Source organism: Girardinichthys multiradiatus, chromosome Y (assembly GCF_021462225.1).
Source record: "Girardinichthys multiradiatus isolate DD_20200921_A chromosome Y, DD_fGirMul_XY1, whole genome shotgun sequence".
NCBI classification, from domain to species: domain Eukaryota; kingdom Metazoa; phylum Chordata; class Actinopteri; order Cyprinodontiformes; family Goodeidae; genus Girardinichthys; species Girardinichthys multiradiatus.
This window is the reverse complement of record NC_061818.1, coordinates 25,300,997-25,359,168: the sequence shown is the minus strand read 5'-3', so window position 1 is coordinate 25,359,168 and position 58,172 is coordinate 25,300,997. Positions and strand designations below refer to the sequence as shown.

General features: G+C 38.5%; 5 protein-coding genes and 1 pseudogene across 6 annotated transcripts in view; 3 read left to right on the top strand and 3 right to left on the bottom strand.

Annotated features, from left to right (window-relative positions):
* Nucleotides 1–20,424: 20,424 nt before the first annotated feature.
* On the bottom strand, nucleotides 20,425–25,155 carry LOC124864542 (galectin-3-binding protein B-like). Its single transcript, XM_047359359.1, has 6 exons — nucleotides 24,998–25,155; nucleotides 24,761–24,854; nucleotides 24,318–24,521; nucleotides 24,008–24,142; nucleotides 21,791–22,079; nucleotides 20,425–21,712 (listed from the first exon to the last, which is right to left on the bottom strand). Exons 2-6 carry the CDS (start codon nucleotides 24,843–24,845, stop codon nucleotides 20,632–20,634), a joined length of 1,794 nt encoding a protein of 597 aa, XP_047215315.1. The 5' UTR covers nucleotides 24,846–24,854; nucleotides 24,998–25,155; the 3' UTR covers nucleotides 20,425–20,631.
* Nucleotides 25,156–25,297: 142 nt separating this feature from the next.
* On the bottom strand, nucleotides 25,298–34,814 carry LOC124863998 (soluble calcium-activated nucleotidase 1-like). 2 transcript variants are annotated; one of them, XM_047358598.1, is made up of 4 exons: nucleotides 34,680–34,814; nucleotides 27,405–28,067; nucleotides 26,306–26,509; nucleotides 25,298–26,220 (listed from the first exon to the last, which is right to left on the bottom strand). In XM_047358598.1, the coding sequence occupies exons 2-4, from the start codon at nucleotides 28,042–28,044 to the stop codon at nucleotides 25,850–25,852; spliced, it is 1,215 nt and encodes a 404-aa protein (XP_047214554.1). In that variant the 5' UTR covers nucleotides 28,045–28,067; nucleotides 34,680–34,814; the 3' UTR covers nucleotides 25,298–25,849. The 2 variants fall into 2 exon arrangements, with proteins under 2 accessions (XP_047214554.1, XP_047214553.1); XM_047358597.1 differs by lacking the exon at nucleotides 34,680–34,814 and adding an exon at nucleotides 31,606–31,723.
* Nucleotides 34,815–36,091: 1,277 nt separating this feature from the next.
* On the bottom strand, nucleotides 36,092–40,154 carry LOC124864470 (synaptogyrin-2-like). The gene is made up of 4 exons (XM_047359257.1): nucleotides 39,931–40,154; nucleotides 38,393–38,630; nucleotides 37,434–37,567; nucleotides 36,092–37,312 (listed from the first exon to the last, which is right to left on the bottom strand). The coding sequence occupies exons 1-4, from the start codon at nucleotides 40,027–40,029 to the stop codon at nucleotides 37,130–37,132; spliced, it is 654 nt and encodes a 217-aa protein (XP_047215213.1). The 5' UTR covers nucleotides 40,030–40,154; the 3' UTR covers nucleotides 36,092–37,129.
* Nucleotides 40,155–42,534: 2,380 nt separating this feature from the next.
* On the top strand, nucleotides 42,535–52,746 carry LOC124864733 (annotated as a pseudogene).
* A 3,170-nt stretch (nucleotides 52,747–55,916) lies between these two features.
* On the top strand, nucleotides 55,917–57,323 carry LOC124865021 (heterogeneous nuclear ribonucleoprotein A0-like). Its single transcript, XM_047360006.1, has 5 exons — nucleotides 55,917–56,115; nucleotides 56,221–56,306; nucleotides 56,395–56,490; nucleotides 56,612–56,755; nucleotides 56,839–57,323. Exons 1-5 carry the CDS (start codon nucleotides 56,100–56,102, stop codon nucleotides 56,851–56,853), a joined length of 357 nt encoding a protein of 118 aa, XP_047215962.1. The 5' UTR covers nucleotides 55,917–56,099; the 3' UTR covers nucleotides 56,854–57,323.
* Nucleotides 57,324–57,601: 278 nt separating this feature from the next.
* The window catches only part of LOC124864152 (centromere protein X-like), a 19,318-nt gene continuing 18,747 nt past the window's right edge, over nucleotides 57,602–58,172 (top strand). The window contains exon 1 of the mRNA XM_047358822.1: nucleotides 57,602–57,675. Coding sequence (XP_047214778.1) covers nucleotides 57,640–57,675 — 36 coding nt within the window. The 5' untranslated portion in view covers nucleotides 57,602–57,639. The remainder of the gene's footprint in view (nucleotides 57,676–58,172) is intronic.

The following is a 58,172-nucleotide window of genomic DNA, read 5'->3' as shown; positions in this document are numbered from 1 at the left end:
CAGTACATTTTTTCTTTGCTGCTGCTTGTATAAATTTGTTCTTGAATTAAGTTCCTGTGTCCTTCAGCAATGTGCCTCAGCAGCCAACCCACAGTGCTGAAAACATTTATATCCCAATTTACTTGTTTTTTTTTACTTTAGTTGTCACACTTTTCAGATCATGAAACAAATTTCAATACCAGATAAATACACAAGAATTAGAAAATAACTAATTTCAAATGATGATTTTATTTTTTAAGGGAAAAAAGCCAGCTAAACTAAACTGGCCGTATGTGAAAATACAATTGCCTCCTTGTTAAATAATTTGTGAACTGTGATTAAACACATTTTGTTTTTAAAAATTTAAAGCTAAGTTCAGTTTTAAAAGCTATACCTTGGTCTGAATACTGCCATAACTGTGGAAACAACAAATCCCTTCAATTGAACCTCTTTCACAACATGAAGTAGGCTAAAACGTTTGAAAAAGCAACACTTGAAGTCCATATCTAAAGGAATTGAAGAACAAATGTGAAGTCACTAAGATATATAGTCTGGAATACCATTTCTAAAGCTCTGGAACTCCTAACAATCCACAGTAAGAGCCATCATTTAAAATGAACAAAACAAGAAGCAAAAGGGTACCTTGCCAGGATTGGCTGACCTATCGCAATTAGTCCAAGAGCATACTGACAACTCATCCAGGAGGTCACAAAGAACCCAGAACAACATCTAAAGACCTGTTCAACAGTTCTAAAGAAAAAAATACCCTGCTAACAAAAAAGAACATAAAGGTCCATCTTTGTTTTTCATTTCGTTTTATTTCTTTATATATCTTAGGATCACGTACAGAAAACACTGACATCAAAGAGCAAAGAAGTTGCATATCTCAAAGAATATCTTGATTATCCCCAAGAGCTTTGAGAAAATATTCACAACAAAAGTAAAACTTGTGTGTGTCCTGTTAGATGTTGAATAAACTAACCTAACATTTCATAAAAAGAACAATATAAAAACAGAACATCATACCAACATTCAAACATGGTAGGGACAGTGTAATGCTGTGGGACTATGTTGCTGCTTCAGAATCTGGGCATCCAGCTGTAATATGGGCTGAAACTTGTGCCATCAGAAAGTGAATTTAAATTGCTCAGACTGAGTTTGTATTTGCGTAATTTTAAAGGAAATGCATTGGTTTAAAAATCAATTTCACTAAACTGAAATTGAATTAAAATGGGTTGAAACTGAATTAATTTGCTTGCATTTTGCTGTAGTAAAAATTCAGTTTGACTACTTTCACTTTCAGTTCTATAATTCAACTTAAATTCCAATATTCAGCTTTTTTGTGTCATAGGCTGTTACGGTGAGCCCATAATTTGTTTACATGATGCTGCTTTTAGATGGCCATTTGACATCTATAGAAGTGGTTGACTGAAATTATTTCAGCCAAAATGGGTAAGACTAGCAATTAGCGGGTAGGGTGCCCTAACAGTCCTCAGGTATAATATACATTTTGTTGCCATCTATTGCATAATGAGTAAAACAAGGTTTATTTTGTATTATTTACCAATGAGAAAAAAAAAAAAGATATGACACTGATATTTGTCAATAAATGTTTTTTTCACATTTCACATTTTTTCACATAACAGCATAAGCAACATCTGAATTTGTTCTTTTAAAAGATATCTTTTTTTGAGAAGTTTTGATTCTGTCTGCTATACACAATTACTGTAATCCTGACATCACAGCATGTGGAGTAACCCTCATCCCACACTGCAGTTATCAGTAATTTGTGTCAGGGAGAGTGTTTACACATGTAGACTCACTTTCAGGAACTACTGAAAAGCCAAAGAGGTATGTAGGAGACTTGGCACCATGGCGAGAAGTTATATCATCCCCTTACGATTATTACATTCAGTCTGGTAATTTCCTAAGTGTAAGCAACATAAATGCCTCCATAACTCAGTGAGACAAACATATTCTCAAATTCTTGAATTATTTTATTCCTAGACATGTGGACAGAAATAGATTGCTTGTTTTTCGGAAATTTCAGCTCTGTGACACAGTCTCTGGAAGATGAGGATTTGCTGTGTTTAATAGTGTTGATGACGGACAATAAAAATAAATCAAGGAAAAAGATGGTACAAGGACTGTGGCTGCTTTGCTAACTGACATCATATTTGGCAGCAGACTGTCAGTGGTCTCGCCACTCTGGCAAATATTTCCACTCTTTTCCACAGTTTAGCTGTTTCTCCCTGATTCCTTTCCACAGGTCTCTCACTGGATGCCTGACTGAAAACTAGCTAGAGGGAAAATGACTCAATCAGTGTATCATTCCTGTTGTGAGCATCCATTTCTCTTCCCAGTAAAAGTGGTGCCACTTACATTAGGGAAAATTCCAAACTAGTTTGTGTGACTCGTAGACAGAGTGCAAGTTACCAGAAACAAAAGGCGTATCAGGGACAATTACACAGATGTCAGGGCGTGAGACAGAGATCGAGAAACACGAAAGGAAGTGACACATCCCAAATGAGACTTGCTGGGAATTTGCTACTGTCTCACTCTGGAGGTTTACCAGAGGCAGCAGAGGGGCACCAGATGCTGCCTTCTGGGCAATAGTCCACCCACCCCTTCTCCAAACATTCGTCTTCCTTTTCACTAAGCTGCTAAAAGATTGGGTCAATTGCATCAACTGGCTTCTAAGCATATTTAAAATGACCTCACAACTTGACCATTCCAAACGTCTTACAGCATTGCAGGTCTCATTTTAGACACACCTTTCCTTACCATTCAACATCTGCATTGTTATATCAACATTTGGTTTTCATTTTGATGAAATAAAGTGTATTTATCCAAGAAGTTCAATAGAAGCAGCCCCCTCTTGAAATGCAACAAAGATGCTTGAAGCTGGCCTGATGAACTGGCCCTTATGCCTTCAATTACAGACTTTCTTAGCCAGAAATAGTCTGTAAAGGAAGAGCCCAATAAGGCATAAAAAGAGGGTTTCATTGTGGGGAACTGGTGGGTGCTGTGGTAGAGACCCACATCCTAACCCATGCCTCCTAATCCCGGGTGCTTGCACACGCTGTGCATGACTTGACTATTTTGGGGGGGGGGGGGATTTCCAAAAGATTTTTCCATTCATCTGTATGTCCATACACGTATCAAAAGTGACAATATAGGACAGTGAATCAGCCTCACGAACTACTTGAGGGACAGCTTAGTAGTGGGAAAAGATCTGCTTGATAGATCATCAACCAACAAATATTGCAACCACATCACACACTCAAGGATCAACTGGTTTGACCTGAATACAACTTGGGGTCAAAGCATATTAGTCACTGTGAGTCGGCTGAAAGGTTTCACAAAGTTTCCTGCGGGTCTTCAGGGTGTTACAATAGATCTGTGGTTGGGCAATTAAAATATATGCTCACAGGAACTTTCGCTTTACCTCATGAACATCTGCAAACGTTGTAAGGGATTATGTAGCAATTTCCTCTACAAAGTACAATAACACCCATCCTAGATTTGTAGTCATGTTGTTCAAATGATTTGCTATTTAATCAGCTTTGTTGAGGTCAAAAAAATTGTTTGATGAGCTAAAAGAAAATAAATTCAGTTTCCTGAATGTTTTTGCTGGAAATTTCCAAATTACCATTAGAATCTAGACATTTCCCCCCCTTTTTGGCTTTAAGCAAACCATTATGTCCATCTAAATAAAGCTGCAGTCTGTTTTTTATCTTGCCACATATGTTGGTGTATCTAAAAACACTTGCTACACTGGTCTAAATCTTTGTGATGTAAGTAAGTCACTTTAGATAAGCCCCTGTTTAGTAAAGTGTAAGTGTTTTGGGATGAATTAGCTAAAATTCATAGTGTTCTATGGCTTCATGGCAAGGTAAAGTGCCTTTGCTGTGATGTCACTGGCTCGTTTCATGAAACTTCGATGGTCTTACATGGTCAAGTGGTCAAAAGTTTCTTAGCTGAATTAATCAGAAATACATCAGGATAAATCAGATGGAGGTTCTGTCACCATTGCTCATATTTCATTGGCTCTTTTGAGGAGTCGTGTCTCCACTCCACTCAGTCTCGCTCTACTCTGGAAGAAGCCTGTGGTGTTTCCATTGATCCACTGAGGACTTGAACTATGGCTTGAAGCCCCACATCCAGTGATATTGTCATATTATAGTAATCTTTGTAAAATAAGAAATAAATAAATAGAAAATAAAAACATAAATAATGTTTGTATTACTGTATATGCAAGACTTGTCTTATGTCTGGTTCGTAGGATTGTTATGCATATTTTTGACCCATTCTTCCCCATATGATGTGTCCTAATCATTATGATGGCTCTTAAGATAAACTTATAAGATATTTCTGCCGTGTACGGCGTGTTAAGAGTAATGTAGTCTGCTTGGAAGGACGTCAGGATCACTCCAACCTCAAATTGGGGCTATTCAACACGATACCCTATTGTTTGGGGTTTTCACAGAGGACAAACAAGCACGCAGCCTGTTGAATGTGATGTGTAGCCAATCAGAAAGCGAGGTACGGAAACACGGAGGGGAATTACTCTGAACTAACATTTGATCTCGAGAGGGTTTGCGAGATTTTCCATCTGACATCTGAATGTTCGTGAGTTACATCTGTTGTACTGTGCTTGCTGTGTGGCTGTACACAACACACTATAGGTCCAAACCTGCTATATCTTCCATTTTTTTATCGTCATGTGTGGGGTCTCTCAGGTTTTGAAAATCAACTGACAATTTAAAATCTTGCCTTGTGAATAAGACATTATTTACGTTTTCTTCATGAATAGAATAATCCACTGGGATACTTATCTGGAACACAGCCAAGCCAGAACTTATAAAAAAGGCACAGTGGTTTGATGTGAAAGGGGTTTGTGGCAGGAGCAGCACAGAGGAGAGATGCCGCTGTCAGGGCTCGTAATGCTCCATAGTTTGCCTGAAAAAGTTAAAATTTTGGGCTTTATGGGGAAATTTTTGTCACATCTATTGCAATATAGGACAAGAACTTTAAAGCACAAAACTGCAAACTTTTGACTTGAGTGAAATTAGTTTTAGGTTGGATATTCTATATTCATGCTCCAAAGATTCAACAGGGTCTTTCTCTCGTTTGACCCAACGCCGACAGTCTGTTTACGAATAGCAACTCTTAGTTAGTGAACACAAGTCTGTTCCCACCAGATGTACAGGTCCTTCTCAAAATATTAGCATATTGTGATAAAGTTCATTATTTTCCATAATGTCATGATGAAAATTTAACATTCATATATTTTAGATTCATTGCACACTAACTGAAATATTTCAGGTCTTTTATTGTCTTAATACGGATGATTTTGGCATACAGCTCATGAAAACCCAAAATTCCTATCTCACAAAATTAGCATATTTCATCTGACCAATAAAAGAAAAGTGTTTTTAATACAAAAAACGTCAACCTTCAAATAATCATGTACAGTTATGCACTCAATACTTGGTCGGGAATCCTTTTGCAGAAATGACTGCTTCAATGCGGCGTGACATGGAGGCAATCAGCCTGTGGCACTGCTGAGGTCTTATGGAGGCCCAGGATGCTTCGATAGCGGCCTTTAGCTCATCCAGAGTGTTGGGTCTTGAGTCTCTCAACGTTCTCTTCACAATATCCCACAGATTCTCTATGGGGTTCAGGTCAGGAGAGTTGGCAGGCCAATAGAGCACAGTGATACCATGGTCAGTAAACCATTTACCAGTGGTTTTGGCACTGTGAGCAGGTGCCAGGTCATGCTGAAAAATGAAATCTTCATCTCCATAAGACCCTTTTAATGATATGCTAATTTTGTGAGATAGGAATTTTGGGTTTTCATGAGCTGTATGCCAAAATCATCCGTATTAAGACAATAAAAGACCTGAAATATTTCAGTTAGTGTGCAATGAATCTAAAATATATGAATGTTAAATTTTCATCATGACATTATGGAAAATAATGAACTTTATCACAATATGCTAATATTTTGAAAAGGGCCTGTAGTAACTAATATTTTGAGAAGGACCTGTAGTCCCTACTCAGCCCGATCTTTGCTCAGGAGCAGAGACTAGAAAAGTAGGTAATGAAAATAAACAGTAATGGATACGCTCCCCAAAGCGGGCTGAGTAGAGTGGAGCCGGGCTTAATGGAGCCAGTGGAAAAATGGCATTAGAATCCTGAAGTGAGCTGAATGTTAATCAGCACAGACAAAGCTTCGGCATAACGTAGCATGGAAGTTATGTCCTTATTGGGCTTTTGCTTTGGCATTTCAGTTGCACTTCTGTAAATTCTGTAGCAGTGGTAGATGTGGAGTGTTTGTCAAGGCTAAGAGCTGTGATTTTCAGGCAGTAGAATTTTTCAACATGTCAAAAAGAAATCGGTGGCAGCCTTGTTTAGCTGGTGATTACATTTTGGTCACCAAAGTGTTAAATGCACAGGAAGGCGGTGCAGGAGCTTTTTTTAAGCTGTGTATCTTCCTTGCAATTGAAGCCCTTGCCTGTCAAGGCGAAGACTCTGCTGAAGCCTGAAGGTGTCCTGTGATATCTGGCACAAAAATTTTGGCAGGATTTTGCTGCAGATTCTGCTGGAGGTGGGGCCTCGGTGGACCTGACATTTTTGCACATGCAATAGAGGCTTGATTATTTTGAAATCTGCTGGAATTTCAAGGCCAAGTCAAGATTTCAAACTCATTGTTGTGCTCTTCAAATCAATGCATGAACAATTTAATTCAGGTGTACTTGTTCTATGAATTAATTCATGTGGCCTTCAACAATGGCTTACATTTTAAAGCAACATTCACATGGATAGCAAAACCATAGATTTGGCTCACGGCATCACACAGGCTTTTTTTTATATATTGAATTCTGGTGCGATGTTCTCCCAGGTAAGCAAACACTTATACATCCAACCTCCCTCTAATGTAAAAAAACATGTGATTGATTAGGCCAGGCCACATTCCCTTGTTGCTCTATGGTCCAGTTTTGATACTCTTATGTCCGTTGTTGGTTCTTTGAAGGTGGGCAGGGGTCATTAAGGGGAACCTGACTGGTCTGTGCCTCTGTAGCCCCATTCAACATAGGCCCTGTGTATTCTGACACCTTTCTAACAGATCCAGCATTAAATTGTTCAGCATTTGGATATAATGTAGCTCATCTGTGGGATCACACCACACAGATTGGTATTCAGTCCCTGTGTGTATTAGTGACTCTTGACAACCATGACCATGTTGCCATCCTCACCACAGTTTTTTTCTTGCAACCCTTTTGATACACTGATCCCTGCAAACCCAACACACCCCACAGCAGCTGCAGCTTTGGAGATGATCAGATCCAGTCACTTAATTATCACAATTTAGCTCTTGTCAAACTCACTCAAATTCTTACCCTTGACTATTTTTCCTGCTTCCAACCCTTTACAGTTGATGTATAGACAAACCAGTATACAAGTTGAACTTGAATGCTGTCACGGTGGGGTTTAGGGAAGGACCAACGTGCAGGTAAGAGCTGGACAGCAGCATGTTAAAGGAAAACTTCTTCTTTATTCCAAAGTCCTTTACAAAACGTAGCATAATCCAAATCCTTAACGTTTACAAAAACAAAGCAAAACATAGCAAAATCACTGCAGGTGTACAAAGGTATTAAGCCCAAAAACTTACAAGAAGCTACTCTGCAGGAGCGAAGCATAAACAAAGCCTAGACATGGTAGGGAACGGGGTAGTAATGGAAGGAACCAGCAAATAACAATCAAAACCAGAGAGCTTATAAACAGAGGGGAGTGAGGTATGGACCAATGAGACACAGAGGCAGGTAATCAGAGGAGAATGGAATTCAGGTGTGGACCAGGCTGTGGAGAACTGAGGGAATGCGAATAGTTGCTAAGGTGACAAGGCTAGAAACAAAACACGAAAACTAAACCATAACATAAATCCAGAGGGGAAACATAACAAAACGATAAGGACTGAAAAACAAACAAGAATCAGGAAACCAGGACAAAGATAAATAACCAAAGAAACAATAATGATTAGCTAAAGTAAACAGAGAAACTAGAGGGAACAGAAGAAACACCAGAACCTAATAATTAACAAAGAACCCATAAAGAAACTCTGACCGAAAATAAACAAAACCTTGACCACAGAAAGGGAACCAGGATGAGAAGGAACACAGAAAAATAAACCAGTAAACAAAGGATGCAGGTGAACAACTATTAAAACATAAATAAGCACAGATATACTAAAAGGGAAACTAAACTAAAGAATCCAGGGAGACAAAGAACTCTAATAATAATAATAATAATAATACCCTAACAAGAAATAGGAAAGCAACCACAAAAGGAACAAGAAGCGAGGGAAGAGAAAACAACAAACATTAGGAGGCAGTAGAAGGAAATAAACAAAACAACCATGACAACAAAACCAAACTAAAGTCAAAACACAAACCACAACAAAGTCCAAAAGGTTGCACCACAACAAATGCACCATACAAGTGCAACTGATGGACAATTCCTTGTCACACATCATTTGCTGTGTGGCATTTTGGGCTGATTGAAGGCTACATGCAGCTGGACTTAAACTTTAGTCATATTGACTTTGTTTTAGTTGATTAGGTAGCTAAGACCTATGTACCTTATTACTGTTGGAAAAGGCTGACATGAAGCTTTGGTTCGGTTGAAATTTCTTCATCTCACTGTAGCTGAATGAGAAACCTTAATATTGCCAAACAGAAGACTTAACCGCAGTTGACAGACCTTGTTGCTTTGTTTTGGTGCCACTTTTTAAAGATGAGCTGCAGAACGTAGCATTCCACACCTTTTTTATACATATAAACATTCTGCATTTGCTCAGGTTTAAAACTGTACATGTAATGAATATTATTTGTTCGGGACACGTACATGCTAAACAGAATGCATTCTTTGTGTTACTATATGATTATTATATTAACATTTGTATTAACATTTGTTTGTTCGTGTTTATTCATTCTGTATATGATCTTTTTATGTAAATTCCTTGAATGTTTGTCACTTGCATCATAATGGATTTATAAAATGTTTTACCACAACATGTTTGTGCTTTGTTGTCACCAACTGGAAATATTTTGAAATTTTGGAGATGAAGTGATGAAACATACATGCAAAAGGTCATGTTCTTAAACACCACTCAAAAGACTTTCACAATTCGGGGGCAAATCAAACAAAAGACTGTGTAATGACTTATTGAATGAAACATTTAGTGGATAAAATGACACAAGTATTAAATTATGAGCAACAGTTAGTCACACCCAAAGGATAACCTATAATAAAATATCTGAATTTTCATAATTATGAGTGGAAAATCCTTTCATCAAACACTCTCCTTTCTCTGACTAACCCACTGCTCTGAGTTTAAACCAGAATGAGGAGTAATCATTGATGAATCACATTCAAACATAAACAATGATCATAAATTTTTTGCATGTGATCAACCAGTTTGCCACATTCACAGCATTTCCTCTTAGTCACTGTGTACTATATGCTAACCCACATGCCCTTGCATACTGGTCAGGCTCAGTTGTGTAAAGCGTAGATGTGGAAATAACAGTCTGATGTATGGTGAAAACACAACTGCCTGTCAGGAATTGGTGATTTAGACAATACAGACAATTATAATTATCTTCAACCAAAACAAACCGGTTCGCAATCATGATCATATCTGATGATGTTAGATGTGCCTCATAAAAGTATACATACCCTATTAAAATTCTAGGGTTCTGTTAGTAAAAAACAGGATTATGATAAATCATTTCAACAGACTACCATATATCCATTTATCCAGTACAATCCAACTGAAAAACAAGCAAATCAATTAAAATATGTCAGTCAGTCATTTTCTACCGCTTATTCCATAGTGGGTCACAGGGGAGCTGGTGCCTATCTCCAGCAGTCTATGGGCGAGAGGCGGGGTACACCCTGGACAGGTCGCCAGTCCATCGCAGGGCAACACACATACAACCATACACACACTCATTCATACACCTAAGGGCAATTTAGAGAGACCAATTAACCTAACAGGCATGTCTTTGGACTGTGGGAGGGAGCTGGAGTACCCGGTGAGAACCCATGCATGCACGGGGAGAACATACAAACTCCATGCAGAAAGCCAGGAATTGAACCCAGGACCTTCTTGTGCGGGCGGCAACGGAGTTGGATGTGAGCTTCATTGTGTTTCTCCCTGGGACAACAGGCCCATTTGTTCACCCCTGTCTGCAGGCCGGTGCACACCCATAAATTAATTATCTGTTGAAGCCCCTGTTGATTCAATGTCACAATTGTTTTTTTTTAAAGATGCTGTTTTTTTTTTTTTATGTAAAACATACTTTTTTTTGGAATGGTAACAGTTAGTAAAATGTAAAAAACGAAACAGTGATAAAAATACAAAGTGAGTTTTGAGACATACAATGTATAATAAGATAATAGGTCTATGGTTTATTAAATGAAAATGTGTGTAAAAATGTGAATACTTTAGATAGTCTGTAATAATTTTGTCATTGTAAAAATGTGTTGCTGTATTAATATAGCAAAAAAGTAAAACTGTTGGAAACATTTTGAATGTTTTTTTTTATTTTTATGATGATAACTGAATTGAAGTGACATGGAGGAGTTGGGGGATGTTAGGTCCTTCATGACTGATTACACTTACAGTAATAAGTCATGCAGGTTTAAGAGAATAAAAATTGTATTTGACAGAGGGGTCAGATAAGATGATGCAAGTGAAAAAACGTGGGAGAGACCCACGTTAAGGCAAGCTGCAAATGTGTATTGGCATTTCCTACACTACCTTCCCCAAAATTGATGTTTTTAAAGGATCCAATTAAAGGTTAAATAAAAATATATGTAGAATTCTATGACAGTTATTTTTCAATTACAGTTAAAATAAAAGAAATTCAACAGTCTTTCACTTGTAAAAAAAATGTTTTTTGTATTGGCTGAAAGGGTATCAGGATATGCATTAAATCACTGTCTTAAATTAAAACACCTACCTTCCTCCTTCTGATATTGATCCTACAGTTTCTCCTCTCGTTTCAACTCTAGTTCAAACCTTGCTCCTGCAAAAGTCTAGGGAAAAACAAGGGATGTCATATATATACAGGGGTTGGACAATGAAACTGAAACACCTGTCATTTTAGTGTGGGAGGTTTCATGGCTAAATTGGACCAGCCTGGTAACCAGTCTTCATTGATTGCACATTGCACCAGTAAGAGCAGAGTGTGAAGGTTCAGTTAGCAGGGTAAGAGCACAGTTTTTCTCAAAATATTGAAATGCGCACATTATGGGTGACATACCAGAGTTCAAAAGAGGACAAATTGTTGCTGCACGTCTTGCTGGCGCATCTGTGACCAAGACAGCAAGTCTTTGTGATGTATCAAGAGCCACGGTATCCAGGGTAATGTCAGCATACCACCAAGAAGGACGAACCACATCCAACAGGATTAACTGTGGACGCAAGAGGAAGCTGTCTGAAAGGGATGTTCAGGTGCTAACCCGGATTGTATCCAAAAAACATAAAACCACGGCTGCCCAAATCACGGCAGAATTAAATGTGCACCTCAACTCTCCTGTTTCCACCAGAACTGTCCGTCGGGAGCTCCACAGGGTCAATATACACGGCTGGGCTGCTATAGCCAAATCTTTGGTCAATCATGGCAATGCCAAATGTCGGTTTCAATGGTGCAAGGAGCACAAATCTTGGGCTGTGGACAATGTGAAACATGTATTATTCTCTGATGAGTCCACCTTTACTGTTTTCCCCACATCCTGGAGAGTTACGGTGTGGACAAGCCCCAAAGAAGCGTACCACCCAGACTGTTGCATACCCAGAGTGAAGCATAGGGGTGGATCAGTGATGGTTTGGGCTGCCATATCATGGCATTCCCTTGGCCCAATACTTGTGCTAGATGGGCCGTCACTGCCAAGGACTACCGAACCATTCTTGAGGACCATGTGCATCCAATGGTTCAAACATTGTATCCTGAAGGCGGTGCCGTGTATCAGGATGACAATGCACCAATACACACAGCAAGACTGGTGAAAGATTGGTTTGATGAACATGAAAGTGAAGTTGAACATCTCCCATGGCCTGCACAGTCACCAGATCTAAATATTATTGAACCACTTTTGGGTGTTTTGGAGGAGCGAGTCAGGAAACGTTTTCCTCCACCAGTATCACGTAGTGACCTGGCCACTATCCTGCAAGAAGAATGGCTTAAAATCCCTCTGACCACTGTGCAGGACTTGTATATGTCATTCCCAAGAAGAATTGACGCTGTATTGGCCGCAAAAGGAGGCCCTACACCATACTAATAAATTATTGTGGTCTAAAACCAGGTGTTTCAGTTTCATTGTCCAACCCCTGTATATATACATTCTGTCACTAGTGTCGTCACTCTCTGCTTTCCGAAAGTTTCGTTCTGATGAATGTAATATAATAAAGCTGTTGTGTATCTGTTTGGGGAGCTGTTAAAATATGTTTAAGGACAATCTATTTATCACTGAAAATGTCTTACTGGAACTGTCTAGTAGTGACATGCGCATATGATTTACCGGCAAGACTCAGACGATAACAGTTTTGATTTTTACATTTAGATTAAGGCTCAAAATACAAATTTTCCAGAACTCTTACACACTTTTCAATTGCTTTGAAAAAAACAAACAAACATATAACTAACAAAAATGAATCGTTCAGTGAACTTGAATTACCATTTCAAAATTACATAAATAAAAAAGTATGAAGCTTTTTAAAATACATGTATCATTTTAGGTGAGTATCTATTAATTTCATTTCAGTATTCTTCTAAATAATAACTTTTACTGTTATAATTTTAAAGATATTAACAATAGATCTCCCACATTAACACAAGAAAATTGTGACTGATCACCTGTTGATGTGAGTATAAATGAGGGTTATCTGAGTGAGAATGCAGTAGAGCTGCGCAATGAAACTGGCAAGTTCTGAAAGGGGTCAAGGACCCCCTTTCAGGTGTGGCACAATGTGATAATGGAATAAACATGCTTAGAAATGACACTCATGCAGGCAGGAGAAATTGGCTAGATTTGTACTAAGATGAGTGACATGAAAATATCCCCCAGACAATTACACTACCACCACCAGCCTAAACCAATAGGATAGATCCATGCTTTTATGCTAAATTGTGACTATAGCATTAAAATATTAAAACTAAAATTAAGACTCACCTAACAGGAGTGGCACCCAGAATAGTCTTCCCCTGCTATATCCTGCTGCAAAGTTCAATGTGTTGTGTGTTCAGAGATGGTATTCTGTGTAGCTCTGTTTTAATGAATGGTTATTTGAGCTACTGATGCTTTTCTATCATCTAGATCCAGAAAATCTTTATTCACACAACCTGAGAGATCATTTTGTGTGAAAATACCAGGAGATAAACAGTTTCTTAAATACTTAAATCAGTCAATTTGGCACAAAACACCATGCCATATTCAAAGTGACTCAGATCTTCTATATTCCTGTTTGTTGTGATTTATTTTAACCTCAGCAGGCTGTTTTCACCTATGCTTGGCAGTTTGTGATAACAAGCAATTTCACGGCTGGACCTAATAAAGTTGCCAGCGGATGGATAGCTGCACTTACTGCTTTCTCTTAGTTTACAGTAAACCTGAGCAATCAACTTGTTGCACAAATGCGTATGAATATGTTGCAACGTGTTTAGACAATGTTGATAAACATAAAGTGGCATGAAGAACTCCTACTGATTTCTTCTGTTTTTTCACTCTTTAAGGTTTCAGAACAGGCAAACCTTTGATATCAAACAAATATAACCACAGTACATTCAAAATACAGTTGTACAACCACTTATACAAAATACAAGTGGACGTTTCATTTATCAAGGGAAAGAAAACTATCTAAACCAACCTAGTTACTAGTTGTGCCACCACTGATGGCAACAACTGCCATCAAACATCTGCAATATCTGGGAATGAATCTTTTTTGTCGGTGTGAAGGAAATTTGGTTATTTTGTAAGGTCATGCCACAGCATCTCAAGCAGATTTAAGTCCAGACTCTAAGCCACTAGAAAACATGATTTTGTCCATCAATTTAGATTTAGACTTCCTTGGATGATTGTGCTGCTGAAAATAACCCAACTACACAGTAGCTCAAGGTTGCAAACCGATGGCTGTGCATTCCTCTTCTGAGATTGTTTGCTTTAGAGCAGAATTCAAGGTTGAATTAATAATGGCAAATCCTCCAGGTTCTAAAGAAGTAAAGCCTCAGAAAATCACATTGCCACCACCATGCTTGATTGTTGGTATGATGTTTTGTCTAAAATGCTGTGTTAGTTTTACCAGTGCCATAAAAGCATCAGTCCACAGAATATTTTCAGAAAAGTAATGATCGAGATTTTGTTTTTGGCAAATGTCAGATGGGTCCTTATCTCCTTTGTGGAAATCAGTGGTTTTGGCCTCAGAACATTCTCATGGAATAGATGCCATCTTTACCCCGAATCTTGTAACCTCCTGGATGAATTTTTGATGCGCTTTTGCATAAATTTAGTAGGCTGGCCACTCCTAGGTGTCACCATCTCCAGGTAATTGGGTTTTGATTTTCTTTTGTGCTTTTTTGATAATTTCCTAGTTGATCTTTTCTTATTCATTTTCCCTTGTTCATTATATGTGAGATGTTCTTCTATAAGTTCAGTCTTTTTTGTTTAGTTTCTTAGTTTATTCTTATGCTCTGTTCTTTGTCCATTTAGAATTCTTTCTCTTAGACCTCTGTTTATCTCTTCCCTTGTTTTTTTGTGTCCCAGCTCAGCCCTATCCTCATTCAGCCCACCTGTGCCTGCCAATCAGGCTCAGCCTACGCCACTCACCTGTTTCACCTGCTACTTAAGCTTACCGGTTCTCTGTTCTCTTTGCTGGATTCTAGTATTTTCCTGCTCTTTCAGCCCAGTTTTCGGTCCATGCTCTACAATCTGCTGACTGTGTCTGCCTGTTCATTAAACTATTTTACTCACTATGTCTGTCCACATTATGTTCCAGCTCCAACCTCACAAATCCAGACACTGGGAAGGTCCACAACTGTTCCCTGTTTTCTCCATTTGTGGATGTTGGCTCTTATTATGGTTCACTGGAGTCCCAGGCCTTAGAAATAGCTTAGTAACCATTTCCAGACTGATGGATTGTCATTGACTTTGTTTTATATTCTTTCCTGAATTCTTTATGTTGACTCACGATGTGTTGCTTTTTGAGACCTTTTAACTTGCTTCATGTTGTGGGAAAGGTTCTTATTAATTGATTTTTTTTGGTCCACAGGTCATCCAGCAATCAGGCCTGGGTGGGGGAAGTGAAACTGAACAAATACATTCTAATCTCAGTTTATTTTCTGTATTTTCCATCTATATATGATTAGATGATAATTATAGGAGGGATTAATTATAGGAAAACAGTAAAAAACCTTTTTTAAAGGGTTACTTGTTATTTTTTTAAATCAGTTGAATAACAATTGCATGATGTAATCATGATGTCTGTGTTTATTCCTTTTTGCCATGTCCTGACATTGAATTACACATGCTTGCATAAAGGCACTTGTCATTAGGCAGCTTTGAGTCATTTGCAGAAAAGTCTAAAAACAGCAGGAAGTATAAAATAAAATCTGTTGATGCACCTGCCAACTCCCACTGCGCTCCTCTCATTTTATGTACAGGAAAACAGAACATTCATGTTGCACAATAAAACATATTTAGAGGCAGTTTCAGTAATGTATTCTGCCATGATTTGAGACATTACGCTGTGTCAAAAAGTTAAAGCAAAATTAATCTGTAAGGGACAAACACTTTTTCACAGCACTGTATAACTTATCAACATGGTGTATTGTTCATAGAGGTAAATTATCCAAATCTCGGTCCTCTGTCACTGGAGTTCCACATAAATTTAAAAGCTTATATTAGTAGTCATCTAGAAAAACAGAGTAGTCAAACCTTGAAGTTTTAGTGGTGATTAATACAAGGAACCTTGCATGTTTTACCCAAAAATCATTGTTTCAACTCCTAAAAAGAGCAATAATGGTTGTAGTCATGTTTAAACACCCACAGCAGTCATCAATTTTTGCACACAATCATATAGTTTGTTGCAGCCACAGACAGCTCCATCTAAAACCTTTGTTAGTCACTGTGTACTACATCCTGGCCGACATGCCCTTGCATGCAGGCCTGAATGTTGTCATAACTCATGGCTTTGAGAAGCGGAAATGTAAAATGACAATGAAAAGGCTTGGTTTGTTGGGAAAACACAACCACATGGGAATATCCCATGTTCCAGTTCATGAGGAGAAAACATCTATAATGATTACGCAAAACAAATCTGTTCACACTCAAGATCTTATTTTATGATGTTTTAGGTAGTCAGTATGCTTCAGGGATGCAGTAGAAGGATTTGATGAGCATGTCACCTCCTGCCAACTGCCCTGGATGGTTTGGTGCAGATTTGCACGGCCTTTCAAAACACCCTCGCACTCTTGCTGCTGAAAATAATCTTTGATATTCTGTGAAGTCAAATACCATTTTACTTAAGGATAAAAAGAAAACAGGTCCAGGAAGTCATAATTCTCCTTTAACTTGATTTGGCCCGTGAAGATCGGCCAAAAAAAAGGTGGTATTGGTTTCTTAATTTTAAAGCTAAATTGGTGTGCAGGAAACCAATGAGCTTATACCTGCAGAAAAACAGGCTTCTGTGATTAAGAATTTATTCCTTTCTGTTGTGTTATTTTCTGCCTGACATCGCTGCTTTTTGGCCACAACTATCACAATTAATCTGGGACAGTTATGTTTTGTCATGTGGAGGATCAATGGTATCATTACCTTTTCAGCCTCTAAGTCACAAATTATTTTCTCAACTCTGCAGCAAGGTCAGTCTTTCCATTTCCCAGGAATTTCATCAGGGAACTTTTCTTCCAGTTTCTTTTTTCTTTGTTATTGTGTCCTGTCCGGCAGAGTAGCACTAAGAATTGTTGCCCGAGTGCCAAAAAGAAGCCCAACTTATTAACTTTCACAAGTGAAGCATTATGGCTAATGCTATTGTGCTCCCTTTGATATATACTGTATATAAAAAAAACATTTTTAGACACTGCTTTGGGATTATTTCAATTGCAATGGACACATAGACGGTAACGAAAGGGAAAAATAGAAGAAAGAAAGAGAGAGAAGTGTGGCAAAAGGGGAAAAGGGAGAAATGAATAGAGAACAGAAAGAAGGATAACGAGAATACCCTAGAAGTCTGGTTCTACACCTGCAGAAACATACTGTATATAACAGCAATGTTACCGGAAAGTGCACGGTACTAAGGATTGCAAGTTGTATTTAATGGCAACAGCAGCTCAATATAGAGTATATCTGTGTATCTGTTAACACCTAAATCCAATAATCTGTGGGTGTAAGTGTGGGCCCGTTTCTGCATATAAGGTTTATCCATAAAAATATGCAATAGCGGGTGTAAGGAGCCACAGACCTGCCCCCTAGGACCCGAGACAGACTCGAGGCGATCTGATCCACTAACATCCCAAGGCCCCCAGAGCACGGGAACCGCGGGAGAGGACCACTGCCGGAACTACTGCAACCCCTGACACAAAAACAGGTGCACACAGTCACAATCATACATTTCTACCCTCATGCGTACACATAAAAACACTCACATTCACATGCCCAAAGTAAAGACACACAACAATAGACGCTCGCAATCCCCATAAATACTCTATACTCCCAGGTTCAGGTACTGATACCCCAGAGAGAACCCAGGAGGAGGTCCCCTTCACTCTGGGGTGGACACCGGCAGACCTCCCGAACACCAGCCCAGACTAGTGCCAGCACCGCCCTGGCCTGAACGACACCTGTCCCCATCCAGAGAGGAGGGCCACAAAAAAACCCACACATAAAAGCAACACGTTACAGGGCACACACCCACGTTGAGGACAGCAACAATATTATGCAGTGTAAAGCTTTTATCAAGAAGCCAACAGCCAAATTCAGTGGTACAAAAGGGTGTTCATGGTATTGACTGGAATGATACTTTTGTTAATTGCTTGTAAAGTTAAAACTAGGTAAAGTATAAAAACAAGTCTGAGTGAGAGGATTTGATTCCTCTACAACTCATTGTAGGTTTTTCATAGAAGTTCAATGTTTCTAACAAACTTTGTTCTACAGTAGGTCCAACTTTTGTTGTATGAGAGTGGTACTGATGTTTTTGATGTGGTACTGGTGTTTTAGGTACAAATACATCATAACTAAATGCCAAGTCCAATAATAAATTCCAAGCAAAAACAAAAAAAAAAACTTTTCTCAACTCTTTTGCACCAGAGTACATTTTTAGTTTTAGAAGGTTTATTTACTTGTGGAGGACATCAGCTCTTTAATGTGACCTGTCCGTCCGTTCTTCAATCCAGTCGTCCGCCTGCCAGCCATCTCTGCTCGTCATTGCAGGTTCACGAGGGGACTGCTGCCTATCTCCTGCAGTGAAAGAGGCTGTCCTAGACAGGTTGCCAGTCCATCAGAGGGCAACAAAATCACACAGGACAAACAACCATGTGCACACACACATTCATATTTAGGATCATATACAGGTCCTTCTCAAAATATTAGCATATTGTGATAAAGTTAATTATTTTCCATAATATCATGATGAAAATTTAACATTCATATATTTTAGATTCATTGCACACTAACTGAAATATTTCAGGTCTTTTATTGTCTTAATACGGTTGATTTTGGCATACAGCTCATGAAAACCCAAAATTCCTATCTCACAAAATTAGCATATTTCATCCGACCAATAAAAGAAAAGTGTTTTTAATACAAAAAACGTCAACCTTCAAATAATCATGTACAGTTATGCACTCAATACTTGGTCGGGAATCTTTTGGCAGAAATGACTGCTTCAATGTGGCGTGGCATGGAGGCAATCAGCCTGTGGCACTGCTGAGGTCTTATGGAGGCCCAGGATGCTTCGATAGCGGCCTTTAGCTCATCCAGAGTGTTGGGTCTTGAGTCTCTCAACGTTCTCTTCACAATATCCCACAGATTCTCTATGGGGTTCAGGTCAGGAGAGTTGGCAAGCCAATTGAGCACAGTGATACCATGGTCAGTAAACCATTTACCAGTGGTTTTGGCACTGTGAGCAGGTGCCAGGTCATGCTGAAAAATGAAATCTTCATCTCCATAAAGCTTTTCAGCAGATGGAAGCATGAAGTGCTCCAAAATCTCCTGATATCTAGCTGCATTGACCCTGCCCTTGATAAAACACAGTGGACCAACACCAGCAGCTGACACGGCGCCCCAGACCATCACTGACTGTGGGTACTTGACACTGGACTTCTGGCATTTTGGCATTTCCTTCTCTCCAGTCTTCCTCCAGACTCTGGCACCTTGATTTCTGAATGACATGCAGAATTTGCTTTCATCCGAAAAAAGTACTTTGGACCACTAAGCAACAGTCCAGTGCTGCTTCTCTGTAGCCCAGGTCAGGCGCTTCTGCCGCTGTTTCTGGTTCAAAAGTGTCTTGACCTGGGGAATGCGGCACCTGTAGCCCATTTCCTGCACACGCCTGTGCACGGTGGCTCTGGATGTTTCTACTCCAGACTCAGTCCACTGCTTCCGCAGGTCCCCCAAGGTCTGGAATCGGCCCTTCTCCACAATCTTCCTCAGGGTCCGGTCACCTCTTCTCGTTGTGCAGCGTTTTCTGCCACACTTTTTCCTTCCCACAGACTTCCCACTGAGGTGCCTTGATACAGCACTCTGGGAACAGCCTATTCGTTCAGAAATGTCTTTCTGTGTCTTACCCTCTTGCTTGAGGGTGTCAATAGTGGCCTTCTGGACAGCAGTCAGGTCGGCAGTCTTACCCATGATTGGGGTTTTGAGTGATGAACCAGGCTGGGAGTTTTAAAGGCCTCAGGAATCTTTTGCAGGTATTTAGAGTTAACTCGTTGATTCAGATGATTAGGTTCATAGCTCGTTTAGAGACCCTTTTAATGATATGCTAATTTTGTGAGATAGGAATTTTGGGTTTTCATGAGCTGTATGTCAAAATCATCCGTATTAAGACAATAAAAGACCTGAAATATTTCAGTTAGTGTGCAATGAATCTAAAATATATGAATGTTAAATTTTCATCATGACATTATGGAAAATAATGAACTTTATCACAATATGCTAATATTTTGAGAAGGACCTGTAGAAAACCAATTTCCCTAGCAGGCATGTTTTTGGACTGGGGGAGGAAGCCAAAGCACCTGGAGAGAACCCAGGCATGCATGGGGAGAACTTGCAGAGTCCATGCACTTTCTTGCTGCAAGGCCACAGTGCTACAAAGGGACATTTTTAACAAATAGCTTTAATATTTTTAGAAGATGTAAAAAAGAGCAGAGACTCAGAGAGTATTTTTGTAATCTCTTTATTTTTCACATAATGTAAAAATTATATTAATGTTGATTAATTTATAGCCAAATTTTAATTATAGAAATAATTGATTATAGCAATCACTGAAAAAAACATTTAATGGGATGCTTATTTGCTTAGAATCAGCTGAACATTAATGATGCTAGGCGATCACGGTGGTAATGATCATCATTTCCTTTCATTGGATCACACATACTCTGGTCTCACTACAAATCTGTAAGTGTAATTGTCATCAGGACAGGAATAGGCCAGGACCTGGGTACTATTTGTATTCACATAAGCTAGGTTGCCTTTGAACCCTTGGATCTGACAGACGTATTTATTCTGGCAAATCAGCAGGAGGCGGTTATGGTAAAGAACACTGCTCTCGGACTGATACTGGTTCTGGCGAGCCAGTCTTGTCACAGGAACAGATTCGCACCTTAGGCCTCGCCTTGAACAGTCACTCTGGGTTTTGAAGAAATCTGCCTCCCAGGTGATCATGTTGTTCTTAAACAGAAGGCTGTTGTGGAGAGGTGTTCTCAGTTCCTTGTGGAGAGTGGGTTGACCATAAGTTGGGTAATAATCATAAGACCCATACTGGTATCTGTATTCGTACTGGTTTTGATGTAGAGACGATGAAGATTCTGTCCAAGGGTCAATGGCAATACTCCAGGTATCACTTGTGTAGATTCTGGGCTTGTAATCATCATTGTCTTTGTTTAACATTAACTCGGTCTGATTATTGTAGAGTAGAACATTGAATTGATATGCTTTTAAGATACTGTCACGATACATATCCCTGTGAGTCTTGCAGAGAGGAGACGTGGACTCCAGCTCATACAGCTTCTCAGCAGGGATCATGGGGAAACGGACCAGACGGAGCAAGTTGACCTGGCTTTCTGAAGTCATGGAACCAGCATTGTTTGTGATCCAGTTTTCCAGAGCGTGAAGTAAAAAATACTCATCAGGCACTACCAAATCTGAGCGGACAAGAAGGGCATGAAGGAGCTCCACAGGAAACTCGGCCCAAACTGGAGAACTGGTCAGGTTTTGGAAGTTCCAGGCCAGGTACTGGATGCAGTTTTCCTCGAGGACTAAGTCCTTTGACTCAACTGCATATTTGTAAAGTAAAACTTGGGAGTAAAAGGAAACGTCATCTGGTAGGATGTTGGAGAACAGCCGACCTATGTCCTCCATCAGCTGCTTTACACCAAAGTCTGAAGCAAGCTGATGGAGGCACATCACAGAGGAGTGGGTCACATCAGTCTTACGGGTGTGCAGATACCTGAAAAAGAACATATTAAAAAATAGATAAAGGATTAAGTGTTAAGGAGAATATCATTTCGCATTAGCTTCAGCCTACCTGATGAAGGAGGTAAGGTACGGCTGGCAGGGTTTGTTGACAGTCACGGTGATGTTATTTGACCCCGCTGAGGAACTGAAGTATGGGTAAAACATCAGGATGACTTTGTATGCACAAATTATAGTCTCAGTCATCTCCGGGGTCCCATCATCTTTTTTGTTTCCAGTGGGGGTCTGGAAAGTGATCAGGAAATCACAAGCGGTCCCACTGTCAAAGATTTGACCGAGGTCACCTGAGAGGCTGATGCTGTGGTCCAGTGAGTACTTAGAGTCACTTATTGTCACATTACCTGGAATCAAACAAATAAACCAATGAGTATTTGGAATGCAGGAAAAAATAGCAGCATCCACAACTTTTGGTTGCCATGAAAATGTTGTTTGAAACATGTTAAACTTATATTATAGTAACAGAATTTTTTGTTTAAGATTAAATCACATTTAGCAATATTATTGGGATCCCGCTGTTGATATTTTGTAATATTTGCCCCCGTTTGCTAATAAGATCAAATATAATCATCTGCTGTAACACTTTATGAGGCATACAACGAGAGCTATCCTCAAAGTTTCCTCTCAACAACATTTCTTTAGATTACCAAGAATCCTACATGCTGTGTTAGGCTCTCTTGTCGTCCGCTAACACCAGAGTTTTCCTATAGGAATTAGAGCTACAGATCGAGATGGCCATGGAAGGTTGGTTTTGTGTCTGGTGAACCATTTCTGTATTTGCTGTTTATTTTATTAATCATTCTCCTGCCTAAATACCCAGTGACAACCCATTTTCAGTATTCTGATACATCCCTAGATGGCCCTCAGTTCTCTAACGGGGAAGTTTGGAGATTTTACCTGCCGCTCTGCTTGGTTGGCAAGAAACATTTGCTTGTCATCATTCCAGTAAACGTTTTTATCATGGCTCCTATAATAAACAATAGATAGATAACACATAGTATCCTCTGTAGGAAATGAGGACCTTTAAACGGTACATCATTATGTTTCTATATTTAACATCTGATCAATTTAATAAAAGTGATCAAAAATCCATCTGAAAGGTAAATTGTTTTACGTAATCGAGGACCCCACCATATTTTATATTTAACATTTTCTCAGTATCAAAATAATGGTACTTCAATTGAAATTTGTATCATTAAATTGGAAAAAGTGACTAAAAAAGTTAATAATTACAATATTAGTAAATTAACCATTATATTTAAATTATTACTTAAGTTAAGAATTAGGAACCTTAAACAGACACCTAAACATTAAATTTAAGGGTCAGTTTGGAGTTCTAAATACCTGCCCATGTTGGTAGAAAACAGTGAAGAAACTTAAGAGGAACAAGACTTCAGTTCCCAAACAGAACCAACACGACAATAGAACAAGACAATAAAAAGTCTACTTTTGGGTCAGAAGACCATTAGTTTCCTTGGAATCATGATAGGTTTTTGCTCAAGGTTTTATCAAGTCTGTTTCTATCTCTCCGAGGAATCAGCGGTTCTGTGTGCCTAGGGAGGTCACTCTAGATACTAGGAAGTTGTTGGTTCGATGGTTCGGTCTGGATTTCTTAGGGGTTCTTGACATCCAGACTTGAAACGTATACCATATCAAATTGTAATTTTGCTGTTTTCAGCTGGATTGGGTCTCTACTGCAGGTGCACAAAGTTAAAACAAAACAAAGCTTGCTGTACATTTAAAGATTAGATGTTAAACAAAACCCCAATGATTTAATTTTCAGAGAAAATGGAAGCATTTCTGTGCTCAAGGTCACCAATATGAACTGAAACATTCTTAGCATGAGATAGACGAAATTGATTTATTTTAAAACTTTACAGTTTTAAACAAGCAGAAAATTATCATGACTTTAAAGGTCATTATTTGACATGCGTTCACATGCATATAAAGTTCAACACGCATCTGAATGACTTAAAACGTATGTTTGCTTGTCTTTCCTCTTTATAAAAAGGAAAGAGACCCATGTGTCATAACATATTTTTTTCAAGAAGGACAAAGTAAGTGAATTTAAAGTTAAATCATTTAGTTATTGTTTAACACATTTATGTTTTAACATTGTGCTACTGCTATAAGGGATAGATTTATTTTTTCGTTTTTTTAACACATTTGTATATATATCAAATACATATACATTTGTCCCACTTGATGTGGAAGGAGCTGCAGTAAGAGATTATACAAGACTTACTTTCCACGTATGTTTGGAATAACTTACTTCCTGTTTCACAGATAACTCCAGCATCCTCTTTATGGCTGCAGTCAGTTATTCCCCACCCACTGAATCGGCAAGACACTAGCTGTCTCTCTTTCCCTTCACAGGCAATGTCATCCAGCCAAATGGGTCCAGTCGCTAAAATGACAACAAAAAAAAAAATTAAAAGGAATAAATGTCAAATCTTTGAGCAATAACAAAAACACACCTAGAAGGAGAAGTGAATTAAAATGTTGCTCTGGAATCACAACTCTCCACTGATGGAAGTCCCTTTACTGCCATCTGGTGGAAGATAAATGGAAGCAAAGGTCACCTTGTCCATAGTCCTTCCCAATGACAGTGGATTTGGCTCCGGGGAAGTTGAGCTGACGACAAACCACCTGGGCTTCAGCCATGTCCCAGTTGTCGTCACACACTGTTCCCCATTTGCCATCATGGTAGACCTCAACACGGCCCTCTGAGGGGCTCTCAGAACCAAACAGCCTCACATCACCTTCCTTTGGCTCAGAGTTTCTCTCTGAAAGTAAAAACAGACCAAGGACACATAACAGTTTTAAACATATTTACACAATCTAAAGTTCATCCTCAACTCTTGACTCATAACCAGAGCAATATCATCCTACAGCACATGCATAAAAAAAATATATATATATATAAAAAATCTTTTTTTTTTACACACAGAAGCATTGCTTATTTTGCATGACTAGCTATATTTGTTTTCCCCCAAACAAATTAGAAGCAACTGGGATGACTTACTAAGAATGTCCAGCCTGTATGCTCTTCCAGAGACATACAGGAGAAGAAGGACAAAAGCAACAAGTAGATTGTGATGTGGGAACATGTCCAAATTCTAGTGTAGAAAAAAGGAGCCATATGAGAAACAAACGTTCGACGGGGATTTAAATAATTTAAACATTCTTTTCCCCGAAATATATTATATTTATGTATTTAAAGGCTAAATAATGGGTCATTATCTCTAATAAAGGTACCTACCTTTGATCCCTCTGAGTCTCCACTGTTCTCCCTCTTTAGGTCTGCAACTCAAACCTCACTCCCGCTGAAGACAAGTGTAAAAGGGGGATGCTGAATATATTCTGTCGCTGCACTCAACTACTCCCACCAATTTCCCAAAGTTTCATTTTGCATTAAAGCGGAACCAGCAAACCACTGCAAAACTGCTTGTGGATCTGAAAGTTGTTTAGGGACAGTGTTTTTTTTTTTCTTGAACACGTCTCGCTTGAAATGTCTGCCTCTCACATGCACACTTGAAGTAAAGAGACAAGATTCGGAGAATAAGAAATCAATCTTTTACTGTGAGCCCCCCACTTCTTAAAAATCAAATAAAAAGAAAAAAAAAAAATCCCACACAGCAGAATTCCAGTTTTATAAAAGCATCCTTCAGATCATGTTGAGAGAAAAAACGCATAAGAGTGTTTACATTGGAGCGCAGGAGAAAACAAAATAACGCTCAGAGTGTACAGTATGTAAATGAATTTGCATCATTTACTGAAACTAAAAACAACTCACAGTTTTATAAATCAATTCTTTGTATACATTCATTGCAAGAAAGGCAACAGTACTGTCAAAAGCCACATTTCACCTTTCAGAAAACAAGCTGACAATGCTTAAAGAGTCTTACACAATCCCCAAACTCACAAGATGAACATATTTTGCAGACTAAGCCTTAAGGTCTGCTGTCTGCATTGAAGACAAGCCTTGAAGGGCTTCGGTGATGGGTTTTTCAGGAAGCAGCAAGTGTGGTAAGTCCAACAGTGACTGGATTGTAAACAAACTTGAACCACAGTGCAGTGGCCTCAAGAGCAAGAACCTCCATCTTTGAGCTTTCTATATAAACTCTACACCTTCATATTTCACATCCCCAATCTTAGTCTCAGGTAGGAGAATGCGTCCATCAAGAGTGAAGGCTGTGATGTACGTTGCGATCTTTCCTGCGTCTTCCTCAGACTTGAGTGCCAAAATGATCTGGTCATCCGTGTTGGGAACGAACTTGAACGAGGAGAAGCCGTGAGTGGGGAGATGCGGCCCCACGCGGCTCACTTTGATGTCTTTGAAATCTAGCGAGCAGCTCAGGACGAGGTTGGTCCCGCGGCGCTCGTCCGCCGTCTCCTCATAGCGGTCTTTGCTGGCGCGGCGAGGCAGGAAGAACCAGCGCTGGAGGGTGTCGCTCCAGGCGGCCGACTCGTGGATAAAATACCCTGCGGAGATGAATCAGGGGTGAATGAAGTGAAGCAGAGAGAGAGAGAAACAGGGGCAGAAACAGAAAGAACAGATGTTCCTCACCTGGTGGCTCAATCCCTGCAGCTGACTTCATAGATTTGTACCTGGGTACCCAGTTCTCATGCTGCACGTCCCCCCTGAAGCCCACCACTTTAACCCACTCTGGGTTGTTGTTGACAAACTCGCCCTCGGTGGTCGTCCACTCTTTCCCCAGACCACCTACGTACAGGTGTTCGTCCTTTACTGCCAGCCACTCCGCTTTAAACCCTGCAAAGAGAAAGCACAACTACGTTTAAAAGTTTGCACACACTCTCCACCACACTGAGGTGATTTAAGTCCTTCAGCAAACTACACTTGACCATACACCTTTTGTAGCCATCAATGAGCTTTTGGCATTTTCTAAATGGATATTTGGCCAATTCTCCAACAGAATTTTCACAGTACATTTAAAATCGGTTGGTTTCCCAGGAAGGACCCAGCTTTTAAACATTGTTCACAAATTTTACACAGGGTTGAGATCGTTGGCGATTCCAGAAGCGTAATGTCAGCCTTCATTTTTCAATCCAAAAGCAGTTTTAATGTGTGTTTGGGACACAACTGGGATTCCTGTTGGAAATCCCAGTTGTGTACAAGTTTCAACCTGCTAGCAGTCGATTTGAGAGATGGATTAAAAAAACTTGCAGACAGTCTTCCTAAAATGCAAAACAGCCCCACAACATAATGCTACCACCACCGTGCTGAAAATTTGAGTTCTTTGGTTTAAAACATCACTTTGACTTCTCTGAAAACATACTTGCTGTTGTTGTGGTGAAATAGTCATCCCCACGATCACTGTATGTATAATTTTCACTAAAACTGTAGTTTAAGTAGTGTGCAAAAGTCTTGAGTCATTTCTAATTTCTTTACATTTCTCCTTCAAGGAATCAGATCTTCTGATAATGTTTAAGTGGTCCAGGTTAACAATTCTCCAGATTCTCTGACAGTCATTTAAACCACAAAGAAATACTTTAAAAGACCTTCAGAAAGTCTTGAGAAATAATAATGTAGACTGCTTTAAAAGGTTAGGGTATACTGTTGGTCCTTGGAGGTGCCAACTAAAGAAATTAGGGTATGGTTTGAAACCTTATCAAAGTACTGCATAAGAAAAAGTCCATAATTATACCTTTGGCAACATTCCCATCCCCATCAGGCAAGATAACCCAGGGCACAGCCTTGTCTCCATCTATATGGTAGATGATGCCCGTTCTGTCATCGACGGAGTAGAGCTTTCCGTTGAACACCACCAGGTCAGACAGCTCCATGCCTCTCCCCTTCTCCGACAGGTGGCTCTCCAGCACCACCCTGTCCGGGTCCCATTCAACCGCCACCGTATCTCCACTCTGCGACACCAGCAGGTACCCCCTCCGCATGTAGCTGAACCATGTCAGCTTCTTGTCGCTGGCAGAGTTCGTGTCCAGGTCTGCGATGACCCCGATGCGGTAGCGCATCCCCTGCGAAGTGCGTTCAGGCGGAGTTATAGGGTAGGTGTCGTTGTACTGTGAATCAGTGTCCTTGACTGTACTGCCACGACAGGGCCTCCAGGACTGAGAGCTGTACGAGTGGCCTGAGCCAAAGTGCATGAAGAGCAGCAGAACTAGGGCCAGGGAGACGGCCACAACCACGATGGGCCTCCACTTGAGGCGGAACCGGGGGTCAGTGGGGTTGGCCATGGATACTAGCATGGGGAGGCCTCCTACAGAGATACGCAAAGGGTTCACAGACTCATTCTGCTCCAGTGGAGTGTAGCCTGGAGGGGCAGGCATGGAGGACTGCGGTCTGGAGTGACCTATATACAGAGACAGGTTACAATTCAGTCAGCTGATTGGCAATATTATTCAAATCTAAGACTACATGTACAGGTGTTTCTCAAAGTAGATCAACAAAGTAATTATTACACACAGATAGACACATTTAAAACATGTATTTCTTTTAATTTTGATGAATATGGCTTACAGCAAATACAACCCCAAATTCAGTTTCTTCAAAAATTTGTATACAAGTCCAATAAATAGTTTTTTTCATTTTTAGGGATAAAAATGTTATGTTATGGCTTAAACAATCCTAAGGAAGACTGCCGTCTCGACAGCACTCTCTGATACTCTCCACAAGGAGAGGAAGCCATATAATGTCAAGGAATCTAAGGAATCCAGCTGTTTACGAGCATATTAATGGAAGGTTGAGAGGAAAGAAAAAGTGTGGTTGAAAGCAACAGGGATTCATGCTGCTTTAAGAGGACTGTTATTCAGAACAATGCTGGAACCATGTCGGACGTCTGGACTGTTGCTCAGAGTTCCAGAGTTTCCTAGATGAAAGTAAATCTCTCATATAATTTGTACATCAAGGTCCCAAACTCTGGACAGAAAGGCATAGAACCCAAATTGATTGAGATCCTGGACAAACTTTCTGTCGTCAGCGATGATTTGGAGAACCATGTCAAAAGCTGGTTCAATGACCATGGTGTAACTGTGCTTCATTGGCCAGCAAACTGGCCAGACCTGAACCCCGCAGAGAATCTATGGGGTATTGTCATGGGGGAGATGGCAGATAAAGGTCTTTAAAATTAAATCAACTTGAGCTTCCATAACACTTTGGTTGAGCTATAGACTGATGCAGTAATTCAGACTTTTCAGCAACATTTCTGTATTAAAACTCCATTTGTGATCACACTTATTTAATATGATTTGATTACCTGAACACCATAATCAACTAAATTAACAGAAATAAACACCAGAAATATATCACACAGCATTTAGTTTTATGTTTTAAATGGGATTACAGAAATGAACTCAATTGTAAAGGATATTCCAAGTTATTACAAAGCACCTGTAAGAAGGCTCTGCAAGCAGTGAGTAGACAGGTTGGTGAGTGTTACCTTTCTGGTTTCACAAGTTTTATTGTATTTGCTTTGCTTGTTTAACCTGCCTAAGAAAATGACAATCCAATTTCCAGTTCTGCCCATATACCAGGAAGGGACCGGGTGCTACACCTGTTTTGCGAACAACAAGTACAAGATATTATAAATCCAGACAGATCTCCTGAATAAATAACATAGAAGCAAAGAAAATGTGTTTGACTTAAAGTCGATGACTATATTCTTTATTATATTTGCTGCTCTAACATTTTAAAGCAGAGAGAAAAGTAAATTAGATTTGTCAGCATTAGGTTTAACAAAAAACATTTCATTCAGACATCCTTCCGATGCACTAATAGGAGTTACTTACGTACCCTCCTCTTTCTGACTTATGTCATTAGGCCAGACTGCATTTAGTGAACTTTCCCTCCATTTGACGTTCTCAAAGGGGTCTGTTAAAGAATAACCACAAGAGCCAGCTACAGGTGAGGTGAGCTTAAAAGCAGCCACCAATGTGCTTTGTCTGCGTGGAAGTGAGTAGGAGGTAATATAAATCCAAGGCTCTAACAGGTGAAAAAGGAAAAACAGGTCCAGCTGACTAATGTAGCTTTTCAAAATGATCCCAGGGTAACAAGAGTCCGCAATCAGCCCCTGATCGTCTTTCACTTTAACCCTCAGTGTGTGAGTTTGCTGATTCTCTCAACTGCATGCATGTACATTTAAAGTACATTGGACTTTGGCCTATTAGTCAAAAAAGCCATTTATGAGACTGAGGATTAAAAATGAAACTCTGGATCACTAAGTAACATTTTCAGCTGTTATACTGCATTTGTTATGCAAGACAAAGACATTTAAGCCTTCAAAAACTAAATATACTGATTGTAAGTTATCAAATCATTGATTATCTATGTTCCAATAAGCCTTGATAACCCCCTTTGCATTAAGCACAGACACAGCCCTATAGTGGTAATAACTTGAAATATGTTGCTAGGTAAACAGTTTTTTTTTTTTTGCTCAATCCTCAATTCTCCAAAAATCCCTCCAAAAAGGGCAACATTTACAAGTTATGCAAAAATGCAGCCACCTTCTCTAACTAGAGCACATAAAATGTGGAATATTGTGACATGAGAGACATTTTTTATAATCATGGATGCCTCATGCATCAACAGTACCAAACATGGATTATACGATTACAAATAACTGGAAATGTCGCAAATCACATGTAGCCCCGGCATTATTTCCTGCTTCATTAATTTCTGTCCATCAGTGGCAGTTGTTTTAGACTTTTTCTCTGCCTGTATAAATGGATACGATAAGGTGAGTTTCTGATTTCTTGTAGCCATTTCTTGACCTATTAAGATGAAGACGTGTTCTCTTGCCTGCCATTTTGAAGAGTGACTAAAAGAAATGGGCCCCTTTTATACATCGTATTTATACCCGAGGAAATCATAGATCCCTACCTAAAAGTTCACCTGATCAACTTAAAAAAAGTAATTCAGAAATTATAAAACAAATGGTTCAGTTATATTTATTTGTATAAGAACAGTTAGCACACTAGTGAAAAAAGTAAAAATATATATTTTTTTCTTAGGGTGTATTCACACCTGCCACTTTTGGCCCGCTTTAAATGGGCCAGAGTTCGTCTCCCTCCTAAAGCAAATCCTGGTCCTGGTGTGAATACACTCCCAATGTTGGATTCCCCCTCCCACTGTGAAATAAACAAATATAGGCAATTCTCATTTTAAAGGCTGAAATTAATTATATTACGCTGCTTCTTTTTACATCTTACCTAGGGGAGCCAATAGGTGCGGTAGGCGCTATACTTAGATTTACATATATACACAGTAGATATACAATGGCATCCACAGCCATGATTTTGATTTTTTAAATCACATTTGTTCCTTTCACATAAAACGTTAAATGATATCATCTTTTTTAATGTGTATCCTCTTACATAACATTTTATTGGACAGATTTGAAATATGTTAATTGGGAACTGAATGACATCTTTACAAATTCCTATAATGTTATATATTATATTTAGTTTTTTATAGAAATCAATCAGAATTTCAACCATTACCAAGTTTAATTATTAGTTGACGCCTTAGTTGGATAAGATTTTTTATTCTGTAGGTAGGATACACTAGAGAAAGCAAGAATACCGGATTGTGCTCAAATAACCAGTAAACAAGATGTTCATGTGAGCCAGCAGTGACAAGGAAACCCAGAAGTGCACATGTGCCTTCAGGCTTTAAAGAACCTGTATCATAAAAGCTGGGTTTTTATCCATGAGCTTCCAACTTAGCCTAAACACATGCTGCATTTTTCCAAGACAAGTCTCCAATCTGAAAGACCCTTTCATACGAGGGACCTGAGCCAAAAAAAGAGACCCATTATATCTGCAGCATCTGGGGCCACACCAACAAATCTGCTCACCTCCACCAAGAGCCGGCTCAAAAAAAACTGAGCTTACCTCTTCGCCTCCGCCCACCGGAGTTCTTATCCCGAGTCATTAAAGTCGCCAAAGAAGCAGTCAGACTTGAGCTCCAAACTCTCCCCCTTGCTCACCGACGATCTGCTGTGCAACCATGACTCGGAGCCTTTTCAGCACAATGCTTGTGAACTTTGCCTACACTTGGAAGATTATGACCCGGTACAAAGGGGCAAATCTGACACTGGATCAACACAGTTCAGTTAGCTATCATTCATCAAAGTAATCAATAAATGAGCTGGGGTTAAAAAAGGCATTTTCAGTCTGAACAAGGCCACAACCAGGGGAACGGGGAAAGGCGGCACCTCGGTGAGGAGAAGACAAATGCAAATCTTTGAATAGATTTTACATAACAGGGCCGCTGCTGTCATGCAACCATTACTCTGAGCAGTCTGAGCTGAACCAGGGCATAGATCACTCTGGTTGGAACAACACAGCCGATATTTCTGGCCAGTAGCACCCTCTATTAATTACTGACTAACTCCTTCTCGGCTTTGGGTCAGCAGGAAATGTATAATCAAAGGACACATAATCTATGTGTCTGATAGAGGACAGAACAGCTGAGCTGCACAAAATGCTTTAGAATTAGAAAATATTTCATTGAGAAAGGTTAAATATCTCAGTACAGTACAGTAGTCTTTGTTCAAGCAATATTACTATACAGCATGACGTTTTGGTTCCATTGTTATTAAAAACGGATCCGTCTGGACCAAGTTAAGGGAAAGAAAAACATGACCATGCAACAACACATGTGCTGATTTGATAGGTTCTGCAGAGGCTTGGTCATCCGTCTTCATGATGATACATGCCGGTCTGCAGAATATGGCACAAGCCAAAATTATACTAAAACGAAATAAAAGTATTTTTGTATGTTTTTTGTTCATTTTGTGTGTAAAAAAAGGTGCATAATTCCAGTTTGAAAACATCTTATGCACCAATTAAACATTCCCAGTTGCCTTCCTGTCTTCCGGAGCACAAGACTTGTTTGGCCACCAACCTGAAATATCACAATCTGATGCTCTGAACCTGCAAGTTCCTGACACGACAGGACGCCTCAGGATGTCCTACTACCACCGAGCTACTCTGGCACCAAAGCTCCTTAAACTGTTTAAATTCTGTTCTAATAAACTGACATAGCTTTGCTCCCCCTGCTATAGCTGGTTGATGTAAACAAATATAGCTATAAGGCACATAAACATGGGCACAGTCTACACAACCATACATATAATCTATTAGCTATAATTTTTCATTCTTACACTCAGTTTAATTTCTGCAGATCACTTCTCTCCACAGTGGAAATCACAGGCGTAAAGTCCGTAAACAAATCGTGTATTTGATTTTACAGCCAAGCGGATATTAATTCAGATATTGCCCTCTGCTGGAAAAAAATAAAAATAAATTAAATACAACCTCACTGATGATTGAGAGCAATTATGAGCATTTTTTTGGAAGATCATATTTTGACTATCACATTTATTTTTAATGGCTATAGTCTGCAGACAGGAAATGAAGAGGTTAATTAGATTTTCATTTATATGTTTTTACCAAAGATAACACAGAAAAGCAGGCATGTGGGGTGAGTTTTAACTGCACCAGCTGAGAAAGAGTTGATGAAAAGTAATGTAGCGTCCATACATTACATTTCCGGTCAATATGCATGGCTTGATTACCAGTATCAAGGTACTCTAAGGCTTTAAAAACTTACTCTTTCAAAACCCCCTAAAGTCTTCTATTACACCATTTCTACAGTTCATCGTGTATTTAACGAGATCCCAGAAGAAGTGCTGGAGTGTTCTTTAGTTGTATGGAGCATAGTGATGTAGTTTTAACCTCCCCCCAGCTGTTGCTGCACACTGTCCATCAGCTGGCTGAAAGAAGGCTCCTGCAATTTTCCATCATTCACAAGGAAGATACACTGGTCTGTTTTCTGGATTATTTCAAGACTTCTAAAAAAAACACAGATACTAACAAAGCCCCACCCATCAGTTTCATTAAATTAACACCGTCTGCTGATCAGCCGGCTGCAGACTTCCCAACCAAACAGACCTTGCCTGAGAAGTTAACAAGCTAACTTTAGTTTACACTATGAAAGGCAAAGAGGTATAACATCCTGTGGAAAAGCCTTTAAACTAGTACTTCATTTATTTATTGAGGACTAATTATTTGCTAATATTTGAAGACGCTGAGAAAAATGATGCCCAAATGAGCCAATTTTGATTTTATATTTTTGCTTAAGCCTGTGTGTCAAAATCCAAATAAATGTAATTACGCATGTGTTGCATTATTTTGTCATCATTGCAAACAGTTGTGGCTTTTGTGTTTTAAATAAAAACAATTAAGTCATGGTACCTTTCTGTTGGTGAAATACAGCACATAGTCGACAAGGTAATAAACAATGCTGTTTGTTAACATCATCATAAGCTTTGCTTTTCTTTCTTTATAGTTTTGCAATCAAAAAGCATTCAATTGGTCATTTTTGTTTCATAATGATTTGGGATTGCTTTAAAGTTCCTTATAAAAATGTAAGCAGGCAGGTTGTAAGTTTTCATAATTTCACAAACTGAAATGTGGTTCAGTAATGTCACCTGAAGCTACAAATTCCTACACAGCACAGCATCACTGAAGATGGCCACGGATCAAGTTTAACAGGAAAACTAATAAAAGGTCTTCAACAGATCAGACACCTGAACTGATACAAGAAACTTTATGGATCTGGTGTTGGTCAATGGGAGGTGTCTGCTCCAGGATTGTATTCTGGACGTCCCCCTTTTTATTTCACAGGAAGGCCTGCAGATGTTCATTTTAAACAACCAAACACATGAACTCCAACAACTTCCTTGAGCCTGTTAGTGCTACATTGTCGTGTTCTCGTAAAGTTTGTAGATAAAAGGACGGACCAGAGAGTGACACACACGAAACACACACACATCTGTATGACTGAAGCTGGGTGATCATGTTCTGTGTCCTGCCAGAAGCACATACTAGATACACATATGCCGCGACGAATCACATACGACCTAAAATGTTTCAGATCCGTCAACCTCCTTCAAACTCACCTCTGATCTTAGATCTTCACCTGAGGACAGCAGTCAGCGGCTTCAACCACTTCAGGTGTCATCATCGCGTCGCTTCCTGCTGATTTATACACAGACAAACCGTCGTTACTTCCTATCAATGCCGATGACGACAGCAACGTGTCAAGTGATGTGTTGGTCGTGACCGAGCCGGCTAGATGTGCCAGTTCATTTTCATGAGAGCTAGCTAGAAAAAAATGATTGTAAAATTACTTACAACACAATTGGTATTTTACTCATAGATATAAACATATTAATTATTAAAATGTGTCATTAATAAGTCAGACGTAGCTGGAAGTGAAGACCTGTTTCGATGCAGTTAGAACGGAGTCGAATCGTTCGGATCTCAGAGAAGAGCCGGAAGTCCCTTTTCATGACGCAACAGAAGGACTAGTGTTGCGTTCAGGGGCTCTCGAAAGAATGGCAACTAGTCTCAGTAGTACAAAGTTTAATCTCTTTTCACTTTACTACGCTTGAACAATAGTTTTTGTCGAATATACTGTAATCAGTGTAGTAAAGACTACGTTACCGACAGGAATCAACTGCAAAACATTTTAGACAAGCTCGATAGAAAATAAATGAATTAGCACATCATGTGCCAAGCAAATAACCTGAAGTTGTTAAAAGTGTAGTTGGGTGTTGAAGACGTTAGTCCAACAAACTGCAACTGTGGTTCAGTGGGAAGTGTAGTTGGCAATCAGAAGGTTGTTCAATTCCAGCTTGTGTACTAAGGTATACTAAGAAAATATCCCCCACACCATTATACTACCACACACAGCCCAAAGCACTGAGAAGAGGCAGGATGGACCAATACTTCATCACCCTAACATCTCAGTGCTGAAGCTTGTGTGAAATGTAGCCTCAGCTTCCTGTTCTTCGCTGACAGAGAGGCACCTGCTGCGGTTTGTTGTTGCTGTGGGCTATCTGCTTCGAGGTTTGGCAGACTGTGCTTTCAGACAGGGTAATCAGCATATTATGTTTGTTACAAGTGGGTTTTTGAGTTACTATAGCCTTTCTGTTATCTAGAACCAGTTCAGCCATCTTCATCTGACAACAGGTGTTGGTTACCTTGTCTAGGTATCTAAATGCGTTGAGCGGTTGCCATATGTTCCCCATGTGTTAACAAGCAATTAAACAGGGGTGCCACAAAAAGTGGACACCTTATATCAATAATGTTGGGCCTCTTTTTGTCTGACTTTATAATCTCACATTCTCAACAGAACATCCGGTAACCCTAAACCATATTAACCAAACACAGCTATTAATACAACAGTTCTTTTTACTGTTTAGAAGCTTCTCCGCGTTCACCAACACAGTCCCATCTCAAATATTTGCACAAGGAGCATCCAAAAGTACAGTACAGGATATCAGTTACGGGCTGGGTTGGCCAAGAGAACCAGGAACAATTTTTTTATTTGGCAAACTCCATCTGATAGAGAACACTGTATAAGGCACTTGAACAATTTACTTGAATAAAAACCGTGGAAATGTTGAAGAATCAAGAAACAATCAAGAGGAGTATGTGATGTGACTAAAACACAAAAGTGATCTGATTGTCATGTACCTGTTTTTAAACAGGATTGGATAAGATAGTAAATATATCTTCAAATTTTCACACACACAAAAAAAAAAAAAAATTGTCTGAAATATCTGCTAAAAATTGCTAATCTAAACTAAGAACATGCCCACCTACCAGCTTTGGGCAAAATAAAAAACAATCAACATCCAAAGAATACAGTCATAAAAAAATACTCCGAAGCTGAAGAAAGATCACTTAAAGTGCAAAAAAAAAATAATCGTTTTTTAACATTTAAGCTTTCCAGTGGTTGATTGTTTAATAGAAAAAATACAGTAGTTTGAGAAGAAATATTCGAAATGAAACCTATTGATTATATTCTGTGCATTTACTGTTTGATTAAACATTTGCTAAACTAAACTGATAACTTATGGTTGTGGAACAGCTGCACATTAACATCAGAATACCAAAATAGTGTATGGGACACGAACACATTCAAAGGAAAACCTGACTTGTCTATCTTTTCAAAAAATGTATTTCTCAAGGCACAATTAATTCTAACCAGTTGCTCATACAATGAATTAATTGTACACAAACTTGAAACAAAGGGAGCTCTGAAACTATGACAGGTGTTTTTGTAGAACGACAAACTTTGGCATCATCCTTTCTCTTAGAGGAAAAAAAAAAAAATAAAAGAAACCTCCGCAGATTTCATTTTTGTCAAACATCGCAACAAAACATCCATTGAACAACAAACAATTACAATGCAGCAAACTAAAAGTCAGTGCCCAAAAATATGTAAGAAAAAGAGAGTGTTGAGGACAGCCCTGATTTTAAACAAAACCACTGGTACATGTTTTTTGTTTTTAAGAAGAACCCCCTCCCATTAGGAGTCATGCACGTAAATCTCAGCCCTTCAGTAAGTTGGAGGTTGATACTCTCCCTGCTGCCCCTGGCTGCTGGGAAAACTTTCTTGCTGGTAGCTCGATTGGGCAGGAGGGTACGGAGAAGTGTGGTCGTGGACGGGGTCGGTGTAATCCTGGTTAAACTCGCTCAGTCCTTCGCGATATCTTGCAAATGCAAAGTAGGACAAAAGAAACTGTACAGGGAGGGAGAGAGAATATGAGAGAGACGCTTGTGTTAATTAAGTGAAGGATGTTTTTATAGAAACAAAAATTAAAGAAGTTATTTGAGTCATTTTAGATGATTAATAAGCTTACCCAGGTGACGATTGAGAAGAAGGAGAAGGCGATCACGGCCCTGGCAGCGTCAGCCCTGATATACTGGGCCGTGGTTTTGGACCACTGGTTGGCCAGGACACAGAAGCAGATGAACCAAAGGAACATCCAAGTTGCTATATAAAGATGGAAAATAAAAGAGGTTCTAGTCAAGTTAAAATCTGGGAAAAAAGGAGGTAAAGGGAAAATCCTTGAAATATCAACACTCTTTCCACACTAAAAGATGTCAGTGGCTTTGTTTCTCGTCTGTTTAGAAACCTCTTTAGATTGGAACATTATGTGTTGCCTTGTTTTTATATTTTAGCCTACTTCATGCTGTCAGAAAGTGCTACTTGAGTCATTATTTTGATTGCACACATGTGGCAACTATCCGAACTGGGAATGGCCAGGAAAAAATGGACTGGGCTTTCCAAAGAACCACCTGCATTTTGCATTTCTCAGGTTATCCAAAAGATTTAAGTGTGGCCAAAAAGTCAGAAATAAAAGAAATGTGTAAGAAGGTAAATACTTATCACAGCACTGTATGTCAAAACCATATTCAAAAGGAGTTAAACCTCTGACTCCTACCTCAGCAATTTCTATCAAAACTGTCCCTGATAGGCCATTTTATAATTTTTTTTCCAAAAGCATATTTTGTTACATGCCTCCAGATATGAATTCATTTAGGCATAAACCCACTCATACAGAAACAACCTGCACTTGAATACACATGGCCTTATCATTTTTCCTAACTCCTCTTCAAACACAAAAGGTTTTAAACTTTGCTTGAGCTACAAAAACGTAAACATTATTATTCTATCTTTAGGACATAGGTCCCACTTCTGTCAACAGCCATTTTCTGCATATTGAAAAGCAAAAGTTTTAAATTGACACAGATTTAAAAGGAACTGGAACACGTTTTCATTAAAATAAAAACACCAAAAAAAAAACCCCCCTATCACCTGAGAAGGCGAGATCTCCAATGACGATGTATTTCCTATCCTTGGCACTGCTGATGTTTGGGAAGTAGGCATCTAGTAGCAGGAAGACGACACAACCCAAGAACGCCAGGATTCCGATTCCCACTGCATAGCTGCACGCAGTGTCATTGTCGTTGAACATGCAACGGGGATCACTGTGTTCCTGTGGATTAGTGTAGCCTTCAGCTGTAATGCTCGCAAAAACCACAATGGAAAATACCTGCAAAGAAGAAACAAGCAGGGTAATTCCTGGAAGGCTTGCTATTCAGTCCTCCACTCCCCAAAAGCACTCGAAAACCCTATAAAGAAAATATCAGCCAGGCTAATCAGACATACAGCAGTTTCAATTCCTGCAGATTTAACAAAGAATACTCATTTGTCAAAAAGAGGAACAAGTCTGCAAGTCACTACCCTTTACCATTTCTTTAACATCTATTATAAGCATATGGTTTAGATCCACAGCATAATGTTTAGCGTTTTTATCTTACGAAATGATTTAAGAGAACTGACCATTTTTTTTCCCCAAGGCCCTTTACTTCTAACAAACTTCTAACAGATTGATGATTGATCATTTTTTATTGGATATCTCTGATCCATATTTATGAAATAGCTAAATTTTTTTTTTAACCATTTAAAAAATGTGAGGAGTTTAAATTATTTCTGAAGTAGTGATGAATAAACATTTCAACAATTGTCTTTTAAGGCTGCTTACCTCATTAATATTTAGTTTTTGTTTATTTTTATAGGTATTAGTATAATTTCTATTTTTACAGGATGACCAATAACAGTTTCTTCCTAGCTGATTATGTGATGAACAACCCGGTTGGGCTCTTTCTGCATAGGGTTTGTTTTCCGTAACTTTCCCTGTCTAAATAATTACACATTTGAGGTTTTGAAAGATATTAAGATCTTTTTCTTTTCAGCTATTAAATCTGATCAGTTACAAATCAGCATAAAGTCGACTGACCTTTCCTGGAGTCTATTGGGGATATACTTAAAAAGGTATAGGGTTTATTCATCCCAATCTACTCTAGAATCTGCATAGAAAAATAAGGAAAGGGGGCAGGTAGCAACAGATGACGCTGGGAATTGTCAGTTCCTGGAAGTAACCAACACAAAACACAACAATCACTGTAGCAGCAGAGAGTACGTCTCCTATTTCCCCCCTCATTTCTTTCTAATTAAAGTACCACTAGTGCAGTTTCCAAGGATTAGGTAACACAGGTTACCCCGTGAAAGTGTTGGGCTCTTTTAGAACAGTGACACGGCACTAGACATGCTAGCTAGACATGCTAGCTGCAAGCTACTAACGACAGCTGAACACCCATTTTAACACTTTTCTTTAATTTATAAAAGGTTCAAAGTTGGGGAACGCTTGATGTGCAACTTAAACAGCCTATACAGCCAACAAGCTGCTTAATCCACACCTCTATGTAAACACTGGAAGCAGACATCTGTTAACGCAACCTGTGATGAGACGGTGGCTAACGTTAACGTTTAAGTTCAGTTAAGTCACTCACCCAGCTCAGGACGCGCAGCGCAGTCTGCGGCTTCTTCACATAGCTTTCAAAATCAAAGGCCCCCCCGGCCAGAGAGGCACCATAAGCAGTGCTCTGCATTATTTCACACACTTAAAAGCCTGTCAGACTAATTTAAGAAGAGTTATGAACTCTTACTGTTAAAGTTCGGGATGAGTTTCGAGCTCTATCAAACTACTTCCTGAGAACTTTTAAAAGACCGCCCTTTTTTTTTTTTGATGCGTTCAAGGTCACCTCGGAAACTGCCGTTAAGGATCAATGCTTGTGGAAAACTAAGAAACCACGTTTTTGTTGCCTTTTCTTCATTTTTGTTTATGGAGAACAATTTGGGATTCATTTTAACCAGTTATTTTAATCAGTTTTTTTTTTTTTTTTTTACATTTTCATGCAGATATGATAAAATATTCCAGGACAAAATTAACAGTGAAATGGTCCTTTTGTTTAGCATCAACCTTTGGCCTCTTCAACTACTTTAACCACCTTCAGTCAACTCATGTTTTTTTATTAAACTGTGAAGAACACATGAGGGAGCCAAATCTCTCTTGGCTGCACATGCAAATAAGCAATAGAAAAGTCAGTTGGGCCCCCTGGGAAGCAAGTCATATTGCCCATATAAAAACCATCTAAACACCCTTTCACAATGTATTTTTTTTATATCATGAATATAAAAATTGTTAGCGCACAGTTTAAATTAACATAAATACATAAATAAAAACAATACCGACATGGCTAAAAGTTACGAAAGGTGGATTGTGTAATGGGGGGAAGGTTACAAAGCTAACAACTAGTGTTACCAAAGGCATAATAACAATATTACAAGAAAAAGTCAAATACCTATAGATCAAAAATATAATTTAACACCGCTACTGGGTGATTTAAACAATGAAATAGTTACAGATTTTTATTTTTATTTTCGTTTTTTTTTAAAACAAAAGTCACCATTCTGGATTTTGTTGCTCATGTAATTGGGCTACAGACCACTGTATAGGTGAGTTTAGTTTTTTTTGTCTGTTATTGGAGCTTACTCTACCTGCTGTAATCACCTTATACTAAAATCTTAATTCTACAGCTTGTGTTTCAGCTGTATGTGCTGCATACTGAAACTGTGTCGAGCAGCTGACGACTGCCAGCAAATCTTTGGGTGTTTTGTGCAAGTGAAGCTCCTACAGTCAAAATGTTAGTATCTTTGTGCTGACGCTGTGCTCACACGTTACTTGTGCTCATTATTATTCTCATCCTTTGCTTCTCATACTGTGACCGATAAGATACATAATTTTTGTAACTCCACAGAAATGTGACTCAACCAAGTTACCACGTTTCTATAGAACTGAGAAACATAGGTAATGGTCATATTTTGGAAACATCAAAACCATATCAGTAGGGTATATGCTCAAACAAACATTCAGAAACTATCCACTTCTTACCTAAACCCACCCGATTAAAGGCAGTTTGCCATGTAAAGATCTGTAATGGGGCTTTTTTTAATTTTACTGTTTGGTTAATTTAAGTTGCCTGGGCATCTACTGTAAGGGGGTTTTACATTGGGGGATTTTCATTTTCCACCAAGTCAGACTTCCTCTAATGGATTCTGTCTGTCTGAAAATGCACATTTAGTTTATAGCACTAATCACTTTTGACATTTTTGCAATATGCTATCACTTGCAAATTACTAGATTAATCTAAGATGAAGTACAGGAAGAAACTTATCTTGAAATATGTGCATAATGTATTTATTCAAGACACAATATCTTTACAATAATATAATATAATATAATATAATATAATATAATATAATATAATATAATATAATATAATATTTTTTTTGGCTTGCCTTCCCTTTTGCTAAATGTGAAGTTGCAGTTCCATATTTATGACCACTGGATGGCTGTTTGCGCCCATGATTATGGACAGTTATTTTTGGGCTTTGTCATTGGAAAAACTCAGCAAACTGATGCTTATAGTGGGACCACCAGAAGAAAATAATCGTTACCATTTAAAATAACATACAAAAGAAAAAAAAATAAAAAATACAAAAGAAAGACACCAAATAAATAACTATGAAGTGTCTGAGTTGAATTTTTAAAACTCCGTAACTTTTGCATTAGGCAGTTATTTATAATGAGGACTCTGGAGCGATTTATGACCGTGGTCAGCTGCAGCATGTCATCAGTGTACCTGATGCATAAATGACTTTGTCAAAATGTCAAACATTAAACAGAAGTGTTTATTGCCACACAAGTCATTAAGTCTGCTGTGCCACATTACAAATAAAATGTTTGTCACTTTGTATTGTGACACACAGAAACCCACAGTAATATGTGAGACCTTAATGTAATTAAAACCGCAGTAATATGTGAGACCTTAATGTAATTAAAAACATGACAATTTTTATATTTCTCACTAATTCGTCTTTACTGTTTTCTCCAGAAAGCATGTCATACAGAAGCTAGCAGCCGTGGGAGGGAAAGAGGAAGTATGGTTACATTTCTTCAGATATTTAAAGTGTTAATTTGTCACTAATTTTTTATTTTTTTGACATTTCTTTTTAGTGTGAGATATGATACCAAAGACAGAGAGAAGCAACTCCTCCGTGTATATCACAGGAAGCAACAGAGCCATATTGTCTGTTTTTTTAGTTTCTTTTAGTAGTGGCTTAGCATTGCAGGAAGGAACTGGTAAGATTTGGTGGTCTAATATAAATGTTTTGATAACCCACCCCTGTAGCAGCGCTCTGTGACAGATGTGGACTAACCCAGTGTAAGTTTTGCAGCTACAGCAAATTGTGACCATCACCAATCATGGCATACGATGGGAGCTTCAGTGCTGACATTTGTGAAAAGGATTCTGACTATGAGTAAGTTTTTTTTGTGTCTGTACAATCTGTAATTATTTAGGAATGCATCTTAAACAGCATTGAATGTCTTGACTCAAATTTAAGTAGACAGTTCAATGAGTTAAGATACTTCTTGCAGTATTTTAAGGCCAGTTGCTTCTTAGAAGTATAAAGTATGAAATGTTTACGTATATTTAGTTGCGGAAAACTCTTCAGTGAAGTCATATTTTTACGTATGACTGTACCATAGACATTTGTGCATATGGAATTTTTTTCGAAAGAATAGTTTGTAGAAGGATTGCTTGGCTGAAAGACTGCAGGAATTTTAATTAATATTACTTAAACTTCCTTTCAGAAACCTTGCAGAAAGCAGACCAAGTCAGGACTCTTTCAGACTTTTCAAAGAACCAACATTCAATGCCCAGGGGTGTTCTGAAGCCATACTGATGGGAAGGGTTGTAGAACGTTCAGACACATCTGGTATTTACTCCAACCAAAGCTTTCAACTCCTCGTCTGAGAACACCAAACCTTACGATTTTTTTTTTTTATTGATCATGAAAAATAACAATGAAATAAACTGTCTTTTTCAGACAGCGAGTCAACAAACAGCAGTGAAGGAAGCAAAGAGCCATTTAACAGAAAGCTGAAAAGCTCTTCGCAAGGAACAAAATGTTCAGCTGCTACAAGGAGGGTGCTCTCCAGTCACTCAACTGGTCAGTTAAAACTTACTTTTTGATGGTAATCATTTTACACAACTGAGCTATTCAAAGTTTCTTATGGGCACAGGGTCGCATAGTTCTGCAGGCATGTCCATGCGAGTCAGACGAACACCTGCGGTACAACAGCCTCAGACCTCATCTCGCGACTCTGTTCACATCCCCAACATTGATGGCATCATCCTTCCAGAGCTGAAAGAAATCAGTACTGAAGGTAAATAGAAGACACAAATTGATCAAATGGACAGTATAAATTGGCAAACATCTCACAAAGTACTTAAGAATTGTTTTTAAGAAAACAAACTAAGTTTGAGATTTTTGATATGCAATGGATCTCTTCCACCAAAACCGTTGAAGTAAAAGTGTTTCTGTGTTGACAATATCCACAGACAGACCAGATTATTTGGTTGGTTTAGGCTTGGGGTGCATTGAAAGGAACAAGGAGGAGTTGGCATCAGATCTCCGAGGCCTCTCTGTGAGTGAAGGCATGCGTAAGCTACGAGCTATGCCGCTCAGCCTTGTGGACAAGATGGAAATCAGGTAAAAATGACATAGATCCCATTCACATCTGGTACAAACATTCGTCCTGAGAAATCCAGTCAGGCAGTTTTAAAAACAGGTGTAAACACAGTCCAAAGCATCAGACCACCTTTGACTGTGCAGCTAATGAGATAAAATGGAGATCAAAGTGAAGCAAAACATCTAGTTTAGCCTTGTGCATCCATCCTATGATGCACTGAAATACTTTTGACTTCCTTAAAGTGGCTACCCTCAAGGAGCAGATTTACTTTGGCATCTTCTGGCTATACAAAGAAAAAACTTCTGTAAAAAGCCCAAATCAGCAAAGCTGTCAGCTAACCTTTAATTGAGAGATTTTGCAGAAAAATCTCTCAAGGTTAAAATCCTGTGGTATTTATTTTTTTGCTAACATTTGGAGTAACTTCTTTCTACATATCTGTTTTCACAAGGAGACGTTGTTTTAGCCCTTCAGCTGTGAATTCACTCAACAAGAATTTCCCTTGCTTTAATCTCCCACCGGTGTACATTTCAAGGGTACGTTAAAAGATTTACTGCTCCTATTGGGTTTGAATTGTTAACTGGATATTAAGCACTTACTTGTGGTTTGTTTGCTTCCTTAAAGATGTGGCGCCACTCCACATTCAATGCCCTTCCCTTTCTCAGCACCCTGAAGTTGTGGCACTCGTCCATGAAGAAGCTAAGTGGACGTTATGGGACTGGAGTTCTTTCCTACTTCCTTTTTCTCCGAACCCTCCTGTTCATCAACCTGCTTCTCTTCATTATCACCTGCTTGTTTCTGGTCATTCCTCAAGCCATTCACCCTCCTCCAACTGACCCTCGTGTCAACTCCGTCACCGCCATTGAGCTTCTCACGGGCATGGTAAAGTGACTGTACTAAACTTCGTTAGTGTTCATAGTTCTTATTTCATTAATTTGATCTGGAACTTTTCTCAACCCTCTTCATCTTTGGCAGGGTTACCTTTCTCAGAGTTTGATGTTTTACGGCTACTACTCAAACGTCACGATTGAAACTAATCAGATGTCCAGCCACATTGCAGTTACACATATGGTGCCTTACTGTATACCCACAGCCTATTTCCTCACTATCACAATTTCCTTCTTTATTACGTGCATCATTCTGGTTTACAGGTTGGTGCAAAATACAGCAACTTTAACATAATTTACATTTATCTCTCGGTTGTGTGTGTCTAATGGTCATTCTCTTTCTTGCAGCATGTCCAAGTCCTTCGGGAAAAGTTTTCAAGTGTTGAAGTCCAACAGAAATCTATCAGAAAACATTTTCTGCTCATGGGACTTTAAAGTCAGCAAGAAGCCATCCATAAGACTTCAGCATGAGAAAATCAGCACTCAGCTCAAAGTATGCAATCATTTTAATAATCAAAGGCATTTTTCACAACAAAAATGAACAGTTCCAGTGTTTGCATCCTTTTTCAATAAAGCTATCGAATTAGTTTAGTAAAACTAATTCTAACACAGTAAACATCCTAAGGGTTTATGTTCACATCACTTGTTTTTTTCTTGCTCTTTTGCAGCATGTATTTTTATATCTGATAACTATGGCCTTTATTTTGAGAATGTTTTTAAAGTAAGGTTTAAATAACTGGACAAAGTCATAGAAAAACAAAGCACAAGACACAATTCAACGCTTCTAGAAGGAACTTTAGAAGAAATAAGATCAAGGGGTCATTTTCTGTTTAATCGTATCAGTCTCTGAAAAGGAGTTTTGGTCTACCTTCCTCTCAACATGTACAGTAGTTCAATCTGGTTGAGGTCTGGATTTTGATTAGACCATAGCCACGCCTTGATTACTTTCTTTTTTAGACCTTCTGTTGTAGATTTGCTGCTGCGTTTGGGATCATCGCTCTGTTGATGGCCCAGTTTCCATTGAGCTTTAGCTGATGATCTTCTATTTGACTCAATGATTCTCAGCGTCCTGCAAATGTATTCACACCCCTTGAACCTTTTTCTTATTAATTTACAATACAACTTCACACTTCCATTTATTTTAATGGGATTTTATGTGATGAACCACTATAAAGTAGTACATATTTGTGAAGTGGAAGTAAAAGGATACATATCCACACCATGATGCTTCCATCACCTTGTTTAACGGGTTCCACCACCCAGTTTGTTACAACTGGGACCATGTACTCATTTCCTTCCACCTTACTTTTATCCTTTACTTTTTGTTGCTTTATCTCATTAGATCTTAACAAAATACACTCTAGTTTAAAGTTGTAATGTGACAAAATGCAAAGAAAAGTAGGGTTAGGCTTCCTTTTGGGAACTCTTTCAAAATGACTTATTTGTTCAGTATTTTTCTAAAAGTACTAGCAAGAAGTTTAAAATTTTATTTAAAAATAACATGCCACCTGTAAAGTCAATGATGTTGCTCTGTTTTGCCATTGGGACTTACAGGCACACTTCTGAATGCCAACTCTGTTTTCTTTCGATGGATAATCTTTCACACTTTAAGATGTTTGGAAACTGCTTTATAACCCTTACCATAGTGATGAGCAGGAACAATTGTTTCTCTTATGTCATTGGCATTGCTGATGTCTTTCCCTCCTGGCTGTGTCAACAGCAGAATAATAAAGCTTCTGCGTTAAGAGGCCCTTGTTACTGATGAATTTAAATTATTTCCCCTTGTGAATAATAAAGATGCAGGTAGGGTGTTCTTAGTTTTTTTTATTCCTATGACTGTTCTGACACTCATACAAAGTTTTCTTTTTTTTTTTTTTTGTCATATGACTGTATATGTATGTGAATTAAACTGTGTTGCATATAGACCACAGACAACAGTGGTTAATATGCAACTATTGATAATTGACTCGACCTCAGACAGGCTGCTCTTCCAACAGGAGCAACTTTCTGAGCTGACCAGCAGAGAAGAAGAAATGAGTCTCATGCAGCGGTTCGGGAACCTCATCGTTCATGTGTTGGCATGGGTCACTTGTCTAGCCAGCATCCTCCTCAGTGCTGCGGGTGTCTACTTTCTATCGGAGGTTAGGCGGAAACTCAAGAAGATGTGATAGATTTCATGCATACAACCTCCATCAGTCTTATCACCACTGATGCATACACAAAGTTCTTCCTGTCACATTAATTTAGTTCTGCTTTTCTTTCACGCCATGTGCATTTTTGGGAAGTAAAGTACATTTTAAAACTATTACGTTTACCATTTAACACAGGGCACAAAATATTCACTGCATTTAAAATAGATTATTTTTCCCCATGAGTAGCTTTGATTACTGCATTTACATCATGCCAATGACTCTCCTCGTTTCCCAAGTTCTTCGAAGAGACCTTCGCAATGTCCCAGTTTATCAATAAATTGAATTTAAACAGACAGTAAAAGGAATAGTTAAAAAACAACAAAACTTAAATTTTTACATAGTCTTGTTTTGTCCTGTACTCATCACATTATGCTTTAAACTTTATGTTTCTTACTGTAAATCATTCTCAAACTTTTACAGCACACCATCAGTTCAGAGTTCAAGAATCTGGACCCGTAGTTCAAGTCTGCAGTGGTGTCTGGTTTCAACCTATTGCTGCCTGGCATCTTCAACTTGTGTTCATGGTTCGAGAAGCACAGCTCACCCAGCACACGTGTGTATGTCTTCATCTTCAGGTGAGAGAGAGTATTACCATGGGGGCGGGGGGTTAAAGAAAGTCTGACTAGTGAAGATTTATCTCCATACAGTAATTTAAATAAAGGTTGAATTTAAATACAGTACCTTGCAAAAGTATTCATACCTTGTTACAACCATAAACCTCCATGCATTTTATTGGGATTTTTTGTTATTATATCATCTGAAATTAAAGAGTTTTAAAAGGAGCATTAGAAAGCAGCCTCTAGGTCCATGGTAACTCTGGAGGCACCAGAAAAATCCACAGCTAATTTATCAAAGAGACTGGGATTAGTTGTGCCCTCTTTTAATCTGGCTTTTATGGAAGATTGACAAGAAGAAAGTCATTGTTGCATGAACAAGCAGTCCTGTTTGCGTCAGTTTGAACTCTTTGGTTTTCTTTTGGTTTACTTTTGCTTTCATCTAACCAGTATGTGTGGTGGAAACCCAACACAGCACATCACCCTTTAGAAACCATACCCATTGTAAAACACGGTGATGGCAACAACAGGCTGTGGGGATGCTTTTTTAAAAAAAAAATCTGGGACAAAGAAGCTGCTCAAGGCGGATCCTGGATAACCTGTTACAGGATACGAAGTACTTGAGAATTGCTATTTGCAGTACTTCAACATCCAATCGAAGGCAAAAATGTTTGCCCATATGTGCAAAGCAGGAAGAGACATACCACAAAAAACTTGCAGCTGGTCTGAGTTAGGGGAGCTGAATGAATATAAACACTAAACGTTTCCAATTTTACATTGTAAAACATTTTAAAAACCACGTATCATTTTCCTTCTACTTCACAATTATGGGCAGTGTTGTACTGGGCGATTATGTACAATCCTAATAAAATACAGAGGTTTGTCATTGTAATGTGACAAAGTCTGAAAAGGTTTACTGGCGTGAATACTTCAGCAAAACTCCTTACATAAATTATAACTAGAGATTTGGACCTAAATATAAACAAAAATATTAGTATCCTATTTTAACAGGATGCAACATGGTGGCTGAAATGGGGAAACCCCTCCATAACATTTCTGGATTCCCCTGTATTTTTGTTGCGGATGTCAAAGTCTTGTTAAATGGAAATGCACTGTTTCTTCTTTCAATTCGTAGGAATCTGCTTCTGAAGATCAGCCTGATTGGTGTGCTGTGTTATTACTGGCTAGGAAAAATTGCTGTGAAACAAGACTGCCAAGTTTTAGAGGTGACAACCTTCCCCATTCATAAACCTGTCTTAACTATTCAGAACAATAAAACTACTCCAGTTATATCGTACCATTCATTACAAGGTTCTCTCACCATGCTGTCAACAGGTGACATCATTAACACTCCTACTGTTGTCTTACTGAACACTTGTATGGTCTTTAACTTTGTGTTTGTGTTTTAGTGTTGGGAGAATTTTGTGGGGCAGGAACTTTATCGCCTGCTCTTGATGGACTTCATTTTCACAGTGCTTTACATGTTTCCAGCGGAGTTTATATGGAGGTAATGTAACTGCACTGTGATGTTTTTAACGGAAGAAATTACCTTCATCTCACGATGTGTTGTCTTCCCTCCAGGCTTTTTTCCAAAAAAGTTTTAAAGAAGAACAGAAAGCCTGTGTTTGACATTGCTCGTAATGTGCTGGAACTCATATATGGACAAACTCTTACTTGGCAATTGTAAAATCTTTAAACTGATCAGATCATTAACAGAACTACCTTAGATTAAGTTTCCCATCTGCTGTTTCAGGCTCAGGGTTCTGTTCTCTCCTCTTCTCCCTGCTGTCCAAATCGCAAAACTGTTCGTGCTGTTTTACATGAAGAAGGTTGGCAAAGCATGCGTCATTGAATCATTTCCGCAAAACTTGTAAAAACTGGATGACAAGCATTTATTTTCTCCTTTCCCTCTGTTATCTCTACAGTGTACTCTGAAGCACAACTGTCAGGCATCTAAAAAGCCCTGGAGGACCACTCAGATGACAACACTATTTATTACTCTGTTGTGGTTCCCCTCATTTCTTGGCGCTGCCGTTTCTGTCGTGTATACAGTTTGGATGTGAGTGCCATGTTATCCCTGAATGTGTTGCTCATATGAAGTTTTGACTTTTGAAATTGTTATGGCATAAAAACCAAGAGAGGTGCAAGGATGAGAATAGAAAATTCAATATATTAAGGGCTATTATTTCACTTGGGTAAAAAACTGAATGCATTTAGTTAAAAATAAAAAAAACCTCCCAGTAGGAATGCTGCAATTGGGATGTAATTTTGCACACATGTACATCAACGATAGGAAGGTAAATAATCTCTCTTGCAACTAGCTAGTCTATCAAGGATGGCACCAGTGGAGCAATAGTGTTATCAAACCGTTGACAAAGTGTCTGGAAGTCAGACAAAAGAACAACTGGTGAACGGCACCAGAGACAGGATGCTTTGTAGACCTATTAGACTACACTTAATTAAGTTTGGGAGGGCCTCGATTGAAGGTTTGCATAACGCCAGGTTGCTATATCAATGCAACTGTCCTATAGCTAGAGTATACTGTTTACAAAAACAGCATGGGATGCCATGTGGATGTCCTCATTTGAAATCTGATATTTTTTTTGGAGAGCCTCAAATGGACACAGAATAGACACATCCTTTGGCAGGTGCATGTCACACGTGTTTTCCAATTACACAAAATGACCATGTTGATTTTGATCCAATAAATAACAAGGAGGATCAGCTTCATGTCCCTCTGGGCATTTAAAAAAAAAAATCCTACCTGGACTGTCGGTAAGGCTGGAAATACACAAAACCTTTACTCTTTGAAATATTTCAGGTTAAGTTGTTTTCTCCCTTTAAATCAGCCTTAGTCCTGCTGAATGTTTTAAAACACCCTCTGATTTATGACAAATTTCATGTAGCAATTCTCCTCAACCAAAAGAATTAAGCATTTGCGGCCCTCCTACTGTCCCTTGGGCAGCATCCCACCTTGACTTGTCAGGTAGTCATTGAATAGTCTTGGTGTGTCAGAATATGGTTTTGGATTGAATCCCAGAATGCAGACCAGCAGGTGGCAGTAAATAATATAATAAATAATAAAATTTTGTTTCATTATTTTGCTGACCTATCTACAAGGATTTTTTCCGTACAGTGTATTATGCTTAAGAAATGTTTGCTTTTGTTTTTATGTTCATGACACCGACCTGTCAATGGGACTGAAGAGAAAAGTAGCCACCTGGCCATAATCGCTCATATTTACATGTATTGTCCCATTAAATGATATAAATAAAACTGGCTAAACTAAATTAAAATGGATTGACAAGCATGAAATTAAATGGAAAATAACAATGAAAAGCAGAAAGTATGTGAAATGAACAAACATTTGGACTTTGTTTTTAAAGAGTTTATATTGAATAGTATGTATTTTGATCATAATCCCCCAGAATGTTTGTCATTTACAGGATTAAACCTTCATCAGGATGTGGTCCTTTCAGGAATCTAACCAGTATGTTTGAGTCTGGGAAGTTGTGGGCTGAGAGGATGAAGGACTCTCACAAGATTCAGTCTTGGCTCATTCGAGCATACAACACTGTCATAGATAATCCACTGTTCTTGTTCCTGCCCACTTGTGTTTTTCTGTAAGTCCTGATAATTATACCTAAACTGGATAATGTTCTTGCCTGATGTTGAATAATGATTTTTTCTTTTTCCATTTTCAGACTGGTGGTGTATTTCCATGCTCAGATAGTTGATGGCCAAAGGAAAATCATCAGACGGTTTGAAAAGCAAATTGAAAATGTAAGTAAAATCTTGCTTTGGTCTGGACTGAATTGATGCAATGCCTTCGAGTCTCTAAACTCTTCCAGTGTCATTGGCGTAATGATAGCAAGAAGTCAGTTAAAATGTTCACTATCCTAATACGGGATTTTTGAAATGTACTCTGCAAAGTTTTATTTGACAGTTTTAAAAAGTGCCTTGGATAAGTAACCATACCCACTGGAGATTTTTAGAAGTAAAAATTGAAGAATTGTGGTGTGTCTTTGTATTTGTCCCACCTCCACAAGTGAATACTTTGAACCAACTTTTCCTGCAATTACAGTTAAAACATTTTGGAGGTATAGCTTTACCAGCTTTTTTACCAGTCTTGCCACAGATTCTCGGTAGGCTTTTGGTCTGAAATGTTCTGTCCTAACAGATTTTCATTGTTTAAAAAGGCAAGCTTGGAATACATTCTCAAAACTTTCTAATGATACATCTCCCAGCTCCTTATTAGTATAGGGAATATGTAGACCTAATGTGCTTATTTTAATTTAACTTATTTTTAAACCTTCTTCCGCTGCTTTTTCCTATTCAATTTAGGTCACAAATGTTAACCTGCAAACTGTTGTCAGTATTTCTTTATACTTTTCTATGACGGTCAGACTGACATGTACAAAAGATAAAGCTTAGTAATTTTAGAGCACCTTTGCAACTATTCGCCTGTTTGGCACTGTCGATTCCACAGTAAAAGCTCAAAATAAAGGCGTTCAGAGCATAAGCTAACTCGTAAGACAATTTTAGTCCAACACCTGGAGTCTCTGTGCTGTTGCAAAAAGTTCAAAACGCTTGTAAATTGTGAGCTGACCTCAGTGTGTGCTTCTTTTCATTCAGGAAGTTAAAAACAAAAAGTTCCTCATCACCCAACTGCAACATTGGAATGAGGAAAATAAACCAGATTCCACTTAGAGATAAGGTAGGCTATGTTTACCCCCTTTTTAGAAATTTCCTAGTTAATTCTATGAGCTCAACTCTTCAGGAGTAACCGATTACAATGAGTTCTGTCATGCCTTTTGAACATGTTTTCTTTTTTCTTTTAGAGGAAGATGATATCATCCCATTCTCTGGAATGCTGGGTGTTAAAGTGTATCTCATCAGTGCTAAGATGTCCGTGACACGGAAAACATCACTCATAAATGTTATAGCAAACATAAGAATAATAAATGGCCACAAACTTTGCAAAGTTCAAATATACTTTGTGATCTTTGATTAAAATACTCAATTAAGCTTACTACTTAGAGTTTATAGATGGTATTCAATAATATTTTGTATGTGAAAATAAAATAATTGGACCACATACTATGTTACTGCCATGTTGTCAGGAGCAATTCACAATAATCCACATAACAAACAAGAGTGATGCTCTGAGCTGTGCCATTAGTGACATGACAATTGTTTTGATCTACAAAAATCTACAATTTTAAGAATATGATTGCATGTTTCTGCTGCATATTATGTCAGCATTATAACAACAACACATTCTGGTGATTCTGTGATTCTTGTCCTATTGGATCTTATATCTGAATTTGACACCATTGACCATGAGATCCTAATTTCTAGGCTGGAGCAGTGGGTGGGTGCCACAGGGTCAGCTCTCAAAAGCTTTGCTTCCATGTTGATGGCTCTTTGGTGGGGTGTACCACAAAGCTCCATTCTTGGACCTCTTCTTTCCTCATACCTGCTGCCACTAGGTGCTATTTTTCGCAAACATGACATCCACTTTAATTTCTGCGCCGATGATTGTCAAATTTACATCCCCCTAAAGCACAGTGGTGCAGGCACTATCCAACCTCACCTTGATTGCTTGGTCGACATCAGGACATTTATGGCTTTAAATCTATTTTAAGAAGAAGACTGAGGTCATCCTGTTTCCATCCAGTGGCACAAACACAAGCCCCTGCACATCAACCTTTCCTTTCCGGCCTCGTTTGAAAAACAGATTGACTAATCTGGAAGTGAAAATGGACCCTTCCATGAAACTAAATAGTCTTGTAAACCTAAACCCTTTTAAATCCTCGTTTGGGCAAAGAACAAGAGACTGTTATCAAAACTTTAAAAATCTTCATTTAAAATGGTACAACAACACAAAACAAAAAAGCTATTTTGGGCTATTTTTTGGGACAGCATGCAACTAGGGAATTTGTTAATGCTCTTGTCCTAGGACAAGTACAATAAGCCTTTGTAAGAGTTTCTTAGGTTTGTTATCAGTGATGATGAATGCCAGACCAACATGCCTCGATGAGAACTAAACAGAGCTTACATGTTCCAATAGTAATCAGGAATGGCGTGCTGTTCTTTCTTTTGATGTCTGAATCAGAGAAGTAGGTATTGAAAACCTGCATTAAACGAGCTGTCCTTGCATGCAAAACATACTGGCATTTTAACAATGGCATCTAACAGGTTTTATGCATGTTTATTTTAAGAGTGTTCTACACATTAATTTGCGCCCAATAGTTCCTCTCAAATTCATTTAAAGGATAATTGGGATTTTTTGAACTGAGGTTCTGTGCTTGCAGTAGAAAGATGTCTTTTCACTGTGAGTTTGTTGAAAGTAAATACATCCTCAGAGGTTGAAACTAACAGTCACTCGACTCAAATTGAAAATATCTCCATCACTAGAATAGAACTCTGTGTTAGTGGACGTCCTTTTCAATTTAACAAAAAGAATCAACTCCTTCATAAAATTATTTGGTAAACAAAAATAACATTTCAGGGATCAAAATGCTAAAAACTATTTTACATCTGTTGCTTTTTGTTGAGTCATAGATGTAACAGGAATCCTATTTACAGCTTGATAAAATGATGGTTCCGATGTTGAAACTTTAAGGAACTGTCTCTTCAAAAAGCCTTTGTTAGAACTCTTAATGATGTTTTAAATTGGAAAAACTTTATCATTGATATGGTCTCTTGGCAAATCAAACACATTAGTCTTGTGCTGGTTGGAGAATGAATGCAATCGTTTTGTCCAACTGTCAATTTTCACTGTCCACTTTTCCTTTTATAGCAATTTTGAAACACAATTTATTTTCTTATAATCTAGGCTCCTATTGCTGACAAAGTAGCAATTAGCAAACTGCTCAGAAAGTAAAAAGCTACTGCTTGTTCTCCAACGGGAATATCCGAGTGACACTGTGTTTCATGTCATGACATTCCAGATTGCTCTATTATTTAGCTGATATACGGGCATTTGGTGATCTTGCCGTTGTTGTGAGAACACAGCATATACACTAGCGCACTGCCACACTATTGAATATGTGGATACAGTGAAAGAATCACTGCTTGGGGGGCCATGAATATGCCGCTCATGGGCCAGATGCAGACCACAGGCTGCCTTTTGAGAACCACTTTTACAAGAGATTGTCAGGTTTTCCGAGGCGAACAGCGCCTATGTTGCTATGAGGAATTATTGCCTGCTGTCTCAATTCACCTCAACCGAGTCTAGTCCGAACAACTTTAAGTTCACCAAGAATGAGGTAAACATTTGGATTTTGAGTCGGACATTCACATTTGCAACAGCATTAAAGATGGTTTACTCCTGTGCCTCAATAGTCTCATAGTTTGAAAGTCATCAGATGAGCAGGATTATTACAGTTGGTGATTAATATGTGTAGTAGCATTTATAAGGCAGTGTAAACTTAAAAACAGCCTCTTGTGAAAGCGTAGACATTTAATATCTACAAAAACTGCACTGTATCCCAGGGTTATGAACAGTTTTTAGCATGAGTTTTTTAAAAGTACTAAAATCCGTTCAAATGTGGAGAGCAAGTCTGCCTTGCTGTCAGCCTCCACCACTCTGAGGATTCTTTTCCTTTATCAAACTCACTGAGACATGACAAATGCCTACTACAGATAAGGAAACTATTACTGATAACTTCACAAACCATGACTTCAAGGCTGACCTATATCCAGCAGTCATTGGGCTACAGTCAGGGGACCCCCTGGACAGGTCTCAAGTCCTTAATCGTGCCCAGCCATTTGTAATTTTTTTCAAACATTCTAACATTTATAGAATATATTTTACCATTATCCTTTTTGTTTTTTAGTTCAATATATGATTGGGATCTCAAGTCCCCATAATTGTTGATTTGTGACCCCAACATTGGTAACATCTGCATCAGAAGTCCCCATCAACCCAATTGTTTGGGAGGCACAGATAAATGCCTTTTTGCTGTTCAGCTTTATGGCAGCAAACATACGTGGGGTCTGGTGTGAAACTCAGGATGAATATGTGAATACTGTTTTAACATCGTCTCATTCATATTTCCATGATAAGTTATACTGAATGTTCCTAAAATAAGTTGTTGTCATTCCATTTCTGTTTTCTTTTTTATAGACCCTAACTCTGTCAATCTGTCAGCTCACCAAATTTGTTCCTGTTTACCAGCATCAGATGTTGTGGGTTAAAATAACATGTTTATTACTGCTGACTAAACAACCGTAACGCTAAAAAAAACCTGCTTAAAGTTTCTGGCCTGGCTGCTTATCAGGTTTCGTGACTGTGATCTGTTTAAAAACATTTTCTATGAGAGATTAAAACAAAACTAAAAGTGGTAGATTATTTCCTTGTCCTGATGCATAAAGGATGCTGCATGTAATTATCGCATCACTCATTTCTTTGCGAACCACGGCCGTCACATCTACATCTGGATAATGGACTCTAATAAGGGTAAACTTTTGATTTTATGTTATATTGCAAATTATTTTATCTTGTAGTTTGCCTTTTTTCCTAGCACCAAAATTTAAAAAGGGTCATAAAATGTATGTCTTTCAGAAAACATTGAGGCGGCACCTCAAAAACGGATTTTCATAATTCTTCCAAAGAAATATATGGCTGCTTTGGCTCGACACTTTGCTTTGGTAAAGTTTTTCTGATGCTATATCGAGCAAGTTGAAGCTAGATATTATTTCAATCCTTAAGCTTACTGGTTTTTCTATCATTTAACAGGAGCATGGATTGTTCATCACAGAGCTGGACCCCAATATTAGTGAAAAATATCTGATTTCGTATTTTAAAGAATGGGGACAAATCACAAAGTGCAAGGTAGATTCAACCCACATTTTATGAGTATCTTCATTTCAACAGTTTTGTCCTGAATTATCCACAAAAGTAATTCTATAATCATATGGAATTCCTCATTCATTTTTTTTTCATTTGATCCAAGATCAGAAATGATTCCAACTCTTCAAAGAACTGTTTGGCCGATGTGTGGTTTTCTACAGAAGAAGAAGCAGACAGAGCACACTGGGCTGGTCCTCACTGTATCGGGGGGACAGAATCTAGTGTACGTCGGATTGTTAGTCCAAAGGTGAGTAGAAACTACTTAACAGAGCAAAAGTGTGCATTTCCTGTTCACCATCATGTTAGCTGATATAAAAATCTGTCTCGTAGATCCAAGATGAGTAAGACAACAAGGCCACCTCAGTGCCAATTAAAGCTCCAGGTCGGCGTCCAATGTGTCTTGGCTAAGTGCTAGAAAATCCTTAGTGGTTTGATGATGAAGTGAAGGAATAAACAAATCAGTTGTAAGATAAAGCAGGAATTTTGAGATGACTTGAGAAGCAGGCTTTAAGTGGTTAGAAAAGATTATACCTTATATAAGAAAATGTAACCTCTAAACTATAATGTGTGTTATGGAGAAATGACACATTGATTTTGTTCACAAAATCTTCTAACATTTTGTTTTCGATCTCCATGTGTATGTTTTTGAAAAAAACGTTTTGCACAAATCTATTATTGTCAGTCTGTACTGTATGTTTATGCAAATTAGAAAAGCAAAACTCTTATGTACTACTCAATGCGTTATTACATACATATCTCTGCAAAATGCTGTGAAAATTACTGCACTTTTAAACCACATTTTATTGTGTCTAACATTAAAAATATACCAATAAACTAAAGTTATTGATTGTGTGATTATTATTTGTTTGTATTGTAAGTGATAGCAAATAAGCTTAATGTGAAGTTACTGAAGTTAAAGCACATCTTTCAATATGTATGTACCTTTCTAATTTAGCAACAAAAAAGCTAAATCAATTTATACACCAAACGTTGATGAAATAAACGATAAAAATATTAAAAATATATTAAATGTGAAATTAAAAGTAAACAAAACTAAAATCGTGATCTTGCACGCGTCGAGTTACGTCACAGATTAACAACCAATCCCATCGCACAGTGCTGCGTGTAAACATGGCGGCGAAAGAGGAAGAAATCTGCTTCAAAAAGGTAGGAGTAGGAAGTTCCCTCATAATTCCAGTTTATACCTACTCGTTTTCGCTTTAACATCAAACTAACAGAGTCCTGCCTTGTCGTTTTTACATCTTTAAGCTGCCATGAATTCTTACGCCTCCGAAAAACCCCACGGTGTGAATGCATTGTTTGTTGTTTACCTCCAGAGCAAACAAATAGCATGTTATGCAGATATTCCGGTTTAGATGAAGCAAGCGTTTCTGCCGAATTGAGGAGCGTTTCCTAAGCATTTAATAAAGCCCTAAACATTCTTTGCTTGATTTGACCACATCTGGAAAAATCCGGTGATATTTCAAAGAAGGTCATTTTTTAAAGGTAGTTCGGTTGGTTTGAGAGAAGCAAGTAAAACATACAATATTATATGCTTAGAAATGAAATATTGCGTTAGTTTTATTCAGCCTAAGGTATATGTGTATTCTTACTCATAATTCAAACCATAAAACATCTGTAAATGGCATCTCAGCTCAATAAAT

Bases quoted from the DNA above. Each gene is read 5' to 3' on its own strand.
- LOC124864542 (XM_047359359.1), bottom strand. From the start codon at position 24,845: ATGTTCCCACATCACAATCTACTTGTTGCTTTTGTCCTTCTTCTCCTG. The intron at 22,080-24,007 runs GTAAGTTATTCC...GTTTGATTCCAG, and splicing joins AGTTATCTGTGAAACAGGAA to GTAATGTGACAATAAGTGAC. The intron at 21,713-21,790 runs GTAGGCTGAAGC...GTTCTTTTTCAG, and splicing joins TACCTTACCTCCTTCATCAG to GTATCTGCACACCCGTAAGA.
- LOC124863998 (XM_047358597.1), bottom strand. From the start codon at position 31,645: ATGACTCGGGATAAGAACTCCGGTGGGCGGAGGCGAAGAG. The intron at 26,510-27,404 runs GTATAATTATGG...TTCTCTTTGCAG, and splicing joins GGATGGGAATGTTGCCAAAG to GGTTTAAAGCGGAGTGGCTG. The intron at 26,221-26,305 runs GTGAGGAACATC...TCATCTCCGCAG, and splicing joins TGCAGGGATTGAGCCACCAG to GGTATTTTATCCACGAGTCG.
- LOC124864470 (XM_047359257.1), bottom strand. From the start codon at position 40,029: ATGCAGAGCACTGCTTATGGTGCCTCTCTGGCCGGGGGGGCCTTTGAT. The intron at 37,568-38,392 runs GTGATAGGGGGG...ATCTTTATATAG, and splicing joins TGGAGATCTCGCCTTCTCAG to CAACTTGGATGTTCCTTTGG. The intron at 37,313-37,433 runs GTAAGCTTATTA...CTCCCTGTACAG, and splicing joins TCTTCTCAATCGTCACCTGG to TTTCTTTTGTCCTACTTTGC.
- LOC124865021 (XM_047360006.1), top strand. The intron at 56,307-56,394 runs GTAAAGTTTTTC...ATCATTTAACAG, and splicing joins TGGCTCGACACTTTGCTTTG to GAGCATGGATTGTTCATCAC. The intron at 56,491-56,611 runs GTAGATTCAACC...ATTTGATCCAAG, and splicing joins GACAAATCACAAAGTGCAAG to ATCAGAAATGATTCCAACTC.